Source organism: Aegilops tauschii, chromosome 1 (genome assembly GCF_002575655.3).
Source record: "Aegilops tauschii subsp. strangulata cultivar AL8/78 chromosome 1, Aet v6.0, whole genome shotgun sequence".
NCBI lineage: Eukaryota > Viridiplantae > Streptophyta > Magnoliopsida > Poales > Poaceae > Aegilops > Aegilops tauschii.
The window spans coordinates 416398662-416468885 of record NC_053035.3 but is presented as its reverse complement, the minus strand read 5'-3'; the positions used below and the strand labels follow the sequence as shown (position 1 = coordinate 416468885).

General features: G+C 48.0%; 5 protein-coding genes across 11 annotated transcripts; 4 read left to right on the top strand and 1 right to left on the bottom strand.

The window, feature by feature from the left end:
* The first annotated feature begins 26129 nt into the window (after positions 1–26129).
* LOC109767263 (transcription factor GAMYB) lies at positions 26130–31392 on the top strand. Of its 5 annotated transcripts, none has more exons than XM_040388510.3 (6): positions 26130–26352; positions 27201–27586; positions 29441–29834; positions 29944–30426; positions 30522–30679; positions 30765–31392. In XM_040388510.3, the coding sequence occupies exons 2-5, from the start codon at positions 27218–27220 to the stop codon at positions 30653–30655; spliced, it is 1380 nt and encodes a 459-aa protein (XP_040244444.1). In that variant the 5' UTR covers positions 26130–26352; positions 27201–27217; the 3' UTR covers positions 30656–30679; positions 30765–31392. The 5 variants fall into 5 exon arrangements, with proteins under 5 accessions (XP_040244444.1, XP_020181617.1, XP_073355980.1 ...); XM_020326028.4 differs by having other exon boundaries at positions 30761–31392; XM_073499879.1 differs by having other exon boundaries at positions 30522–30685; positions 30761–31392.
* Positions 31393–32214: 822 nt separating this feature from the next.
* On the top strand, positions 32215–34863 carry LOC109767265 (vacuolar protein sorting 38). 2 transcript variants are annotated; one of them, XR_002233831.4, is made up of 6 exons: positions 32215–32618; positions 32708–32914; positions 33007–33169; positions 33397–33602; positions 34054–34283; positions 34408–34863. XR_002233831.4 is itself a non-coding variant. In XM_020326031.4 (6 exons), the coding sequence occupies exons 1-6, from the start codon at positions 32469–32471 to the stop codon at positions 34519–34521; spliced, it is 1074 nt and encodes a 357-aa protein (XP_020181620.1). In that variant the 5' UTR covers positions 32215–32468; the 3' UTR covers positions 34522–34863. The 2 variants fall into 2 exon arrangements, 1 of the variants encoding a protein (XP_020181620.1); XM_020326031.4 differs by having other exon boundaries at positions 34050–34283.
* Positions 34864–35122: 259 nt separating this feature from the next.
* On the top strand, positions 35123–39035 carry LOC109767264 (uncharacterized). The gene is made up of 3 exons (XM_020326030.3): positions 35123–35634; positions 35740–35907; positions 36259–39035. Exon 3 carries the CDS (start codon positions 36290–36292, stop codon positions 38867–38869), a length of 2580 nt encoding a protein of 859 aa, XP_020181619.1. The 5' UTR covers positions 35123–35634; positions 35740–35907; positions 36259–36289; the 3' UTR covers positions 38870–39035.
* A 10394-nt stretch (positions 39036–49429) lies between these two features.
* LOC109767266 (F-box protein At5g46170) lies at positions 49430–51454 on the top strand. 2 transcript variants are annotated; one of them, XM_020326032.4, is made up of 2 exons: positions 49430–49892; positions 50060–51454. In XM_020326032.4, exon 2 carries the CDS (start codon positions 50227–50229, stop codon positions 51295–51297), a length of 1071 nt encoding a protein of 356 aa, XP_020181621.1. In that variant the 5' UTR covers positions 49430–49892; positions 50060–50226; the 3' UTR covers positions 51298–51454. The 2 variants fall into 2 exon arrangements, with proteins under 2 accessions (XP_020181621.1, XP_020181622.1); XM_020326033.4 differs by having other exon boundaries at positions 49503–49892; positions 50035–51454.
* Positions 51455–56664: 5210 nt separating this feature from the next.
* LOC109767267 (uncharacterized) lies at positions 56665–63596 on the bottom strand. Its single transcript, XM_020326034.4, has 13 exons — positions 62999–63596; positions 61339–61412; positions 61112–61195; positions 60946–61026; positions 60006–60086; positions 59816–59908; positions 58756–58929; positions 58595–58662; positions 58405–58456; positions 58258–58311; positions 58088–58177; positions 57239–57305; positions 56665–57035 (listed from the first exon to the last, which is right to left on the bottom strand). Exons 1-13 carry the CDS (start codon positions 63138–63140, stop codon positions 56944–56946), a joined length of 1152 nt encoding a protein of 383 aa, XP_020181623.1. The 5' UTR covers positions 63141–63596; the 3' UTR covers positions 56665–56943.
* Between the last annotated feature and the right edge of the window lie 6628 nt (positions 63597–70224).

Below are 70224 nucleotides of genomic sequence, written 5' to 3'. Positions count from 1 at the left end.
TCACGGCAGATGTCCTCGTGCAAGGACTTAGTCGTGGAGCCATCGCAGCTAGGAAGCTTAAAGGGGTTAAACGGGACAAGGAACATGAGGGTTATACTGGTTCGGCCCCTTACGGTGAAGGTAAAAGCCTACGTCCAGTTGAGGTGGTATTACTTAGGGTTTCGATGACCAGGGAGCTTAATCGCTATGCCCGGCTCTCGATCTGTTGTCTCTCGTCCTGAACCGCCGCTGGGTCGTCCCTTTATATAGAGAGGTTGACGCCCCGCGGCTCTCAGAGTCCCGGCCGGCTTATAACAGTATCCGGCTCGGACTCTTAACTACTCTTGCCTTACATTACAAGTCTTGTCATAACGGCGGTTTATCACTACGGGCCTTAAGCCGCCTCCGGGTCTTAAGCCCACTATTGATCCGCCATCCTCTAGCCTGGTACTGGGCTTCACGTGATGATCATTATAACGTAACCCGGCACCTCCTGGGCGGGTGACTCTAATGGTTATATCCTCAACATTAGGCCCCAGATTGATTTGAATCGGTTCATGTCAATCTTCAATCCCTTTGAAAGAAAATCTTCCGGCTTCTGCTTGTGCAAAGGTTATAACCCGCCGTGACGTCATCTTCTGGATTCTTGGTAACCCGCCGTGATGTCATCTTCCATTAAATTCATTTTTTATTCCGTCATATCGCAACGGATCTTATCTTTAATGACCATCCCGAAAATCGAGGCATTTCTGTGGCGAGATAATCGCGTCTTGGCCTCCTCGTTTCTCGCGCCCATTTATCAGCCGTCCCTTATAAATAGGCCCGGCCCATAAGCCTTCGTCACTCTTCGCCTCCATCGTCTTCCTCCTCTGATGCTCCAGAGCCCGAGCTCCGCCGCCGCCGCCGCGCCCCTGGTCTTCGTCAACCTCGGCCGCTGCATCACCCTGAACCGGTCCAGAGAAACGGCGGCAACCTCCGCATCTCATCAGCGTCGGTAAGTCCTCGCCACTCCATACAGTAGATTCGCATTAGGGTTCTGTCGTTCTTCCCCTGTTCTTCGTAGTTCATCTCGAGTTCTTCAAAGTTCTTCCACCGCGACCCCTTTTGATCCGGAAAACAGGGTAGAACTCCTGCGGTAGTGGTTTCGCACTCATTTTTATGCTAGTAGATCCCTTTTGTCCGCAGAAAGACCTCGTTCTGAGCTCATGAACTTCTCTGTATCAGCTTTCTAGGTCTAGAAATTTTTTCTTTTTGGACGATCGTTTGATCCAAAATAATCCCTGCGACCTGTGAAACCTGTTTGTACAACACTTAGACAAAAACCTGCATCTGTTAACCATGGCGGCTCATATCTCCGGCTTAAAAGAGGCCATGCACTGTGAAATTTCTGGCTTATTCATGATAAAGTTTTAAACAACTTGAATTACTTATGATATGCACAGCGGCTTAGATAACCCGACACACTTAGCCATATATCATTAGGCCCCTTCATAAGCCGCCATCTTGAATACTGAACTGAAATCTTCCTCCGGCTTATATTTGAACCGGACATTTTCTTTTGTCATAGGCTTTCGTCTTTCACCATGCCGCCCAAGGCTCCCAAGGCTCCCATTACGTGCAACTGGGTGAGATCCAATGTTACTGATAATACTTTAGATGACTTTGTGAAGACGGTTTACCTGCCTAAGAAGGAGGTCGTGTCCTATCGTGCCCCTGACCCGTCCGAAGAAAGACCTCAACCAAGAGACGGAGAAGTTGTTATATTTGCTGATCACATGAGCCGGGGCTTTGCTCCTCCTGGCTCAAGATTCTTCAGAGATGTTCTGAACTTTTTTGATCTGCGACCTCAAGACATTGGACCCAATTCCGTGTCGAACATTTGTAACTTTCAAGTGTTCTGTGAGGTATATCTCGGAGAAGAGCCCAGCCTATTGCTCTTTAGGGAGCTGTTTTATCTGAACCGCCAGAACGAGTGTGCCAACGGGCCTAGCTTGGAACTTGGCGGAATTTCAATCCAACGACAGAGAGATTGCCTCTTTCCTTATGCTGAGCCGGCAAGCCACCCAAAGGACTGGAACCAGACATGGTTCTACTGCCAGGATACTTCTCCGGCTGATGAAAACCCTCTGCCCGGCTTTCACGCCCTGCGCCTGGAGTCAAATCACCCCCTGCCAGACAAATTATCTCAAGCTGAGCGACAACCGCTTATCCCCACCATCAACAAGATTAAAGCTCTTCTGGGAAACGGCCTTAATGGTGTTGATCCGGTCCGAGTCCGGATTGCTTGGCGGGTGATTCCCTTGAGCCGCCGCCCCGGCTTAATGTGTGATTACACGGGCCGGAAGGATGATCCTCTGCGGCACAGCCCCAACGACCTACCTGAGGACGTCGTTGACGACATGACTAAGTCCCTTCTGAACGAGAGCTTAGCAGACTGTGGGAGGACAGGCTTAAGTCCCTTCTGCAAAGCTAACCCGGCTCTGGCGGTAAGCTACTGATCTGAGCACCCCACTTTCCATTTTAACAATTTTCATCTTAACCTCAAGAAACCTTTGTTGTATTTTTCAGGCTAATGATAAGTTCTGGAAGGTCAAGTATGATCATGAGGCTGCTAAAAAAGCCAGGAAGGTTAAGAAAGCCGCCAGGAGAGCCGCTCCCCGCAAGAAGGGGAGTAAGCCTAGCGCCTCAGACATGCTTCAGCTGGATGACACCTCCGAGTCAGAGGTAACCCTTCATTCTTATGCTCTTCTCTTGTTTTTTGTTTGTTCTTAACCACCTTATTGACATTGATTATCAGCAGGAGGACATCGGAGCGAGTAACCCGGTGATTGAAGAGGTAACTATACTTTCCTCCGACTCGGACCCCTTGCCAAGGCTGAAAGTCCGAAGAGTAACCCGGAAAGTAAGATTTTCCCATCCTTTAGCTTATCAAGATCCTCAATTTCTTTTGAAGCAACAGATTCATGAGAGCCGGAGGCAAACCCGGGCCAGCAAGGATGCAGACCTCTCCTCCGGCTTACCCGAAGCATCAAGGAAGCGCCGGACCGAGGTTATCTCCAACTTATATCCTTTTCATCCTTTGGCGGGCATCACTCGCCAACCACTCAATTCTTCTGATTCAAACTATCAGGAAACTTCACCTTCCTCCGGTGACTCCATGCAATCTAACTTGCCGGCTTTCAAGACTACACCCGGGTAATGATGATCATCTTATTTTGTGCTTATCTTACTCATGTTTTTGCACTAACCTTTTGACTTTCAGTGCACAAGCAAAGCTCAGCAAGAGGGCAAAGAAAAGTCACCCGGTCGAAGAACCGGTCTTGACTGAACCCAACGCCTCTGCTTCTGAGCCGCCGTCTGCACCAGCTCCAGAAACCACCGCTCCAACTGAACAACAAGCCATGGAGAGTTCTGACAACCCGGAGATCCCCAGCTCAGCTCAACCGGCCGATGACCCGGATGTGGTGATTACCCGGACCGAATATGTTGAGCCAGGAAGACCCACTGTGCTGGCCAGATGCTCTGCTAAAGAAGAACTGCTGGAGCGCCGCAGGGCCAGACTGGATATCACTGACTATGCTAACTTGAGCATTGGAGACATTGTTTCTGGTTATATTGGTCAAGTGCACAACAGCCGGGACCTGGAGATTGACATGGTGAAGCAGATACAGCAAAAATCTGAGGTACAACTCTCTTGCTTACTCCATAGTCATCCTTACCATGCTAGCCCCCAAGTCTATTACTTATGATAGAATATGTTGTAGACTTAACTTCCGGCTTACCTTCATGAACTGGCACTTATAAATAGAATATGTTGTAGACTTAACTTCCGGCTTACCTTCATGAACTGGCACTTATAAATAGAATTGTTCAGCATACATTAGCCCCCAAGTGCCAAGTGTCTTTGCTTGCAAAGTGCTTGGGACTTTAATGTTGCACGATAACCACTCAAACTGTAACCCGGAATTTGTACAGGCTGCCTGCAAGAAATTTGAATCGGAAATCTCTGAGCTGAAGAACCGCCTGAAGACTCAGGAAACTGAGACCCGGAAGGCCAATGCCAAGTTTGAGTTCAGTGTTGCTGCACAAGAAAAACTGAAGAAAAAATTTGAAACAGAAAGAAAAACTTGGGCCGACGAGAAGACCGCCTTGCTCAGCCGGGCCGAACAAGCGGAGGCTGCCCTTACTGAAAGAACCGCCGAACTCTCCGGCTTAAAACACCATGTGTCACAGATGGTCTCCGCAATCTTCGGTAAGTTATTATGTAAGCTTTTAACAAGTTTACATTCTTCATGTCTCATAAGTCCCATCGTTGCCATCAGCTCACCTGACGTTATTATGCAGGTCCCAGAAGCTCCAATCTGAATCAGAACGTGCTGACCAAGCTGAAGGCGGTTTACACCTTGGTGGAGCAACTCTACACCGGGTCACAACGTGCTTTAGCCGTTGTGGCTCTGTCCAATGAGGTTCCCACCCACCTGGCAGACGTACTCAGGCGGCTTGCCATACTTCCTCAACACTTCCAAGAGCTGAGACGGGCTTCTGCAAGAGCCGGAGCTATAGCTGCTCTGAGCCGGTCCAAGGCGTTTCTACCGGAGCTAGACCCGGCCGACATCGCTCTTCGATACCCCAGCCTGAAGGAAGACGGCACCCCCTTTGACCAGAAAGACTTTGCCGCCTGTGTGAAGAGTGTGCGCCCGGTGGCCACCTTGATTGGGAATGACACCGACCTTACCAAATATCAGCCGGGCTATGACGCGGAGAATCAGAGGATCCCCACTCCACGCTATGAAGCAATCAGCCTGATCCCTCCGACTCGTAAGCATACCTTCGCTCCAGAAGTTGACCCGGCCGGGTTAATTGATGACGAGGCTCAATTTGAAGCTTTGAGCGGCATTGACTGGAAATCATCAACCTTCCAGGTCATGGAAACAGCCGGAGGAGCGGAGAGGGATGAGCCGGGAGCTTCAACCCAACAAGCACCTTGATTTCTTAGGCGGCTCATGGTTACACCTTAAAAACAATGCCTCACCTTTTGGACTCGGGGAGTCTTGTAATAGAGTAGGACAAACACTTAATTTTGTCGTGCCATCGTGCACGTGTAGAATGCTTAACTCCATTGAAGCTGCTCCTTTATATTCCTCCGGGTTATGTTCGATCATCTACTTTCCTTAAGTTAAAAAGTTGTCTTTAATTGTCCTGCATAGAAAACAAATCACAAGTCTCTGGGCGCTTACCGCACGGAGAGTCATATACTTTACATATAACCCGGAATATGAACCAAAGTCACCAAAGACCGGCCCTCAATTATATCCTCGAGGTAACCATAATAGCATACTTACAAGCCTTCAAGTATACTTCCGGTTTATGTAACCCAAATAATGAGGTTGAGAACTCAACTCCGGTTCACCATCATCGATAATGCTTATTGTGTGCTATCAACATTGTTAATCAAAGTTAAGCCGGCGGAGTAAGAACCGCCCTTGCACACTGTTGATATGATCAAAACAACTTGTTGCAAACCAAAAGATCAAAACTTAGGGGCTTCTGATTCGAATACGACCAGAGAACCGTCCCAAAGGGGTTAAGCTAAGATTCGAATGCGATCATATAGCCCCCAGTGGCTTTGGCGTTGCCGATCAAGAGGGTACCGACAGCTATGTTCTCTTTGGTTCGAATACGACCTATGTTTGAACAGGAAGCCCCCAAATGACCTTGAGAGTTGTTTAACGACGCTGATTCGAATACGATCCACGTCGGTTCCCAAAGGGGGTTGAGCTATGATTCAAATATGATCAAGAAAAACTCCCCAATGAGCTCGGCAATTTGCCAATCAAGTGGGTATCGATAGCTATGTTCTCTTTGGTTCGGATACGACCTATGTTTGAACAGGAAGCCCCCAAGTGATCATATTGTTAACGGCGAGATTCGAATACGATCGTAAGCCGGATCAACCTCCAAGTGACCATGTAATGTTGTAATAGAAATAACAATAACACATTTGCCTTTGGAGGAGAAAAGGACAGAGATCCTGCTTTATTATTTATCATAATATATACATGGTTGTAGAAATATGTACATTATGAGAGCCGGTGGCTCAAGTGTAATAAGGCCGAAGCTGAGCTATGTTCCACGGCCGACGGGTCTCTTCCTCCGACTTACGTGAATCTTTGTGCTCCCGAACATCGATAAGGTAGTATGACCCGTTGTGCAAGTTCTTGCTGACCACAAAGGGCCCTTCCCAAGGCGGGGATAACTTGTGTGCATCTGTTTGATCTTGGATGAGCCGGAGCACCAGATCACCTTCCGGGAAGACTCTGGACTTAACCTGGCGGCTGTGATAGCGGCGCAGGTCTTGTTGGTAAATCGCCGAGCGAGCCGCTGCCATATCACGTTGTTCATCCAACAAGTCAAGAGCATCTTGGCGCGCCCGCTCATTATCTGCCTCAACATAAGCCGCCACTCGAGGCGAGTCATGACGGATGTCGCTAGGGAGGACCGCCTCCGCTCCATAAACCATGAAGAAAGGCGTGTAACCCGTAGACCTGTTAGGAGTAGTATTGATGCTCCATAACACGGAGGGTAACTCCTCCACCCAACAACCCGGCGTCCGTTGCAAAGGGACCAAAAGCCGGGGCTTGATGCCTTTCAAGATTTCCTGATTGGCTCTCTCAGCTTGACCATTGGATTGAGGGTGAGCCACTGATGAAACATCAAGCCGAATATGCTCTCGTTGACAAAACTCCTCCATGGCGCCCTTAGACAGATTGGTACCATTGTCAGTTATAATGCTATGTGGAAAACCAAAGCGAAATATCACCCTCTTCATGAACTGAACCGATGTGGCTGCATCACACTTACTAACTGGCTCTGCTTCAACCCACTTTGTGAACTTGTCGACTGCCACCAAGAGGTGGGTCTTCTTATCCTTGGATCTTTTAAAAGACCCAACCATATCAAGCCCCCAGATCGCAAACGGCCAAGTGATTGGAATCATCCTCAATTCCTGAGCCGGCACATGAGCCCGTCGCGAGAACCTCTGGCAACCGTCACATTTACTGACCAAATCCTCTGCATCAGCATGAGCCGTCAGCCAATAAAAACCATGACGAAAAGCCTTGGCCACGAGGGACTTTGAGCCGGCATGATGGCCACAATCCCCCTCGTGAATTTCACGTAAGATTTCTTGACCTTCCTCAGGGGAAACACAACGCTGGAAAGTTCCAGTGACACTGCGACGATGCAGCTCACCATTGATAATTATCATTGACTTAGACCGTCGGGTTATTTGTCTGGCCAAAGTTTCATCCTCAGGCAATTCTCCCCGGGTCATGTAAGCCAAGTATGGTACTGTCCAGTCTGGGGTGATGTGGAGAGCCGCCACCAACTGTGCCTCCGGGTCAGGGACAGCCAAGTCTTCCTCTGTAGGCAACTTAAAAGAAAGGTTATCCAAAATGTCCAAGAAAGTATTAGGCGGCACCGGCTTTCGCTGAGAGCCCAGCCGGCTTAATGCATCAGCCGCCTCGTTCTTCCTGCGATCGATGTGCTCTACTTGGTAACCCTAAAAGTGTCCAGCAGTGGCATCAACTTCGCGGCGATAAGCCGCCATGAGAGGGTCCTTGGAATCCCACTTGCCTGACACTTGTTGAGCCACTAAATCTGAGTCGCCAAAGCACCTTACCCGGCTCAAGCTCATCTCCTTAGCCATCCGAAGACCATGGAACAAGGCCTCGTACTCAGCCGCATTGTTAGTACAGGGAAACATCAACCGTAGCACATAGCAAAACTTGTCGCCTCGAGGGGAGGTTAATACAACTCCAGCCCCCGAGCCCTCCAATTGCCTAGACCCGTCGAAGTGAATAGTCCAGTATGTATTATCCGGTTTCTCTTCCGGCACCTGCAGCTCTGTCCAATCGTTGATGAAATCCACCAATGCTTGAGATTTGATAGCAGTGCGTGGCACGTATTTCAGACCATGAGGCCCAAGCTCTATAGCCCACTTAGCCACTCTTCCTGTGGCTTCTCTGTTTTGGATGATATCTCCTAGGGGAGCAGAACTAACCACAGTGATAGGGTGACCCTGGAAATAATGCTTAAGCTTCTGGCTTGCCATGAATACCCCGTAAACAAGCTTCTGCCAATGTGGATACCGTTGTTTGGACTCAATGAGCACTTCACTGACGTAGTAAACCGGCCGCTGAACCGGATACTCCTTACCCTCTTCCTTGCGCTCCACCACCACAGCCACACTGACGGCTCGTGTGTTAGCGGCTACATACAGCAATAAGGGCTCCTTGTCAACAGGAGCAGCAAGAACTGGGGGCTCAGCCAGCTGTCTCTTCAAATCCTCAAAAGCAGCATTAGCAGCATCATTCCAGACAAAGTCATCTGTTTTCTTCATCAACTGGTACAGTGGCATGGCCTTTTCACCCAAACGGCTGATAAATCGGCTCAAAGCAGCAATGCGGCCCGCCAGACGTTGGACGTCGTTTATGCACGCCGGCTTAGCCAGAGAGGTGATTGCCTTGATCTTTTCCGGGTTAGCTTCAATGCCTCTGTGAGAAACCAGAAAACCCAAGAGCTTGCCTGCGGGAACACCAAAAACACACTTGGCCGGGTTAAGCATCATCTTGTAAACCCGGAGATTATCAAAGGTTTCTCTAAGATCATCTACCAGGGTCTCCTTCTCCCTGGATTTAACCACGATATCATCCACATAGGCATGAACATTGCGCCCAATCTGGTTATGAAGACAATTCTGCACACAACGCTGGTAAGTCGTCTGTGCACTCTTGAGCCCAAAAGGCATAGACACATAATAGAAGGCTCCAAAGGGAGTCATGAACGTCGTCTTCTCCTGGTCCTTAACTGCCATTTTAATTTGATGGTACCCAGAATAAGCATCCAAAAAACTTAAGCGCTCACAACCCGCCGTAGCATCAATAATTTGATCAATACGGGGGAGAGCAAAAGGATCAGCCGGACAAGCTTTGTTTAAATCCGTGTAGTCCGCACACATCCGCCAGGTGCCGTTTTTCTTGAGCACGAGCACCGGGTTAGCTAACCATTCTGGATGAAAAACTTCAACAATAAACCCGGTCGCCAAGAGCCGGGCTACCTCCTCACCAATGGCTTTCCGCCTCTCCTCATTAAACCGTCGAAGGAATTGCCTGACCGGCTTAAATTTCGGATCAATATTGAGAGTGTGCTCAGCGAGTTCTCTAGGTACACCTGGCATGTCAGAAGGTTTCCATGCAAAAATGTCCTTGTTCTCACGGATGAACTCGATGAGCGCGCCTTCCTATTTCGGATCCAGATTGGCACTGATGCTAAACTACTGAGATGAGTCACCTGGAACAAAGTCAACAAGTTTAGTCTCATTAGCTGACTTAAATTTCATTGCCGGCTCATGCTCCGTGGTTGGCTTTTTCAAAGACGTCATATCTGTCGGGTCAACATTGTCCTTGTAAAACTTCAACTCCTCTGTTGCACAAACAGATTCAGCGTAAGCCGCGTCACCTTCCTCACACTCCAAGGCTATCTTTCGGCTGCCATGAACCGTAATGGTCCCATTGTGACCCGGCATCTTGAGCTGCAAATACACGTAACACGGTCGTGCCATGAACTTGGCGTAAGCCGGCCGCCCAAATAAAGCATGGTACGGGCTCCTTATCTTAACCACCTCAAAGGTTAGTTTTTCCGCTCTGTAATTGTACTCATCTCCAAAGGCCACTTCCAGCTCGATCTTACCGACTGGATATGCTGACTTACCGGGCACCACGCCATGGAAAACAGTATTGGACTGGCTGAGGTTTTTATCAGTCAAACCCATACGACGGAAGGTCTCATAATAGAGGATGTTGATGCTGCTGCCTCCGTCCATGAGCACTTTAGTGAACTTATATCCCCCAACCTGAGGAGCCACCACCAAGGCCAGGTGACCCGGATTATCAACCCGGGGAGGATGATCTTCCCTACTCCACACAATAGGCTGCTCAGACCATCTTAAATAGCGTGGAACCGCCGGCTCAACAGCATGCACAGCCCTTTTATGGAGCTTCTACTCTCGCTTGCACAGACTGGTAGTAAACACATGATACTGCCCGCCATTGAGCTGCTTTGGATTGGTCTGATATCCCCCTGCTGCTGCTGCTGATGACCCTGGCCGGACTGCTGATTAAAGCCCCCTTGAACATTCTGAGAATTGGAATTTGAACCGCCGCCCGGGCCATGAAAGCCGCTGGCGCCTGAGCCGCCGCCCGGGCCACTGTTGCCATTGAAAGCATTGGAATTTTTAAAGGCCTTCATGATTGCGCAGTCCTTCCATAGATGAGTGGCCGGCTTTTCCCTAGAGCCATGCCTTGGACAAGGCTCATTCAACAACTGCTCAAGCGTCGGGCCTGACCCGCCGGCACGGGGAGGTGGTCTCCCCTTACGCCGGTGGTTGTTACCTTGTGAACTGGTGTTGGCCACAAACTCCATACTGCCATCAGCCTTACGCTTATTACCTCCCTGGTTCGCCGGGTTATGCTGGGGGCCCTTGCCATTGCCATTCCGTTTTCCCTTCCCTGTCCTTTCATCATCCGACGCGGGATCCTTGGTACTATCAGAGTCGGCGTACTTGACCAGAGCCGCCATCAGCGTACCCATATCATTGCAATCGCGCTTGAGCCGCCCGAGCTTCATCTTCAGGGGCGTAAAACGACAATTCTGCTCTAACATTAAGACTGCAGAGCCGGCATCCATCTTATCAGATGAATGTATTATCTCTTTGACCCGGCGAACCCAATGGGTTGTAGACTCACCCTCCTGCTGCTTACAGTTAGTCAAATCCACAATTGACATAGACTACCTACAGGTATCTTTGAAGTTTTGGATGAACCGGGCTTTTAGTTCAGCCCAAGACCCGATAGAGTTCGGTGGCAGTCCTTTCAACCAAGTGCGGGCAGTCCCATCTAACATCATGGTGAAGTACTTGGCCATTGCCGCTTCGCTGACCTCCAGCAACTCCATAGCCATCTCGTAACTCTCGATCCATGCTCCGGGTTGTAAATCAGCCGTGTAATTAGGTACCTTCCTAGGCCCCTTGAAATCCTTGGGCAGACGTTCATTACGGAGAGCCGGCACCAGACAAGGAACACCTCCGGTCCTCGTAGGTATACCCGCGTCGATGGAAGCCGTCAGATAAGCCGGGAGTGGCTGGTAAGCCGTCAACTGAGCCGCCCGCTCCGCCTCTTGCCGTGCTCTGTCTTGGTCCACCGCGTTAAAAGCTTCATTTTGAACCGGACCGTGGCCAGGAGGCAAGTCACGGCGTCGGACATTGCTTGAGCCGGTCGCTGAGACCATGTGCCTGCTATAACTCGGGCTCCGGCCTGGACGAGGGGTTGAATGAATCCTGTCCCGGCTATAAGAATATGCCTCCTGTTGCGCCAGAGCCGTCTGAAGGAGCTCTCTGACCCGGCGGGTTTCGACCGCCGTTGGAGAGTCGCCATCGATTGGGAGAGCCGCCAGTCGCGCCGCCGCGGCGACCATGTTTTCCAACGGGTTGGCATAATGACCTGGTGGTATTGGCACGTACTGAGGCGGGGTAGTGTTCACCCAGGGAGGCCCAATCACTTGGGGCTGGATTGGCGTTCCAGCTCCGGGCGCCGTGATCTCTGGCGGGTTACTGGGCCCTGCACCAGGCGTGTTGAAGAGGTTTCGAGGATCGTAAACCAGAGGGAGTCGAGATTGGGCCTTTTGATGCCTCCTTCTCATGATCTCATTGGACGCGTTCTGATCCATCGTGAGCCGGAAAGACTGCGCTTGAATCAGCTGAGTCTGGGCGTCGAGAACCACCCTCTCTACAGCCATCCTGATCCCTTCCGCCGCCAGATCCTCCTTGGTCTTTGCTAGATCAAGCTTTAACTGTGCCACCTCCGCGTCATGCTGAGCTTGATCCGCCGGGGCGACCGTAGCGGTTAACAGGACCGTCATCTTGTCTGTGAGATCCATCAGCACCTGAGCCGGCGAGGGCACGGGGCTTCCTGCCCCGGCGGTGGGGTTTTGAATAGGTTGTGCGCCAGCCATGAAGATTACAACCCGACTCGGCGGCTCAAAGGGGTTCGGAATACTGTCGCCATCGGAACAACCCCTGAGCCTGCCATCTTGAAGTTGGTATTGAAGGAAATATGCCCTAGAGGCAATAATAAAGTTATTATTTATTTCCTTATATCATGATGAATGTTTATTATTCATGCTAGAATTGTATTAACCGGAAACATAATACATGTGTGAATACATAGACAAACAGAGTGTCACTAGTATGCCTCTACTTGACTAGCTCGTTAATCAAATATGGTTATGTTTCCTAGCCATAGACATGAGTTGTCATTTGATTAACGGGATCACCTCATTAGGAGAATGACGTGATTGACTTGACCCATTCCGTTAGCTTAGCACCCGATCGTTTAGTATGTTGCTATTGCTTTCTTCATGACTTATACATGTTCCTATGACTATGAGATTATGCAACTCCCGTTTACCGGAGGAACACTTTGTGTGCTACCAAACGTCACAACGTAAATGGGTGATTATAAAGGTGCTCTACAGGTGTCTCCAAAGGTACTTGTTGGGTTGGCGTATTTCGAGATTGGGATTTGTCACTCCGATTGTCGGAGAGGTACCTCTGGGCCCACTCAGTAATGCACATCAATATAAGCATTGTGACTAATAAGTTAGTTGCGGGATGATGTGTTACGGAACGAGTAAAGAGACTTGCCGGTAACGAGATTGAACTAGGTATCGAGATACCGACGATCGAATCTCGGGCAAGTAACATACCGATGACAAAGGGAACAACGTATGTTGTTATGCGGTCTGACCGATAAAGATCTTCGTAGAATATGTGGGAGCCAATATGGGCATCCAGGTCCCGCTATTGGTTATTGACCGGAGACGTGTCTCGGTCATGTCTACATAGTTCTCGAACCCGTAGGGTCCGCACGCTTAACGTTACGATGACAGTTTTATTATGAGTTTATGTATGTTGATGTACCGAAGGAGTTCGGAGTCCCGGATGAGATCGGGGATATGACGAGGAGTCTTGAAATGGCCGAGACGTAAAGATCGATATATTGGACGACTATATTCGGACTTCGGAAAGGTTCCGAGTGATTCGGGTATTTTTCGGAGTACCGGAGAGTTGCGGGAATACGTATTGGGCCTTATTGGCCATACGGGAAAGAAGAAAAAGGGCCTCAAGGGTGGCGGCACCCCTCCCCTTGGTCTGGTCCGAATTGGACTAGGGAAGGGGGCGCCCCCTTCCTTCCTTCTCTTTTTCCCTTCCTCTTTTCCTATTCCATATGGGAGGTGGAATCCTACTAGGACTAGGGAGTCCTAGTAGGACTCCACACTTGGTGCGCCCCCTCCTAGGGCCGGCCTCCTCCTCCCTTGCTCCTTTATATACGGGGGCAGGGGGGCACCCCAGAGACATAACAATTGATCCTTGAGATCTCTTAGCCGTGTGCGGTGCCCCCCTCCACCATATTACACCTCGATAATACCGTTGCGGAGCTTAGGCGAAGCCCTGCGTCGGTGGAACATCATCATCGTCATCACGCCGTCGTGCTGACGAAACTCTCCCTCAACACTCGGCTGGATCGGAGTTCGAGGGACGTCATCAAACTGAACGTGTGTAGAACTCGGTGGTGTCGTGCGTTCGGTACTTGATCGGTCGGATCGTGAAGACATACGACTACATCAACCGCGTTGTGATAACGCTTCCGCTTTCGGTCTACGAGGGTACGTGGACAACACTCTCCCCTCTCGTTGCTATGCATCACCATGATCTTGCGTGTGCGTAGGAAATTTTTTGAAATTACTACGTTCCCCAATAGTGGCATCCGAGCCTGGTTTTATGCGTTGATGCTATGCACGAGTAGAACACAAGTGAGTTGTGGGCGATATAAGTCATACTGCTTACCAGCATGTCATACTTTGGTTCAGCGGTATTGTGAGATGAAGCGGCCCGGACCGACATTACGCGTACGCTTACGCGAGACTGGTTTCACCGTTCGGAGCACTCGTTGCTTAAAGGTGACTGGCGGGTGTCTGTCTCTCTCACTTTAGTTGAACCGAGTGTGGCTACGCCCGGTCCTTGCGAAGGTTAAAACAGCACCAACTTGACAAACTATCGTTGTGGTTTTGATGCGTAGGTAAGAACGGTTCTTGCTAAGCCCGTAGCAGCCACGTAAAACTTGCAACAACAAAGTAGAGGACGTCTAACTTGTTTTTGCAGGGCATGTTGTGATGTGATATGGTCAAGACATGATGAGATATAATTTGTTGTATGAGATGATCATGTTTTGTAACCGAGTTATCGGCAACTGGCAGGAGCCATATGGTTGTCGTTTTATTGTATGCAATGCAATCGTCATGTAATGCTTTACTTTATCACTAAGCGGTAGCGATAGTCGTAGAAGCATAAGATTGACGAGACGACAACGCTGCTACGATGGAGATCAAGGTGTCGCGCCGGTGACGATGGTGATCATGACGGTGCTTCAGAGATGGAGATCACAAGCACGGTGCTTCGGAGATGGAGATCACAAGCACAAGATGATGATGGCCATATCATATCACTTATATTGATTGCATGTGATGTTAATCCTTTATGCATCTTATCTTGCTTTGTTTGACGGTAGCATTATAAGATGATCCTTCACTAAATTATCAAAGTATAAGTGTTCTCCCTGAGTATGCACCGTTGCGAAAGTTCTTCGTGCTGAGACACCACGTGATGATCGGGTGTGATAGGCTCTACGTTCAAATACAACAGGTGCAAAACAGTTGCACACGCGGAATACTCAGGTTAAACTTGACGAGCCTAGCATATAACAGATATGGCCTCGGAACACGGAGACCGAAAGGTCGAGCGTGAATCATATAGTAGATATGATCAACATAGTGATGTTCACCGTTGAAACTACTCCATCTCACGTCATGATCGGACATGGTTTAGTTGATATGGATCACGTGATCACTTAGAGGATTAGAGGGATGTCTATCTAAGTGGGAGTTCTTAAGTAATATGATTAATTGAACTTAAATTTATCATGAACTTAGTCCTGATAGTATTTTGCAAATTATGTTGTAGATCAATAGCTCGTGTTGTTGCTTCCCTGTGTTTATTTTTGATATGTTCCTAGAGAAAATTATGTTGAAAGATGTTAGTAGCAAAGATGCGGATTGGATCCGTGATCTGAGGATTATCCTCATTGCTGCACAGAAAAATTATGTCCTTGATGCACCGCTAGGTGACAGACCTATTGCAGGAGCAGATGCAGACGTTATGAACGTTTGGCTAGCTCAATATGATGACTACTTGATAGTTTAGTGCACCATGCTTAACGGCTTAGAATCGGGACTTCAAAGACGTTTTGAACGTCATGGACCATATGAGATGTTCCAGGAGTTGAAGTTAATATTTCAAGCAAATACCCGAGTTAAGAGATATGAAGTCTCCAACAAGTTCTATAGCTAAAAGATGGAGGAGAATCGCTCAACTAGTGAGCATGTGCTCAGATTGTCTGGGTACTACAATCGCTTGAATCAAGTGGGAGTTAATCTTCCAGATAAAATAGTGATTGACAGAATTCTCTAGTCACCATCACCAAGTTAGTAGAACTTTGTGATGAACTATAATATGCAAGGGATGACGAAAGTAATTCCCGAGCTCTTCGTGATGCTGAAATCGACGAAGGTAGAAATCAAGAAAAACATCAAGTGTTGATGGTTAACAAGACCACTAGTTTCAAGAAAAGGGCAAAGGGATAGAAGGGGAACTTCAAGAAGAACGGCAAGCAAGTTGCTGCTCAAGTGAAGAAGCCTAAGTCTGGTCCTAAGCCTGAGACTAAGTGCTTCTACTGCAAAGGGGCTAGTCACTGGAAGCGGAACTACCCCAACTATTTGGTGGATAAGAAGGATGGCAAAGTGAACAAAGGTATATTTGATATACAGATTATTGATGTGTACTTTACTAGTGTTTATAGCAACCCCTCAGTAATTGATACTGGTTCAGTTGCTAATAGTAGTAACTCGAAACGGGAGTTGCAGAATAAACAGAGACTAGTAAAAGTGAACAAAGGTATATTTGATATACAGATTATTGATGTGTACTTTACTAGCGTTTATAGCAACCCCTCGGTAATTGATACTGGTTCAGTTGCTAAAGAGTAGTAACTCGAAACGGGAGTTGCAGAATAAACAGAGACTAGTAAAAGGAGAGGTGGCGATGTGTGTTGGAAGTAGCTCCGAGATTGATATGATCATCATCGCACACTCCCTATACTTTCGGGATTAGTGTTGAAACTAAATAAGTGTTATTTGGTGTTTGCGTTGAGCAGGAATATGATTTAATCATGTTTATTGCAATATGGTTATTCATTTAAGTTAGAGAACAATTGTTGTTCTGTTTACATGAATAAAAACCTTCTATGGTCATACACACCAACGAAAATGGTTTGTTGGATCTCGATCATAGTGATACACATATTCATAATAATGAAGCCAAAAGATGCAAAGTTAATAATGATAGTGCAACTTATTTGTGGCACTGCCGTTTAGGTCAAATTGGTGTAAAGCGCATGAAGAAACTCCATACTGATGGGATTTTGGAATCACTTGATTATGAATCACTTGATGCTTGCGAACCGTGCCTCATGGGCAAGATGACTAAAACGCCGTTCTCCGGAACTATGGAGAGAGCAACAGATTTGTTGAAAATCATACATACAGATGTATGTGGTCTGATGAATATTGAGGCTCGTAGCAGGTATCATTATTTTCTGACCTTCACAGATGGTTTGAGCAGATATGGGTATATCTACTTGATGAAACATAAGTCTGAAGCATTTGAAAAGTTCAAAGAATTTCAGAGTGAAGTGGAAAATCATCGTGACAAGAAAATAAAGTTTCTATGATCTGATCGTAGAGAAGAGTATTTGAGTTACGAGTTTGGCCTTCAGTTAAAACAATGTGAAATAGTTTCACTACTCACGCCACCTGGAACACCACGGTGTAATGGTGTGTCCGAACGTCGTAATCGTACTTTATTAGATATGGTGCAATATATGATGTATCTTACCGATCTACCACTATCGTTTTGGGGTTATGCATTAGAGACAGCTGCATTCACGTTAAATAGGGCACCATCAAAATCCATTGAGACGACGCCTTATGAACTGAGGTTTAGCAAGAAACCAAAGTTGTCGTTTCTTAAAATTTTGGGGTTGCGATGCTTATGTGAAAAAGTTTCATCCTGATAAGATCAAAACCCAAATCGGAGAAATGTGTCTTCATAGGATACCCAAAGGAGACAGTTGGGTACATCTTCTATCACAGATCCGAAGGCAAGACATTCGTTGCTAAAGATGGATCCTTTCTAGAGAAGGAGTTTCTCTCGAAAGAACTGAGTGGGAGGAAAGTAGAACTTGATGAGGTAACTGTACCTGCTCCCTTATTGGAAAGTAGTTCATCACAAAAATCTGTTCCTGTGACTTCTACACCAATTAGTGAGGAAGTTAATGATGATGATCATGTAACTTCAGATCAAGTTACTACCAAACCTCGTAGGTAAACCAGAGTAAGATCCGCACCAGAGTGGTATGGTAATCCTGTTCTGGTGGTCATGTTATTTGACCATGACGAACCTACGAACTATGAGGAAGCGATGATGAGCCCAGATTCCGCAAAATGGCTTGAGGCCATGAAATCTGAGATGAGATCCATGTATGAGAACAAAGTGTGGACTTTGGTTGACTTGCCCGATGATCGGCAAGCAATTGAGAATAAATGGATCGTCAAGAGGAAGACGGACGCTGATAGTAGTATCACTATCTACAAAGCTAGAATTGTCGCAAAAAGGTTTTCGACAAGTTCAAGATGTTGACTACGATGAGAGTTTCTCACTCGTATCTATGCTTAAGTCTGTCTGAATCATGTTAGCAATTGCCGCATTTTATGAAATCTGGCAAATGGATAAACAAAACTGCATTCCTTAATGGATTTATTAAAGAAGAGTTGCATATGATGCAACCAGAAGGTTTTGTCAATCCTAAAGGTGCTAACAAAATATGCAAGCTCCAGCGATCCATCTATGGACTGGTGCAAGCATCTCGGAGTTGGAATATACGCTTTGATAAGTTGATCAAAGGATATAGTTTTATACAGACTTGCGGTGAAGCCTGTATTTACAAGAAAGTGAGTGGGAGCACTACAGCATTTCTGATAAGTATATGTGAATGACATATTGTTGATCGGAAATAATGTAGAATTATTCTGCAAAGCATAAAGGAGTGTTTGAAAGGAGTTTTTCAAAGAAAGACTTCGGTGAAGCTGCTTACATATTGAGCATCAAGATCTATAGAGATAGATCAAGACGCTTGATAAAGTTTTCAATGAGTACATACCTTAACAAGATTTTGAAGTAGTTCAAAATAGAACAGTCAAAGAAAGAGTTCTTGCCTGTGTTACAAGGTGTGAAATTGAGTAAGACTCAAAACCCGACCACGGCAGAAGATAGAAAAAGAATGAAAGTCATTCCCTATGCCTCGGCCATAGGTTCTATAAAGTATGCCATGCTGTGTACCAGATCTATTGTATACCCTACACTGATTTTGGCAAGGGAGTACAATAGTGATCTAGGAGTAGATCACTAGACAGCGGTCAAAATTATCCTTACTAGAATAAGGATATGTTTCTCGATTATGGAAGTGCCAAAAGGCTCGTCGTAAAAAGTTACGTCAATGCAAGTTTTGACACTAATCTAGATAACTCTAAGTCTCGGTCTAGATACATATTGAAAGTGGGAGCAATTAGCTAGAGTAGCTCCATGCAGAGCATTGTAGACATAGAAATTTGCAAAATACTTACGGATCTGAATATGACAGACCCGTTGACTAAAATTATCTCACAAGCAAAACATGATCACACCTTAGTACTCTTTGGGTGTTAATCACATAGCGATGTGAACTAGATTACTGACTCTAGTAAACCCTTTGGGTGATGGTCACATGACGATGTGAACTATGGGTGTTAATCACATGGTGATGTGAACTATTCATGTTAAATCACATGGCGATGTGAACTAGATTATTGACTCTAGTGCAAGTGGGAGACTGAAGGAAATATGCCCTAGAGGCAATAATAAAGTTATTATTTATTTCCTTATATCATGATGAATGTTTATTATTCATGCTAGAATTGTATTAACCGGAAACATAATACATGTGTGAATACATAGACAAACAGAGTGTCACTAGTATGCCTCTACTTGACTAGCTCGTTAATCAAAGATGGTTATGTTTCCTAGCCATAGACATGAGTTGTCATTTGATTAACGGTATCACCTCATTAGGAGAATGACGTGATTGACTTGACCCATTCCGTTAGCTTAGCACCCGATCGTTTAGTATGTTGCTATTGCTTTCTTCATGACTTATACATGTTCCTATGACTATGAGATTATGCAACTCCCGTTTACCGGAGGAACACTTTGTGTGCTACCAAACGTCACAACGTAAATGGGTGATTATAAAGGTGCTCTACAGGTGTCTCCAAAGGTACTTGTTGGGTTGGCGTATTTCGAGATTGGGATTTGTCACTCCGATTGTCGGAGAGGTACCTCTGGGCCCACTCGGTAATGCACATCAATATAAGCATTGTGACTAATAAGTTAGTTGCGGGATAATGTGTTACGGAACGAGTAAAAAGACTTGCCGGTAACGAGATTGAACTAGGTATCGAGATACCGACGATCGAATCTCGGGCAAGTAACATACCGATGACAAAGGGAACAACGTATGTTGTTATGCGGTCTGACCGATAAAGATCTTCGTAGAATATGTGGGAGCCAATATGGGCATCCAGGTCCCGCTATTGGTTATTGACCGGAGACGTGTCTCGGTCATGTCTACATAGTTCTCGAACCCGTAGGGTCCGCACGCTTAACGTTACGATGACAGTTTTATTATGAGTTTATGTATGTTGATGTACCGAAGGAGTTCGGAGTCCCGGATGAGATCGGGGATATGACGAGGAGTCTCGAAATGGCCGAGACGTAAAGATCGATATATTGGACGACTATATTCGGACTTCGGAAAGGTTCCGAGTGATTCGGGTATTTTTCGGAGTACCGGAGAGTTGCGGGAATACGTATTGGGCCTTATTGAGCCATACGGAAAAGAAGAAAAAGGGCCTCAAGGGTGGCGGCACCCCTCCCCTTGGTCTGGTCCGAATTGGACTAGGGAAGGGGGGCGCCTCCTTCCTTCCTTCTCTTTTTCCCTTCCTCTTTTCCTATTCCATATGGGAGGTGGAATCCTACTAGGACTAGGGAGTCCTAGTAGGACTCCACACTTGGTGCGCCCCCTCCTAGGGCCGGCCTCCTCCTCCCTTGCTCCTTTATATACGGGGGCAGGGGGCACCCCAGAGACACAACAATTGATCCTTGAGATCTCTTAGCCGTGTGCGGTGCCCCCCTCCACCATATTACACCTCGATAATACCGTTGCGGAGCTTAGGCGAAGCCCTGCGTCGGTGGAACATCATCATCGTCATCACGCCGTCGTGCTGACGAAACTCTCCCTCAACACTCGGCTGGATCGGAGTTCGAGGGACGTCATCGAGCTGAACGTGTGTAGAACTCGGAGGTGTCGTGCGTTCGGTACTTGATCGGTCGGATCGTGAAGACGTACGACTACATCAACCGCGTTGTGATAACGCTTTCGCTTTCGGTCTACGAGGGTACGTGGACAACACTCTCCCCTCTCGTTGCTATGCATCACCATGATCTTGCGTGTGCGTAGGAATTTTTTTGAAATTACTACGTTCCCCAACAGGTATAACGAATCGGTCTCCTCTGTGGATGACTCGTCGTCGGAGCGAGCGGCCGTCTCATCACCAGATCCAGATCCTTCAGAGAGCTCTCCATGGACGCATCCCACGAAAGCACGCTTCAATGCAGGCAAAGTCCGGGCGGGTCGTGCACGTTGAGCCGTCTCGATGAGATCGGCGCAGAGGTCCGGCTCAGGGCCCGGCTCACCAATCTTGCCAATAAAGACATGGATTCCGCCGAAGGGGACCCGGTACCCGTACTCAATTGAGCCGGCGTCGGGGCCCCAATTTGCATCGTGGATGTAGAGCTTGCCGCGACGACTCTTGGTCATCCGGCCCACAGCGTATCCCTTGAGCCCTTCGAAGCTGCCCTTCAAGAACTCAAATCCACCGTGCGCTAGCCCCATGGTGGGCGCCAGCTGTCGTGGAATTGTCACGGCAGATGTCCTCGTGCAAGGACTTAGTCGTGGAGCCATCGCAGCTAGGAAGCTTAAAGGGGTTAAACGGGACAAGGAACACGAGGGTTATACTGGTTCGGCCCCTTACGGTGAAGGTAAAAGCCTACGTCCAGTTGAGGTGGTATTACTTAGGGTTTCGATGACCAGGGAGCTTAATCGCTATGCCCGGCTCTCGATCTGTTGTCTCTCGTCCTGAACCGCCGCCGGGTCGTCCCTTTATATAGAGAGGTTGACGCCCCGCGGCTCTCAGAGTCCCGGCCGGCTTATAACAGTATCCGGCTCGGACTCTTAACTACTCTTGCCTTACATTACAAGTCTTGTCATAACGGCGGTTTATCACTACGGGCCTTAAGCCGCCTCCGGGTCTTAAGCCCACTATTGATCCGCCATCCTCTAGCCTGGTACTGGGCTTCACGTGATGATCATTATAACATAACCTGGCCCCTCCTGGGCGGGTGACTCTAATGGTTATATCCTCAACAATATCCCAACATATCCATGTTCCAACATGGAACCAACTTCAACTTCACCTGCAACTAGCAACGCTATAAGAAGGGCTGAGCAAAGGCGGTAACTTAGCCAAACAACGGTTTGCTACGAAAGGATGGTTAGAGGCTTGACATGGCAATATGGGAGGCATGATATAGCAAGTGGTAGGTAGCGCAGCATGGCAATAGAACGAACAACTAGCAAAGCAAAGATAGAAGTGATTTCGAGGGTATGGTCATCTTGCCTGCAAGGTTCTCAGAGTTGTCGAGAGCTTGATCCTCGTAAGCGTACTCAACAGGTTCCTCGTTCACGAACTCGTCTTCCGGCTCTACCCACAACAAGAACACAAGCAACGGAACCACAATCAATCACGAGAAATGCAACAAGCAACATGATGCAAAACATGAATGATATGCGATGCATATGCGTGCTCCGGAAGGAAAATGATGAACAAGATAGTAACTTGGCAAACCAAGCATGCCACTGGAAAGATGAGATGATTTCGGTCGAAATCGATATAAAGATCACTGGAAACGGATGCACGGTTTGCAAATGGCAAGCAAGACAAAAATGACATGAATCTACGATTAACAGCATGATAGCACTTAGAATGCAACAAGTAACAATGCTACAGCACTCCAACATAGCAACAAAACATATGGAAGTAATCTACAGGAGATGCTTGACAAAAGATGAACAGTGAGCTACGGCTAGATCACAACATAACAGGCTCAAACAAGCATGGAAAAAGTGCAAAAGATATCAGGTTCACAGACTTAGTGAAATTACTGGACATGCCTGAAACAGCATCAGGTAGCAATGTTCAGAGCACGCAATGAACATGCTACAGGAACTTAACATGGCAAAACAAGGCATGGCAGTATTCTACTAGATGCATATGACAAAAGTCACTTACTGACCATAAGCCAAAAAGGACCAGAAGATATGATGGCAACCATGTGAACATCGCAAGTTTCGTTAACAGGTTTCAGACTTGGTAGAAAAACAGAGCATGGCAGAAACAATAATATGAAGGCATATTGGTGAGCTTGATGCACTCACCACAAGGCAATGCATGAAAAAAAAGCATACCTACAGCAAGAAGGTATGTTTATGAAGCTATCCATGGCAAGAGCAAGTTCATAGCATGTATGAAACAACTACAACAAGCTTGGCAAAATTGAATAACACGTAAACAATCTGCCAGAAATATTTTATAGCAAAAGTAGAGCAAGATTGAGTCATGCTATGGCACTCCATAATTGCAAAAAAGGGCAGGAATGGATCAATTACAACAATATCTACAAAACATCCTTACTGAACATCCTCAAAATAAGCATGTATCTTTCTGTAGAGACATGGATACATAGCAACAAAATAACAGCCGACAAAGACTTTAAAAAACTACCAAGTCTCTGAAATCAGAAACATCACGAAGCCTAGTTTGCATGCTTGTGCTAGTCACCACAGAGATCACAAAAATACATGGCATACACCTCTGGAAAGATGGCATGGCATACAACAAAACACATGTAGAGCTCATGCCCATAAGATGCACAGATTAAATGCAACAAAAATAACAAATCTCCAAGTTCTGCTAAGTAACAGCAGATAACAACAACTAGCACTCTTGCACCAGAGATTTGGGCATCAAGATTGACTCTAATGAACATGGTGCAATTGAACAAAATTAAGAGCATCACAAGGCGAACATTTCGATATATTACACGCACGAAGCGAAGCTATATGCAGAGAGTTATGATACGATGAACATGGCAATATACTGTAAAAATAACATGACTTGGAAATATTTCGGGGGATCTCGGGGTCAACCTGAGGGTTGACTGGATCGGGATCTCGCCGGATCCGAGCTCGAGCTCGCCGGAGCTCGGCCGGAGGGAGAGGGAGGAGGAGGAGGCGGGCGGCGATCGGAGGGAGGAGAGGCGGAGGAGGCGACGGCGTGGAGCGGAGAAGGCGCCGGCGGGCGGCGGAGGGCGGCTCCGGCGCGGCGCGGGCACGCCGGCGGCAACGGCGCCGGAGGGGACGGGCGCGGGCTCCCGCGCTGGAGGAGGACGGCGGCGGCGCGCGGGCGGGCGCCGTGGGCTCGGGGGCCGGATGCGGGCTCGCGGGCCGCGGCGGTACGGGCGGTGGCGGGCGCCACCTGTCGGGCCCTGGTTGGTCGCGGGCGGCGGCGGAGAAACGTCCGGCGCGCGGAGGGAGAGGCTAGGGTTTGGACTGCGAACGTAAATTCGGGAGGGATGCAAATATATAGGTAGAGGGAGCTAGGAGAGTCCAAATGAGGTGCGGTTTTCGCCCACACGATCGTGATCGAACGACCTAGAGCATGGAAGAGAGTTTGGTGGGTTTTGGGCTGTTTAGAGAGGGGGTTTTGCTGCAACACACAGAAGGCATCTGCGGTTACCCGGTTAAGCGTTGGAGTACCAAACGACCTCCAAATGGAACGAAACTTGACCGGTGGCCTACCGATGGTATACCAAGGCCACTTGACAAGCCTCGGTCCATTCCGAGAACGTTTAACACCCACTCACGAAAGAAAACAAGAGGGGTGCGCCGGAGGAGATGGGAGTGCCGGATTGCAAAACGGACAACGGGGAAAATGCTCGAATGCATGAGACGAACACGTATGCAAATGCAATGCACATGATGACATGGTATGAGATGCATGACATGAACAAAATGCAAAACACGACCACGGAGGGAATATCATAACACATAGCCGAAAATGGCAAGAGTTAGAGTTACAAATATGGAAAGTTACATCCGGGGTGTTACAAACAGAGTGAGAGAAGTGACGAACATGCCTCGGCGACGCCTCCAAGGAGGAGAATGACAGCCACAGGTGCCACCGCCGTCGGCCTGGCCAAAGCCAAGCAAGATTTTCATCCACACGTCGCCCATCTCCACACCTCCAGGAGCTTGGTGAAACCGTCCAAGTGTCCACACACCGCCGCCGCAGCAACACATTGTCGACGTAGCCGTGAAGCCGAGGGCCGGCGACCGAACGCACGGCAAGGGGGAAAACTCGGCCACACCACCAACTCCAACTCTGAGCCTAGACGGAGAACCGCAGCCATCCCATCCTTCGGCAAGGTCCAGAACCACCCGCGACGGCCGTCGCCCACTCCAAGGGACGACCTCGCGACGATCAGACCTGCCGCAACACTCCCAAGCCAGCACCACCAGAAGGCATCGATGCTCGCCACACAACACAGGGGGAACCGACCGCTCGCTGCTCGCCAGAACTCCGATCTAGTCGAGCCATCTCAGCGGCGTCACCCGCCTGATCGTGGGTTCACACCGCCGCCTCCACCAGCACGCCGTCGTACCGCTGCCGGTCCTCACCAGACCAGCCGCTCCACCACACCCCCTGCCAAGCTCTAGTCGTCTCCCTCACTCCTGGCCAGCCAGATCTGACCCGGCCCGAACACTGCCATACGATGTGCGCCACGCTGGAAGCAGCCATCCAACACCGCCGCGACGTGCCGCGGCCGGCCAGCGCGCTGCGCCGCCCTGCACCACCACCTGCCTGAGCGCCTCACCCAGCCACGACGCGCCGGCCTCCGAGCACCACCGTCAGATCGAAGGAGGATCCCCACGCGGCTCCCGCTCCAGGAAAAGGCAAGACAGATCCCGCCGCCACCGGCACCGCGCGGGCTTTGCCCGGCAGCGACGATGGCGGGAGGGGAGGGAGAGGGGGATCAAGGGCCGGCGGCTAGGGTTGCGCGCCCGGGTCGCCCGCGCGGGGGGGGGGGGGGGGGGGAGGGGCTACACGGGGCGGGGGGAAGTCAACGTGTGTGGGAGTGTATGCTGCTCGTTAACATTTTTCTTAGGAAAGTATTAACTTTTTCCCGCGCTAACTTCGAGCCCACCCTCCATTTTCATGCTGGATTCGTCATTGGTGTCAGGTTTTTCAAATCTATGCAAGGGTTCAACGGCAACGACTACGGCTCCAGCGCACTAGTCCTTAGGGGCACATGCACGAAGACTTCCCGACCGTCATCGACGTGGTCGGGCCGGCTCCGGTAGGGCCAAAGGGGAGCGGTGGCAGCGGGGCATCGGCGGCTCGTTGTAGCGACAGTAGTGGTTGTTTGGGTCTTGAGATCTCGATGTAATTTGTATTATGTTTGAGATGCTTTTGTACTCAACTTTGATACTAATAGATCTGGAGCATTTTCGTAAAAAAAAATCATCAGAAAGGTAATATTCCCGTATCCGAACCCAGTTGGACCAAATGGGCCCAATGGTAAGTCCGCACGTGTCGCTCCGCAAGAGCTGGGGATCTCTCCTCGCTAAATCCCCTCCCCGTTCCCAGTCCAACCCCCCACACTCCAGTGTGTCAGCAGCGGAGGCTGGCAGACGGACGAACTCGATCTCCACTCCGCCGCCACACCCAATCCCAATTCCAGGCGCCCCCGCCCAATCCCGATCCAGGAGAGAAGGGCGGGGGGAGATCGCGGCGGCGCGGCTCGATCTGCCTGGCTCCCGCTCCGGCTCCGGTTACCCCTCCCCCAGCCAGCTCGGGTTTTCCGGTCAGGTAATGGCAGAGGCCCGCGGAATCGCTCCTTTCCTCGGGCTCCGGGGCGGGTGATCCGACGCGCGGAGGGATTGGTCGTCGGGAGGGCTCGATTTGGGGGCGGGTTCGGGATGGGAATTTTGGTGATCGGTGCTCGTGGTGTAGGGTTCTGTTCCGTGGATTGATCTGCGAATTGCGAGAGCTGTTCCGCGTAATTACCACCAAATAATCGGCTAGCTTTGTAGTTTTACTGCGTCTCGCGTGCATCACGGATCGACAGAATTTTTTGTTTTGCTTTCGGGAAGACGTAGACATCGAGAGGTTGCGTGGTTGAGTTCGATCGTAGTTGAGTAGGTTATATAGGTTTGTCCGCGCTCGATTTGGGGGGAGAAAGTAGCTCTGATCTACTGCTATTGATTGCTTGGCTCGTTACCAAATCGTAGTTTTTTTTCCTTCCGATGCTTCAGCTATGGATGCGTCGTGTGCAGATTCAAACGTGTTATAAGCACAAGACTATTGACTTCCTGTGAAATCACCTCGATGCTCTCGTATTGCCGGTATGCTTGCTGTAGTAAGGCAGTTGCTTTGGTCGCTAGGAGTGTGTTCCTGGGAGTTGTAGTTTGACAGGTAGATGCCCGTTTTTTATCACGTGCCTGAGTGTGGTAACTGTTATGAACCTGTGTTGTGTTATTGCTTTCTGCAATGAAAATCAGGAGCGAAGAGCTCCTCAATTAGGGGGGAAAAAGCACACGCCTATTGATGTATTTTTCACAAACGTTCTGTCTCATTCATGTCTTGGTTAGCTTCTACTGTTATACATTTCTGTGGCCATCCGTTTAAAGTTTGCAGTCTTTTTTTGCATAACTCAGCAACGTGTTTCTGAGAGATGACTCGGGCTAAGAGCGAGAGCGGCCGGGAGATGCCTGGTCCGGACCAGGCTGACTTGGCATCCCGCGATGATGATAGCGCGAGGGAGTCACCACGTAGGAGAGCTGGACCACAACTGAAGAAAGGCCCTTGGACACCGGCCGAGGATGCCATCTTGGAGGCGTATGTTAAGAAGCATGGTGTGCAGAACTGGAATGTGGTGCAGAAGGACACCGGGCTGTTAAGGTGCGGCAAGAGCTGCCGTCTCCGCTGGGCAAACCACCTGAGGCCCGACCTAAAGAAGGGCACTTTCACCAAAGAGGAGGAGAACCTAATCATTAAGCTCCACTCCAAAATGGGGAATAAGTGGGCTCGAATGGCTGCTCGTGTAAGTTCAGTTTCAAGCTCGTATTTTTCAGGTTCAGCATTCATCAAATTTTGTTCTCATGCTTCTCTCGTGAGAGTTGGTTTTTTAATTTAATAGATTCCATATGCTATTTAATCGTGCATCTGATTCGGATGTCAGAGTATACTTAGTAGAGTTATTAAGATCATGATATTTTGCGTGATATGCCTCTTTGATCTTCTCATGCATGGATTTAATGTTGTGAATATATGTTTTATGCTGTTGGAAATTTATTTCTTGAGTTTGTGATTGTTCTTATTAAGAACAGAACATAATATTAGTTTCATAGTTGTTATTAAGAACAGAACATAGGTATTAGTTTCAGACATCGGAACTTATTTTTCATTTTGATTCTGAAGGTATTGTCCATTATATGAAGCTTGATTATTTTCTTGCTGCAACCTAATAAAGTACCAAACTTGTGATTCAAATTAAGTTATTTTGTTAATTTCAGAAATAATGTTTATTTCCCAATTCCCACTAACCCCTTGCTTAGATCCCCCCCCCCCCCCCCCCCCCAACCCCGTCCATTAATCCAGTATTACCATCTGGTTGGATATCTGGTGATCAAGCATATCAGGCTTATTGGCCGGAATTTCACCTAGTATTATCGTCTCTTTTTTTCTGTTTATTTTATATGACCAGTTGACCACTTGTCAGTTCTGTGACTTGAATTGTGTTCCTTGCGAGTTTTGTGGTACTGCCTGCCTTATGCCAAAGCTATTAGTTTGTTTTTTCAATTATCGATGTTGTTACGAAAACATAGTTTGATACCAATTCATCTAGATGTTCCTTCGTTATTGCACATCTAAGTGACTCAAACAAACATTAAAAGGAAAAGAAAAAGAAAAAGAAAATACAGACACAAATCTCCGCGTAAAAGCAATGGCATAGCACTTAGATGTGCAATACTTAGGGCACATCTAGATGTGCTTTAGCGAAGCTGCACAAATAATGTTTATTTCCTGCTAATCACTTGCTTAGAACCTTTTGTGCACAAATCCATCAATTGTTCCAATATTTTCATCTACTTGGATTTGTGCTGATTAAGTATATCAGGCTTATTGACCTACATTTCGCCTAGTATTATTTGCCTTTTTTTCATTCATTTTGCACGATTACTTGTCAGTACTATGACTTCAATTATGTTCTATTTATATTCTTTGCTAGTTTTGTGGTACTGTTTCACAACAAAGCTGTTAGATTTTTTCATTTAGTGACTGTTACCCAACATAACTGGATAACAATACTGTACTATATTGCACAACTGATACATCCTATCAAATTTCCTTGGATCCTTTTTCAGTTTCCTGTTAAAAATGCTACATCTGATTTTTATTCTGCATTTTGTTTATCAGCATTTTTAACTCTGACCATTCATATTCTTATGTAGATCTCTGAACTTTCTTTCATCTAACTTATTGGTTTAATTATATGATTGTCAGTTCTATCTTTTCGGCATAATCTTCAATAGACTAATGTTGAGCACATTGTGGTTTCAACTGCAACTATGACTGTAAGACGACAAGCAACCTTTCTGTTTGACTGGCAAAAATATGCACAAAAGTAATTTTGTTAAAAAGCATGTCCACCTGGTAGCATTCTTGTACTTTGACATCATTCTATCATACAGCTATATAATGTATTTCCATGGACTTCCAGAGCTAGAGATTGATCGAAGTTTTACCGAAAAAATTTGAATAGGTATTTGTCTTGATTGCATGTACATACCTGTTTTGGTAATTTATCCTTAAAAAGTAACTTCTCTCTTATACATGCATTTCTTCTCTTTAATTGTCACTTTCATTGTCACTAACCTTCAGAACATGTTCTCAGTTGCCAGGGCGCACTGATAATGAAATAAAAAACTACTGGAACACTCGAATAAAGAAATGCCAGCGCACCTCTACGCCTATATATCCTGCTGAAATATGCCTGCAGGCTTCAAATGAAGAGCAGCATGAGTCCACTGACTTCAGTTTTAGCGAGAAGCTGGCCAATGATCTCCTCCATGGAAATGGTTTATATGATCCCAGTTCCACGTGGGGCGATTTCATTGATGACCAAGAAGCTCTGTCTTATGCGCCCCAGCTTCCAGATGTTTCTTTGAGCAATTTACCTGGTCTGTACTTCGAGTCAAAAAACTATGGCTTCATGGATCAAGTAAACCAAGCAGAAATTCTGAAAGAATCTGAGATTTCATTTCCTTGGTTGAACGCGGCCATTAATGGTACGTTTTCCTCAGTTGATGAATCCTTCAAAGTCTGAGAAGCTTGTATCATGATTTTTGTGTGACCGTGTGACCAACTTCAGCTATAAGAGTGCATCACCTTGTGCAGGTACCTTCGATGGCAGCCATGCCTTTTCAAATGGCAACTTCTCTACTTCTAGGCCCATGACTGGTTCCTGGAAGATGGAGCTCCCTTCATTCCAATTTGCTGGATCTGATCCAAACAACTGGTCCACATACTCAAGGACCTGTGCCGCGCAGGGTGCCAACTTTGGTGATCCCTGCATGCGCTCGTCAGCGGCAATGGCATCAGCTAAGTTTGAGCACATGTGCATGATACCAGGGAACAGCGGTCAGTTGGAAGAGCCGCTTCCAGAAGCTCATGCAGTAAGCTCTGCAGAGAACCAGCAGCTGTCCGTGGGGAGTTCGAGTGCCTCTACTGGCTCACCCTGCGATGCTATGGTGGAAACATCAGAGCTTCATTTCTTGGAACGAGATCCAAACCTGTACGCTCTTGTCAACAGCTGTTCGCCCGCCTCGCCTCTTTGCCAAGCATCGCCTGATGAGTTACCGTGCTCCGATTTTTCATCTGGTTAGTGATTACTCCATTTTTCTCCATCTACTGATGATGCCTCGGCTAGTTCACCGAGATTTCACTGGTTTAATCAATGCTGATGTCATTTGCAGCAGCGAGCCCTGTGTTTGTATCAGATGAACCAACAATCCCCGAATACGACAAAGGATTTCTCTTGCCTCATCCTGAAGATTCCAGGGCAGACGCGTTCTCCCATTGGAACGCGATGCCACCCATCTTCCAGTGATGCGATTCGAACGGGTCTACAGTGGTGCAGTACCGGCCGAGCCACCTGTGAGCTATGCAATTGTTGGACTTGCATTTGACTGACACGCTGTTCTTCCTGGTCCAGGCAGGTATCCGTGAGCGAGCGACATCCCTTCGAACCAGACGAAGTCTCCAACTGGCCTCCAATAAAGCTGTAGAAGAGTTAGTTCTTTGCTCCATTATCCTGAGTAAAATTCCCTCGTGCTCGACCAACCTGCATGATGCACTCACTTCGGCCGTCCTTGAAAATGCCCACCCAACTATGTAAAGGGGTTCATTGTCGTCCAAACATGCGCCAAACTGCCACATTGCTGCCCACCTGGCATCTTCTGGGAGAGAGGGAGGAAGGAGAGCACCTGGTAGGATGCCACATGGGCGGAAACTGGTAGCTTTGACTCTTTCTCCATCTCCTCCAGCAGGATGTCAGTGAGCAGCGTCGCTCTGGACCGTATTGATCCTCTTGTTTGAATGAGTTGGATGGACTTCTTCAACAAAGTGAGCGCTTGGCGCATGTCGACTGACTGCGAGTGGTTTCACTCCCATTTTTCTTAATCACCAAAACTTTGGCACCTCCGTCGCCTGCCTGTACCTGTAACACTGGTGTGTACGCTTGAACATTCCTTGGTTATTCTATTCCACGTAGCACGGCTGTACACGTTGCCAGCATGTTGTGATGTTCTTTCTGAGGTTTTATATGATTATATCTGCGAAATCGAAGACCAGTGGGTTTGATATCGCGAATGCCGGCGTTGCTTGGGAGATCCGGGAGTTCACATGGAAGGAAGAGAAGGTCAGTAGTCTAGCGGAATTGCACAGCAAGAGATCCGCATCTTTTATTATGCTGCTAATAAAATATATTTTCATCATATGCCTATTTCGTTTCACAAACATCGATATATTTTTGCACAAACTCGGTCAAACGTTATGATAGTTTGACCCTCCAACAAAGTTGGAAGTACACTCTTTAAAGAACGGAGGAAGTGCAGTGGTAGATTCGTGTCACGTTCCCGGCACGAAATGAGACGTGCTATTGCTGGCTTGCCGCGGAATCGTGGACGCAACTACCTCCTCTGGATTTAAATTTCCATCCAGAAGGAGAAACAAAAACTCTCTGTCTCTCCTCTGGATTGGTTCCGCGTTGGTGCATTCTGGGAGCAGAAGGCGCGCTTGTTGTGCACCACTTCTTGACGGGGAGAGTTTGTTTGAGGGGGTCGGGGGTGATGTTGCCGGTGAGGAGCTCCTTCATCCGAGGCGTCGCCCCGGACGGTGACAGGACAGCTACGGGAGTCACTCCATCAATGACAAAGCCACAGCATCATCAACTTGCCTCGGTCGGTCGGCACCGTCGCCGACTCGCCGTGACAGCACGCACACAGGGTCGACGGGTCACTACTCACTACGACGAGCGAGAGAGAAATCGGCACGTGGTGCCCGATCGTCGCGCACTCCGCAGTTAATTCCGGGCGGTCGACCTGTCCGCCTCGCTGGCCGGGCCCCGCGCGCTGACGGGCCACCTTCCCCCCACCCACGGCCCGCCCGCGGTCGCGTGATCGCGTCGCCGAGACAAACTCCGAGCCCAAAAAAACAAAAACGCACGCGCTGGCGCTGCCCCCTCTCCTCGGACGCCACCGACCGACCGAGCCCTTCTCTCTTGCGTGGGCTCGCTCGCTCGCTTGCTTCCTGCCGCCGCCAGTTACCAGTACGGCACACGCCTCGGCCTCCGCCTCGTCACGGCGGGCCAGGGCCATGGCCGCCGCCGCCGCCTCAGCGGGCCGCCGCCGGTGTCCGCCGCGATGAGCCCGCCGGATCCGGGCGCCGAGAAGTCGGTCGCGTGGCCGGACCTCCGGGGAAGCCTGGAGGAGGTCGCCGCCCTCGCCGCGGAGCTCGCGGCCGCGGCAGAGGCGCGCGCGGGCCTCTCGCGCCGTCTGGAGGCCGCGCTCGAGGTGAGAATGCTTTCTCGCTTGCTCTATTTGCTTTTGCCCCGCTCGTCGCGCCCCCTTTTCTTGAGCATGGCCTGATTCTGCTGCTGCAGGTGAGGAGGGAGTCGGTGCGGCAGGGCGCGGCGCTGGACGAGATGAGGCGGCGGCTCGACCGGCGGCGGGCGCAAGCGGACGAGCTCGCCGTCGCCAGGCAGAGGGCCGCCGAGGGCGTCGAGCGCTGCAAGGAGCAGATGCAGGCGCAGATCGAGCGGGTGCTGCCGCTCTCCAGGGCCCTCGCCGCCGCGCACCGGCAAGTGCAGGTACCTGCCCGCCCGTTTCTTCCCCTCCACGCGACACTGGAATGCGTGCTGTGGCTGCCTGCGTTTGGTCCGATAGCATCTGCCGATTGCAGGATGCCAAGGAGGGATTATCCGCGGAGAGGGCGCGGCTTGGGGATCTGCAGAGGCTGCTCAGGACGAGGCAGCAGTCCATGGTAGCCCAGGTCGCCGCCCTGTACCCTGTCAGGGTCTTCCGTGACCTGCCGGTTGCACAAAACCACCATTCCCGTACCAATGGTGAGAATTCAGTACTCATGTGCCTCCCCTGGGCAACAATGCTTGATAGGATGTGCATGATTTTAGCGTCTATGCCCCATAGGCCCATATAAGCAATAGCAATCATGTTGTCACATGATTTATTTATTTTTGCTCTGCTTTTTACACAAGAGCTAATTAAAAACACAGTCGATCCTTGTATCTCACTTCCTGCAACCGTTTACGATGAAATGACACCACATTTTCAGGAGAGTGTCGAACACCTTCCGAAGAGAATGGGGCACTTCCGCACGAGAATGGAAATGGAACACATTTGCTCAGCGTTATCAAATCTCCACATGTTGGCCCCTTGACGTTTTTTGGTTGGCAAATTGGAAAGCCCAAGACAAAGCAGCCGAGTTACAGTCACAAGGAGCTTCAGAGGTCAGCAGCTGTGCTTGGATATGCCGCGCATGTAAGTTTGTCTGCCCGGTGCTCGCTCTTGTACAACAAAATATTAAGACAATACATTTGATGTAGCACACATATCCCAGCCTAGCTAGGCCAGTTGTCATGCTTCAAGAAGAAGATACAAAACAATATTTCTTGGGCAGCCGATTTCTTGATATAGTTTTGAATACATCCAATGGTAGAGATAAAAAAAAAGAAGAGCATTGAGTTTTTCATGCATTAGTTTGGAATACAATATGCACTGTGGCCCTTCCAGATTTAGTGGTTCTCACGGTATCAAGCCTACATTATGATAGGAGGGTAAGTTATCTGCCTGCATTTGCACACTAGATTTTAATATTTATAGGTGCAGCCACTAGAGTTAAAATCACTACTTGCTTACCTTGTTAATTTTGTGTGGCGTTCAAAAGAGTTAGAATCACAAGTTACTTACTTTGTTAATTTCCTGTAGGCAGTCTTGCTTATTGCCTCATATCTTGACATTCCCCTCCGATATCCTTTGCGCTTTGGAGGATCACGATCTTATGTCGGTGATCGTTTGCCTTCAGCTGAAGCATCATCCATGGCTTCAACAGAACATCGAAGCGTCGACAGCGCTGACTCAAAACTAACAGATTATCCCCTTTTCTTGGAATATCAAGATGACTCAACAAAGGCATCCTACGCCATTTACCTGTTGCAAAAGGTGCGTGTTCTCCATACAGTCTTGTATTCCATCTCCCAGTTTGTCGCTACAATCTTTGTTTAATCCAGTTTCCCAAGCAAACTAAGACTGCTTGCTGTCCACGTTTTCAATGATGGGTGGTTAGGATACGGAGCAGCTCTTGAACTACATTGGAGCAGAGAGTTCTGGGAGGAATGCATTCGGTAATCTGCAGGAGCTTATTAGGATTATACAGTCAGATGAGTATCTGTACATATGATAGATTCGGTGATCATCGTGAGTTTGAGTTGCATATGCTGTAGATATATGGTAGGATACAGGTTTAAGTAGGTATTCTTTCTGTTCTTTTGTGTGATTCCGCCTGCTCTCGCTTTGCCGAGTTTTTGTATGCGCAGCAAAGAGCAGCATTGGGTTGTGCTAGATCAATGGTATTTACAGATGGGGTTTTACATGAGCATAAAAGCCTCTCCCATGTATATTTCTGAGGTTTCTGGGTGCTACCCTCCGAGGCTGTGTATAAAAAAGGATATGAGTTAATATAAAAGGTCATTGGACTCTGAAATTCAAGAGCCAAGACCTACTCTGGACCTATTATTTGGAAGGCAGGCAGTGTACAGAACACCCAGCATTACTCCAAACTCATAATCTATTTGGCTATTTGAGCATGGATATCACAAGTCGAATATTATAAGTGAAACATCATTGCAGCCATCTAACTAACTTCATGACTGGTTTAAGCATTCATATTACATCATTATTATTTATATAAAGCAGCATTATGTTGTCATGTGAACAACTTACTAACACCGGAGAAAAAAAGAATATCTTCTCAAAAAAGAGGCACTGCTCTGACGCAGCTAAATTCGGTGCACCAATTAAAGAACCAACCTGATGTTTCGAGAGGAGAAAATTCAGGAACCGAGCTGTTACCATCATGAACACCACCACAGGGACCAAAGAAAAGAGTCGGGAAAGAAGCTTTCCGGCACCGTCCATGGGTCCGTCAGGAAAAGTCTTGGCATGAAAGCGGCGGCGGCAGATGCAGATCGAGATCCCGCACACACAAATGCAATGGTGACGGCCACCACCGCGCGGCTCCCCCTCCACGACCGAACAACGCGGGAAAGGGAAAGGGGAAACGCTCCGCCCACCCACCGCCCCGCTGGCTCGGCGGGGCGGCCCCACCGCCGGCGTGGGCGCACGTGCCACCGTCTCGCGTCTCACCCGTGCCCGGCGACGGCCGGGGACAACTACCGCGGAAGACGGAAGTACTACCAACAGAAGAGATGGTCTGATGAGGCCCGGGGCCCCCGCCACCTTCCCCCACTACCAGCGATCGGCGCCGCGCTGCTACTTCGCGGCTCGCCAGTCGGTCAGTCCGCCACCTGCTTCACTTTCTTGAGCTCGGATCACCATTCTCCTTTCCTTCGCTCCCCTTTTTCTTTCTCTGGGATCACCATTGCCAACTGCTACACAGCCGGCGAGTCGGCCGGCCGGCGTTACATCTGCGCGCCGCAGCCGGCGATCGACCTAGCGTGCTAGCCTTTTCTTGTTCTTGATCTGCCTTCGATCTCTGCCTGCCGCCGGTCCTCTGTTCTTGCCCCCGCCCCTCGGATCTCGGCCTCCCATCGCCGTCAGCTTCAAGGTACGAACTTCTGATGCTACCGATCGATTAATCTATACCCGTTGTGATTGTGACATTTTAATTATGCCGCTGAGATGGAGGGTCTTAGAGATTAATTAGCCGCCTGCTTACACGGTTGGATTTGGCCTGGTCTTTGTGCGTAACAAAATTCATCGTTTCCAGAGTGATCGTGTGAATTGCATCCTTGATTATCCTTCCACATTTGTGGCCAAGTCTAATATGGTATTTTAGAATTGAAAGCCATAACAAACTTTAATATGGTTTAGGATCGTAACACAAGCTTTTGTAGAATTAAACCTCTGGCAGAATTCATTCAATGAGCTAATGTTGCCACTGTGTTTTCTCTGCTAGGTCTGTGCTGGCAGGTGAGAGAGGAGTGGCCATGGGTATTGAGGCAAAGCATGATACACTAGGCATCAAGAATGTTTTGAGGTCCTCGATCAGAATAGGCTATAGATGTGCCTCTGAACACCGGGCTCTCTTCAGTCTAGCATTATTGCTTTACCTGCTGTACAGATCTTCACCGGGTCTCTTCGCTTTCATTCTCTCCACTTCCCCTGTAATTATATGCGCCACCCTTCTTCTTGGTATACTGCTAAGTTACGGGGGCACACATCTTCCTGAGACTGTTGAAGACCGGAAGACTGACACAGTTTGTTCAGCTCCCAAGTTTGGATGCTTTTCCAGAAATATTCATTTTGAAGCACACCAGGGATTTTCTGTGCCTGCAGTTAATGAGAACAAAGCTGGCTTCAAATGTTGGGAATTCAGAAACCCAAGTTTTGGCAAGGAGAGGGATGAGATTGTTCCTCTTTTGAAGGGATCAGTTGATCAAGGAGATGAGAGAGTTTATGCACATGATAGACTCGCTGAGGTGTTCACTTCTGTTCCTTCTGTGGTGACACTGCAGCAAGAGGTTGGTTTGGAGGAATTCATGAAGACTAAACATGAGCGGGAGTCCAAAGATCCATTTTGCAGCAATGATAAGAGTACTGAGTATGTTAGCTTGTTTGAGGATGCTGATCAAAAAAGAGTTGATGAGAAGGAGGCGACATCTGAATTATGCTCTTTCAGTGAGAATGATAGGGAAAATGGTGAAACGGTGGCAAAGGAAAATAAAGGTAGAGTGGTAACAGATTCACAAAGTGATAATGTGAGAGAGGCTTCAGAAGATGAACCAGCTAAAAAACAGGCTGGTACTTGCAAATGGGGCCGTGCTTTTTCCGTCCGTCAGAGAAAGAAGCTTGATGGCATAAAGATTGAGGCTATCAATGTTGATGTAAGCAGCCAAATAGATTCTTCTCTAGTTTCACCATGTGCAAGAGTTGGCGACCATGATGTTTCGTCAGGTTTTGATTCTGGTAAGCCGGAGAGTTCCTCTTCTGATATCACTATGGTTGATGTTGCTCCAATGCTCGATGATATTGATCCTCCTCTAGGCAATGATGATTCTTTTAAGCTAGAGAGTTCCTCTTGTGATATCACTGTGGCTGATGTTGCTCCAATGCTTGATGAGATTGATCCTCCTTTAGGCAACGAATTCCAGAGCCCTGGTCCCATTGGCAATGATGATTCTGGCCTTTCATGTCAAAATAATCAGGATCCTCAACTGGATAGTGGTAATAACAACAAGCCTGATACTAGCAAAGATGAAAATGATGCCAAGGATGGAGAAAAGAAGAAGGATGATGGTGGGAACCAACCTGAATTTCTTGGGACAGCAGACGAAGATAAGAATGCCATGGATCTTGGGTACTCTGAGGTGGAAAGGAGTCGCAGGTTGGAGTTCATGATGGCTAAGAGAAGATCGAGGAAGAACATAATATTCGATCTTGATGGAAATGATGCTTGTCAGAGTGCAGATAGATTTTCACGTTTCCGCATGCAAGTTCAGCCTATTTCGGTATCAAGGAGAAGCCCTTTTGACCTTGCTTCTGATCCTGATGAGGCAGCCATTCCTGGCTCGGCTCCTTCAATCATGCATCGGCGAAATAACCTGTTTGAACCCCCTTCTGAACAATCAGATGATAGCAGTGTATCTGCACATGATAACTTGGACTCTCAAGAAATCATGACAGGTTCCCGCCGAGACATGGTCTTCAAGAGGCATGATACCTTCAACTTTGGCGGCCAAGAGAGACACCGTTCTCGATTTAAACCATGTTTCGTGCTGGATGCAATGGATATTCAGGAAGAAAGTACGGGCAGTTTCCAGAGGCAGTTCAGTGACAAGAGTGTGTCAAAACTAAGTGCTGTATCTGAGTGTGATACCCTTTCTTCGGTTGCTGATCAAGAGGAATGCAGCGACCTCGTCAAAAAGGATTTCCAGAGGTGGTTCAGTGACAAGAGCGTGTCGAGACTGAGCGTTGTTTCTGAATCTGACACCCTTTCTTTGGTCGCCGATCAAGAGGAATGCAACGACCTCGTCAAAAAGGATTTCCAGAGGTGGTTCAGTGACAAGAGCATGTCGAGGCTGAGCGTTGTTTCTGGATCTGACACCCTTTCTTTGGTCGCCGGTCAAGAGGAACGCAGCGACTTCAATAAGGATTTCCTCTGGTATTTCCAGAGGCAGTTCAGTGACAAGAGCATGTCGAAAGTGACCGTCGTTTCTGAATCCGATGCCCTTTCTTTGGTCGCCGATCAGGAGGAACGCGCCGACTTCAATAAGGATTTCCTTTGGTACTTCCAGAGGCAGTTCAGTGACAAGAGTGTGTCGAGGCAGAGCGTTGTTACTGAATCTGATATCATTTCGTCGGTCGCCGATCAAGAGGACCGCAGCGACCACGTCAAAAGGGATTTCCTTTTGGGAGACACATCGCCAGAGCTGCCAAGGCAGGAAGGTGATGTCGGAAATGCTGGAAGCGAATGCCCAGACTCGGTCGATTTTGCGGGTGATGAAACTCTGAATGCTGCTGTCGCCAGTGGGATGGGGTCTGAGCCAGTGTGCAATGCTGCAACATAGGCTCTGAATCTTCTGATCAAGTGATATCGAAGCACAGAGTTTTGTTTGTACATTTTGTGAATGTAATTGGATAGAAACATGGCACTGTTACTGCCGCCATTCTCTGAACATAGGCCCTGTGAAGCTCGAAAAAAATGAAAAGAGAAAGAATAAATTTTTGTGTGTATGTTACAGGTTATTCCATCCTATCTAGAATGTTGAATATCCTTATCAAATTTTCAACCCTGATTCCTGTTTGCTTTTACCAGAAGTTTCCCAGCTGCGATGCAATGTGTGGAGCCACACTATCTAGAACAGTGGCCAGCTAGCCCCGCCCCAAGAGTTGGAACTTGTGAAATTCTTGGCCGGTGGTCTATCTGAAGAAGATTCGTTTCCCCAGCTGGAAGCAAGCATGCAAAGTTTCCCCTGTACATTTGTGACTGTAATTGGATAGAAAATCACACGTACTGTTCCAGATGCCATTTTCTGAACATCGATGGGCCTTGTGAAGTTGTTCCAAATGAAATGAAATGAAATGGAAAGAGCATCATCTTTGTGTCTGTCACAGGCACTCCATCCTGGAGATTGTTGAATATCCTTATCAAATTTTCAACCCTGATTTCCGTTTGCTTTCACCAGAATTTCTCCAGCTCAGATGCGATGTCGACCCACGCCACCTAGAGCGTGAGGAACAGTGGCCGAGAGTTGGAACTTGTGAACTTCTTGGCCCGTGCTCTGTCTGAAGATTCGGTTCCCCGGTTGGAAGCAAGCATACGAGCTCTTCTTCAGACCCGGCCGCCGTGTCAGAAGCTACACGCACAGACAGCTTCAGTGACAAGAGAAAAATCCATCTTTGGGTCACTCAATTCAAGGAGCAGCAGAAGAAAGCCCCCAAAACAAAGCAAAACAAAAACAATCTTGATTTGCGTCAGTTGCGTGCACGATCGACTGACTGCCGCATGTCGCGATCAGATTCTTCTGAACTTTCTAGGGGCAGAGGCTGGCTTGTACTGGTAGCCTGTGCAAAGCGCTGTCCACGCACGGGGTTTATCTCTCACTCGCTCATCCGAGCCATCGAACCGAATCAAATAAGCGACCGCTGGTACGGGACCGGAGCTAAGGAAAATCAATCAATTTCATAATTTCATTTGTACGCTAATTAAGGGTGTCAAAACTAATGTACGTACGTGGTCCGGACATTTCTAAGAGCAGCTCAAGAAAAGAAAAGCATTGGCCCGTCCTTGCCTCAATCACACCTAGAGCCAGGAGGCAAGATGTCCTCAATACATGGGCCCTTTTGTGAAGCCAAATAGATGTGTGTTACGCTTAGTACGGCCATATCTTACCAAACAATCTGTTCCATAATAATACGAGGTCTGTCGAGGTGACGTGTAAATTTAGAGCCCTCATATTGGCAGTGTCCGTGTCATCGGACTCACTCGTCAATAGACATCTTTTTTCTTCTTCTGAACCTCCCTGCCATCCCCAGGTGAGATGAGAGGCCATTTGAAGTTTCCTAGGCACCACGCACAACCGCTAAAATGGGGCGCGCTTTAAAAGTTGGCTCAGAGGCGCGAAATATGAAGATTGGGAAGCTTCATAAGTTATGACGATTCTAACGTGTATGGCGACTCTGGTAGAGTGCGTTTTTTTAATCGAAATCATCGTATTGCAGTTATTACGGCGATTGACCTAGTCTAGAGTTTGCTCTTATGCTAAGACCTTGGCAAAAGATAGACACCAGAGATGCATGCTACGGCGCAAAGGGCAAACATGAACGAGCCCTTTTTCGATGAGGCTCTGGTTAACCTTCCCTCTTAATTCTTATACGTTCTTCTTTTTTCTCGAATACGCAAAGCTTGCGTATTATTGCATTGATTGAAGAAGTGAGAATGATTACAGAAAGTGGTATAACACATGACACAGACGCAAGGGGCGTGACCATGGTGCCCAAAACGGAGAGATGAAAGATGCACGACCCAAACAAAGCAGAACAGGGCTAAACTCTCCGACCAGAGAAGCAAACCAATCTACAACTAGACGACCAAAACTCTGAAGCCCGCACCGAGGACGCCGCGAGCAACCAAGACGACGCCTTCAAGAAGGAGAACGACACCGAGACGCCGTCGTCGTCCGATCCGGAAACCCAGACCTAGGGTTTCCCCTGATGCTCAAAGAAGGGCGCGGAACGGCCATGACAACGCCTCCAGGAAGGTGACGACACCCGCGGGCGTCGCCGCTGCCAGCAAAAGATGCGGGGCTTTCGCCCTGGCCAATTCCAAGCAATCCCAAGCCGTCGGAACACGAGTCGAAGAGGAGGTCGTCGGGTGTAGGCCGGTGCTGCGACTGCAGGAAGGGGAGCCACGCGCGGTGCCAAAGGAGGCACCATGCATCGCCGGGCGCGCGAACTCCGGAGGAGGATGAAGATGCGTGGCTGCGCGGAATGAAGTGGGGATGTGACGGTGACCATAGCCCCGGAAAGCCAGGATCTGGAAGGAACGCAGATCCGAGCCACCGGGACCGGAGCAACAGGGACGCCGGCGGGCCCAAGGAACTGGAAGGGGACGTAGCACCCAGAGCATGCCGATGACGAAGATGCACCGGGATGGATGGCCAACCAAGACACCGCAGGGTGGTGATGGTGCTGATATGCCGAGGAGCCAAAGAGCCAAGAGAGCCGGAAAGAGCGCAACTTTCGAGGCTAGTCGGGTCCGAAGCCGCGCCGGCCGGACGCTGGAAGGGGGCGCAGGTCCATTGCCGCTGGGCCGAAGCCGTCCCTGCGGGGGAGGGGTGGCGAGGTGGTGGTGTCGAAGCGGATTCGCGCGCAGCCAAACCCGGCCAGCGTGCCAAAGAAGGCAGACACCGACGGGCACGGCGGCGGCGACGCGGGGGCGAGCGGTGGGCGGGTGACGGGCGCTAGCGGCTAGGTTCCCCGGCGTCGCCCGAGCCCCGGGCGACGCGGGGGTCGGGGCTGATGGGCCAGGACCTATACGTTCTTCTTCGCCCCAGCATTGCAAGGAGGGTAATAAAATGTGTGTGTGAAGGTAGACACCACTCATCCGATCCATCAAATCAGACAATCAACTGCCGTACGGGACGGGGCTAGGGAAAATAATCAATGGGGTCAGCATGTTTTACAGTGTGGGGAAATCTGACTGCCCTGATACGCTAGTTAGTTAATGGCGTCAAAATGATCAACGGAATATAATGCGTGGACATTTGTCAGAGCACCTGAAGAAAGAACCATCGGCGTCTGCTCGGTCAATCACTGTGCTGCCTGCCTGCCTGCTGTATCAGTCGGTCACTCGCTCGCTCGCTCTCGTAGCAGCTGGGCATAAACCGTAGTACGAGTACGGCTGCTCCATCAAGGGTGGGAGGCATTGTCCTTTGACTAATTTCAATGCTGAGGCTAATTAAACACGGTCCAAGAAAGAAACATGCCCGTAGGCAGGGACGGGGTAGAGCTGACAGCGGCACACCATGCATATGCATGTGGCAGCGGCCGTGCGTACGTGTTCAGTTTCGGAGGTGTATCCATCCATCATGTGATGAATCTCACGTTTCATGTGTCAAAGCCCGTCTTATACGTCAGGCGGCAGCCCGGTCGCTGTCCGGTCATAAAATTTTGACCCACACAGACGCCTCAAACAGCCTTTAAATGTCCGGACTAACCGGCATCCCTCATATCCAGCCCAAATATGAGGCGTCCGGGCACGCCCATCACATCGGATTCGGCCCACGCGACACCACATATTTGGGCTCATCCGTTGACCCCCGAGCTCATCCCACATGGCCCCGAGGAGCAGATGGCCATCCGGCTTGCGCTCCGCCGTGCCCGGGAGGAGGTACGTGCACGACAGCGCTCGGACTTCTTTCGTCGAAAATCCATTGCGTCCTACCCTACCTTGCCGGCAACCGGACCAACATTCCGGGGGAGCGCAGCCGACCGCCGGACATGGCCACGGCGACCGAACGAGCTCCGCTTAAAGATTGCTACGTTACATGTAATAATATGGATTTGAGGTATCCGTATGTGCAATCCATTTTTTAAGGCGCGACCGGTCACTGTCCGCGGACGCGTTCATGGGTGTTTGTGGGGTTGGATTTCTCAAGTCCGGCTATAGATGCTTTAAGCACCCAGGGGCCGGTGGTGATTTCACGGAGGTTCCACCTAGATTTTTCCAAATAACGTCACCTTTTCATACGGACTGCAAAAACATGTGTTACATTTGTTTGGATCTCACTCACGCCGGCACAGAATCCATTACAAATTTCTCCACAGTTCGGTTCCTGTGTGGCAGTCATCGGTGCTAGTAGAGCAAATGCGCGCACCTACCCTACCACCTACATAATGCCGGCCCACCATGTCAGCCACGGAACCCACAAATATCTACGGCGAGGGGGGGCCCGGATCACCAATAAAGCCTGCACACCCCGTGTACCGCCGCTGCCATGGGCAGCAGTTCCCGGCTTGGCACCATGCGCGTAAATCCATCCGTCTCTGAATAGCAGCATCTGATCTCCTCAGGGCATCTTCAGTGGTTGTAAAGTAGTTGTTGATAGACTTTTCCACATAGGATTTTTGATGATGTGTCATACAATAAATGAGAAAAAAGAGAAATGTTGTATGTACATGAATCAACAACCCTTGCACAAGTTCCAATGTAGAATGAGAGAGCACCTTATTAATTGGTTCACATCCTATTGTGCAAACTAGATACAACCCATTAGAGTTGTTGTATGTTAAAGTGTTGGTTGATGACATGGCACATTTTACCAACAAACTACGTAACATATAAACTGTTGCAGATGCCCTCACCGCCTCTGCTCGCTTAACTTTGTAGTAGACCCAGAGAGAGAGAGAAGCGCGGGACTTGAATGCCACAGTGAAACTACGTATTATTTGCTGCCCATCTTCTCTGCATCTGAGGGAAGGGAGACAGGGCCGCAGGTGTTGCGGGGCGTGCATGCGCCAAACGTGGAAACATGCACGTTGATCCACCCTGAGAGGTGCCTTTGTGCTTGTGCAGTGGTGTTTTACATCTCCGCCATGATGATCACTGCCCCGCCGTCGAAAACTATTGTTACTACTCTGGTGAAAACCTTTGATTTTCCTCCGTTGCAGTGGTTCGGCTCGCGAAAGTGAAGGATGATAACATGCTGATTCGAGAGCAGGCACGTGGTTTTGGATGGTAACGTGGCTGTAAGCCTGTAATATTTTCCTCTCACTTTCCCTTTATTTATCTGTGCTCTTGCCACCTCACCCATGACGGCCGTTAATCCTCACCAACCACATGCACTCGTGCCGACCGCTCCTCCTTCCTCCTCTTCCATGGATCGGCAACATGTGAAAACCTTTGCACCGCTGTCCGCTGATGCATATTTTTTCTTTTCAAAAAAGGGGTTTGCCCCGCCTCTGCATCAGAGCGATGCATACGGACATATTATTGATAATCAAAAGGTCCAACATAAGTTTTTAGGTCTCAAAAAAAAAGAAAAGAAGGCTCACAAAGAGCATGAATGCAAAAACAGGATAGCCACAACCGGCAGGCAAAACATAAGATAGGAAACTAATCCACTGATGCATATAAGTCGATGAAGTAACTAGTCATTAAGCAACCACATGGTACTATTTGAAATGATGGAACTGAGCTACGATGTTTTAGCTGATTAGATAACAGATAATTAATAGGGAGTAGATAGAAAACAAAACCCCCCAAAGAACACTACTCTGCTCGTTAATAAGCAATAGTGTTGAGACAACGGCCCGTTGTCGGCACACATGCAAGAAGATAGGCATGCATGCGTTAACATGAGCCACAGCCGCCAACATATGGGATCAGGAGGCCGGTTATTGGCAGGTTGTGCTGTGCTAGCTAGCCGGCAAGACAACAGTGTCAGCGTGCTGTGCCCTCCCCCGTCCTCGACTTTGCATCTCGCAACCCGTCTGATGTGCGTAGTTGGTAGGCGTTTGGCTTTATCTTCTCCGCGCTATTAGCAGGGACCTGGCCTGGTTCATGAATCTGCATGCCACCTTGCAGTTCAAATGGCCTAGACCTTACTAGCACTGTGTGTGTGCAACGCTATAGATAGATCCCACGCGATACCTGATCTGTCGTCGTTTCACACGTATGACCTGGTTGGTGACTTGCTTTGTTTCTGTCTAATTAGAGCATCTTCAGCCGTTCGGCCTCCTGGTTGGTGCGCCGGCGATAAACTCGGCGCTGGGGGTGGTTCGGCACCCAGCCATCGCCTCGCCCCCAGGCGCCGAATTCAGCCCAGCTTTCGGCTCAAAAACGGCCGATATCTACGTGAATCAGCCCATATTCGGTGCGGTTCGGCGTGTTTCGACGTTAATTTTCGCATACAAATAGAAATCAATTAGTTTCGCGTGTTTCGGCATGTTTAACAAATAGTTCACTACAAATTATATAGTTTAACAAATAAAAACTAAGTTTCATCGCACGTCATTCCCGGCCTCGCCTTTGAGCCTCCATAGGTGCTCCACCAGATCCTGCTGCAGCTGATGATGCACCTGTGGGTCTCGGATCTCCTGACGCATACTGAGGTAGGCAGTCCAGGTTGCCGGTAGCTGGTGATCAACTTCGGCTAAAGGACCCTGCCTGTAGTATGGTTCAGTCTCAAACACTGACTCTTCCTGTCATGTTGTGCAAGATGACACAACAAGTCATGATCTCCCACATTTGATCTTTCGACCAGGTCTGAGCGGGGTACCGGACAACAACAAATCGAGATTGAAGCACACCAAATGCCCGCTCGACATTACCTTCCTACAAGCCTCCTGAATCTTCGCAAACCAGGCGTTCTTGCCTCCTGCCACAGGGTTTGAGATGGTCTTCACAAATGTCGACCATCTCGGATAGATGCCATCAGCTAGATAGTACCCCTTGTTGTACTGCCGTCCATTGACCTCGAAATTCACCGGAGGAGAATGACCTTCAACAAGCTTGGCAAAGACTGGGGAGCACTGCAGGACGTTGATGTCATTGTGAGTTCTTGGCATCCCAAAGAAAGAGTGCCAAATCCAGAGGTCATGTGTGGCCACTGCCTCAAGCACCACACTGCAACCGTCTTTGGCGCATTTGTACACCCCCAGCCAAGCAAATGGGCAATTCTTTCATTTCCAATGCATGCAGTCGATGCTTTCAAGCATCCCAAGAAATTCTCTTGCTGCATTCTGTGCTAGGATCCCAGCAGTGTCTTCCGCATTGGGTGTTCTCAAGTATTGCGGTCCAAACACTGCCACCACTGCCCGACAGAACTTGTAGAAACACTCTATGCTGGTGGACTCGGCCATGCGCCCATAGTCGTCGAGTGAATCACCGGGAGCTCCTTATGCAAGCATCGTCATAGCTGTCGTGCACTTCTGGATGGAGGTGAATCCAAGTGTGCCGGTGCAATCCTTCTTGCACTTGAAGTAGCTGTCGAACTCCCGGATGGAATTCACAATCCGGAGGAAAAGCGTTCGGCTCATCCGATAACGGCGTCGAAATGTTTTCTCACCGTGCAATGGAGCGTCGGCGAAGTAGTCCGAGTAGAGCATGCAGTAGCCTTCCAGACGATGCCGGTTCTTTGCTTTCACCCGCCCAAGCGCCGAGCCACCTCGCCGGGGCTTCTCACTGCTCGCGAGCAGGCCGGCGAGGGCGGCGAGCACCATGAGATGCTCCTGCTCCCGGACGTCGGCTTCGGCTTCCTCATCCAGCAACGCCGCGAGCGCCTCCTCATCTTCGGAGTCCATCGCCGGGCGGGGCAATTCACCGAACACCTTGTGGGCGAGGTGGGCGCAAGCCCGCCGGTGTACAGGCCCTGCGTGGCCGGAGCGCCGGAAAAGGTGCCTGGGCGGTGGCGGAGAGGCTGCCTCGGCGAAACCCCTTCTTTTTCCCGGCAGGGGATGGTCTACCTAGTTGCGGCGTGCGGTGGTCGGCGCCGGGATCGGCAGGGTGGCGGCCGAGCGCGGGGGGTAGGAGGCGAATCTGGGCGGGTGACTTGACTTTTCGCCTGTCAATGTGGCCCCAGGAACGCTTTTTCCTTGCGCCGGGGCCCCCGAGCGCCCCCGAGTGTGCCGGGTTCGGCCTGCGAGCGCCGCGCGCAAAAACGGGCCGAGCCGCGCCTAGTGTATTCCAGAAAATGCGGGGGCTCGTCCTCCAACTGCTCTACCACGAGAATCCCAAGCTGCATGTACCATCACATCTCTGCCAATTTGTCCGTGTCGCCCGCGTGATGGGCTAGCTAAGCTTTTGTCCGTTGCCAGCAACGTACGTGCCGACGCAAGGTGACCTCCCGATCGATACACGACACATCGTCGATGCACACCCCACGACTAATTATGAGATAAAAAGGGAAATGTGCACCTCACGACTAGATCTGCCGCACACCTCACTGGATTCGCTAGCACACAGGCACGAGACCGCACAAAAACGACGCCTTGGTTGGTGGTTTCCGCCGCTCCCTCCTCGTGTCGGCTTCAGGTCGTATATAGTAGAATCCACCTCGCTGTCACGGCAAAAAAACAACGGTCGCGACGGCTCCTGCCCCGTCTCCCGGGCTGATGTTTTCCTTGTTTTTGACCGGCCTGGCTTGTTGCTGGCGCGTGTCTTTTTCCGTGCTAATATTCGTTGGACCGTTCGGGTTCACACTCGTCTTCTCATCTCCAATTAGGTTGCTGCGTCTTGTGTATCACGACTCTTTCTCCCTTCTTCGTTTTTTTTGAAGACTTTCTCCCTTCATCCTACCCTGCCGCCGGATCAAATGGCATAGATCAACTCTTTGTACCCTCCGTTTTATTTTAGTCCGCATATAAGGTTTTGGTCAAAGTCAAACGTTGTAAAATTTGACCAACTTTGTAGAAAAAATATAAACATCTACGATACTAAAGCTATATGGTATGAAAATTAATTTCATGATGCATCTAACAATATTAATTTTATATTGTGAATCTTGATATTTTTTTGTGCGAGTAATCAGCACATGAAGTTGTTCGTGGAAGTTCACTTCCTTCGTATGTCAAAGTTGAAAATCTCACGATTTGGAGTAAATAGCATAAAACTACTACTTTACAGGATATGGTTCCAAAAAACTATCGGTTTTTAATTTTTCTCAGATAACTACCAAACGAGGGGTCGGCTGTTTCAAAAAACCCAAATCGTCGAGTGCTTATCTATTGACCGTGATTATGACAGGTCGGACCCACACCTAAACGAAACGTTAGTTTGACTGTTTGTTTGACCTTTAGCTGACACGTGGGGCCCATATGTCAGTGTCTCTTCTCATCTAGTCATCTTCTCCTCTCTGCCTCCCTTCTTCTCCTCCACTCTTCCTGCCCGCGAAGGAACTACCATGGCCGCCGGCCACACTGCCCACGCCGCCGTCCTATGCCAGGTCCGGCCGCCGCCCTATGCCACGTCGCTCCCCCCCTCCGCGGTTGTTGCTAGTAGGAGCCCGCCGGAGCCCCTGGCCGGCTCCTCCCGCGTCCTCTGCCTCGCCGCCGGAGCCGGCAACGCCGTCGATGCTCTCCACGCAGCGGGGGTAAGCGAAGTGACCGGGATCGACCTCGTGGACTTCTCGCCGCTCGTCCGTCGCGCAGACCCCCATCGCCTCCCATTCTCTGACGGTGCCTTCGATCTCATCTTTTCCGACGACCCGTCGGGGATCTCCGGCGCGCTCTTCCCGGCTCGCGTCGCCGCGGAGGCCGAGCGCGCTCTCCGCCGCGGAGGCGCCATCGCCCTCGCCGTGGAGCTCGCCGGCCCGCCATAGGGCCACCAGGGCTCGCTGCCCTCCATGGGGAGCCGGCGTCCTCGCCAAGCGCAGAGGCGGCCACTGGCCCGATGGGGTTGTCCAGCACTGGTCGACGGCGGGTGTAGAGAAGCAGCAAGGCTGAGGAGCGGCTGGGGTTGATCTCCGGTGATCGCCGGTGGCGGGCGGCGGGCGGCTCGCCGGCTAGAGGAGGCGACATCGCGAGCTCCGGGCAGACCTGCGTCAATGGCTGCCGTGATGTGTGGCAGGGACCCGATTGCTTTTTTTCAAACTTACAGGGACCTGATTGCTTTTTTAAATTTGTGTGCAGCCCCACCCCTAACGGTCAAACAAACGGTCAAACAATCAGAGCTCTTACACGTGGGGCCCGACTGTCATAACCACAATTAATCATAAAGCACTCGACGATTTGGGTTTTTTGAAACAGCCGACCCCTCGTTTGGTAGTTATCTGAGAAAAATTAAAAACCGGTAGTTTTTTGAACCATAGCCTGTAAAGTAGTAGTTTTATGCTATTTACTCCACGATTTGATACATGATGATGCGTAAGTGATGCACCCACGCTTCAAATTAGCTTGAGATGTGAGAATGCGGTAATAATTTATCGGCTCTGCCATCCGAAGTGACGAATGTTTATTTGCTCAAATTGGGTGCCTCCGTTTTATAATTCTCTGAAAAAAATTGTGGGTGCTTTGTCGCACCACACACCACCCTCCCCCGCTGACGTGGACCGGGAGTAACGGCTCTCCCCGCCGTTACCCATCAACCAACGGCGCGCCACCGCCGCTTGGCTTAACTGCGGGGAGCCGTTACCTGTTGACGGCGCCACCGCCCCCGTCCTCCGGCCCGATATTAAAAGCCGCCCACCGTCGAGTGGTGCCGAGAGCAGAGCAGAAGCACCCGTTGTTCCTCTGCGACCGCACGAGCCAGAAAAAAACAACTGCCGCCGGGAGGAGAGGAGTGGAGAAAAATATCCCCAATCCATCGCCTCCGATAAACCCTAGCCAGCAGCCTCGCCGGATAGGCGCCGGGAGCCCGCCGAATCGGAGACCTTGCGGTGCGTCGGATCGCCGGAGGAGCCGCGCCGCGGTCGGTCGGGCGGGGAATTGATTGCGGCGAGTTTTGGGGCTGTTCCCTGGCCTCCCTGGCGCTCGCCGGCGTCGGATCCGGCGGAGAGGGCGGGTTCTGGGCGGGTCTCGGTCCGATTTGCTCGCCTGGGCTGATTGGTCGTCCGCGCGCGGCTGCGGCGCTGGTGGTGACCGGCGGCTGAGGTATGTAAAAGATTGGTGATTCCACTCGCCCGGTTCTTCATTTGAGGTTCCCTTTGATTGTAGATGGTGATTTTTGCTGCATGTTGCTTCAATCCCTTGACATTTCATCCATGTCTCTGCTGTTTCCCGTCCGTGCTCTCAGCTGTTCCTCTTCCCCTTCCCTTCAGGCGGTCGCGTCGCGTTCGATTTCGCGGGCCGTTGCTGCCATTGCGCGAGCCATCCGAAGAGCCAAGGTCGAGCAGCCTGTTCCTGCCATTCCCGGCAATCTCGGTGCCGTTTGTTCCGCTGGGTGGGTGGGCGGGCGGCGCAGAAGGCGTGACCTTCCGGCGGCGCGATGCTTCCCAAGGCCCGAATCCACGCGGACCCGGCGCTCGACTTCGAGCTCGACCTCTTCGACTGCCTGCCGGACTCGCTCGTCCTTCTCATCCTCAACAAGGTGGAGGACGTGCGTTCCCTCGGCCGCTGCTCCGCCGCGTCCAAGCGGCTCAACGGGCTCGTGCCCCACGTCCACGACGTCTGCGTCAAGATCGACCGCGTCGTGGCGGTCGACGGCGACGGCGAGGACGCCCTCAACCTGACCTCGCCCAAGCCCCGGAACATCCTCTCCCACTTCCTCAAGCTGATGCTCTTCACGATCATCAAGCCCTTCCACAACGCGCGCGGCCCCAACGGCGCCGGCCGGCCGCTCTTCCCGCAGCTCGCGCACCACTCGCCGGCGCAGGTGCTCCGGAGCTTCACGCACGTGCGGAACCTCCACATCGAGCTCCCTTCCGGGGATGTCGGCACCGAGGACGGGGTGCTCCTGAAATGGCGGGCAGAGTACGGGAGCACGCTTCAGAACTGTGTGATCCTCGGGGGCACCAGGGTTGACCGCAAGCCTGTTGGCGCAGAGCATGAGCCGTCTTCGGAGGACAATGGGAGCATGCCGGAGTCTTTCTATACCAATGGCGGGCTCAAGCTCCGCGTCGTGTGGACGATCAGCTCCCTCATCGCGGCATCGACGAGGCATTATCTTCTCCGGTCGATCATCAAGGAGCACCCCACACTTGTGAGCTTGGTGCTGACTGATGCCGATGGCCAGGGCACGCTGACCATGGGAGCAGAGCAGCTGAAGGAGTTCAGAGAGAACCAACTGTCGGCCTCGGCATGCTCCAACAGAACCCAGGTCCCGGCCTGCAACATGAAGCTGAAATACGCGCCATATCTCGAGCTGCCCGGAGGAATTGCGCTGCAGGGTGCTACACTGGTTGCTATCAAGCCCTCCACCGAGGGAAGCAATGGCGGCCATGTCAGCCGCAAGGAAACGGACGCATTCATCTCTGGAGCATTTGATGGGCCATTCAAATTCGCCGCGAAGGCGCTGATGAAGAGGCGCACATACCTTCTGGAGATGAATGGCTTCTAGGAGTTCTTCCTGGGTATCTGCTTGCTGGTGCAAGCAAAGGGTCGTTTGGCTGCTTTAAACTTTTGGTCTGTGTAATAGTCTGTGCTTGTTGTCTGGTGTGTTAGCTCTTTGTACAGTGGTGACATTTGGTTAGCTATATGAAAAACATATCAAGTTAGTACATTTTCTCATTGCTCCCCTCTCTAATGACACTCTGATGTGATCTAACCCTCATACAAGCTGCTCTTTTTTTTGTTAATGCAAAGCTGATATTTCACTCCCACAAAAGGATTCTGCCAGTTGAGATATCTGAAGAGGCAATGTGCATTTTGACATTTTCTGCCTCTACTTTTTCTTAGCCTAACTACATCAAGCAAGACCTGTCCGACTGAGAAACCACATGCAGTGTTGGTATCCTCTTTCCAGTGGCATGGCCCTTGTGTTTATCCACTGTGACTAGGTGGGAGCTTCAGATTCAGATTCAGTCATTTGTTTGAGCTGCATGTGTAAAAAAAAAATCCTCACAACTTCTCTTATGCTTCCAGGAAATCTGGTCCAAACTTCACAGCAGTTTCATAGAAGGAAGCATACACGAGGCAGCATTAAAAGAGACCAGCCAGATTCTTCTTCCAGGTAGTACATGTTATCCATCTAGGATTAAGAAATGAAAAGGACTAATCTGATGCTGACTGGCAAATTCGTGCAGGGGAACAGCTGCCACCTGATTTGGTTTGCGTATTTATTTTGAAACTCTAGTTACGGTTGCCAGGATGCTTTCCTGAAGTTGACTTTGCTAATGAGTTGGTATACTACTACTTGTCTACTCTTATCTCCTTTGGGTTGCATGGATATGGCTCTATTCATCTCCATCTACCTTATGGAGTATCGTTGGTAAAAACAATTGCAATTTCAGATTAGTTATCATTGGTGAATTATGCTTGGCCATGCCATTAATGACAAGATGCATACTTAACCCATCCCGTTTGATTCGGATCATGATCCAGTTAGTAAGAACACATCAATCATTATTATCTAAAAAAGGTAAGAGCACATAAATAATTTGGCAGTGGAATATCTTACAAGAAATGCTTCAGAAGATGTCAACGTGCTGTATCCATTCTTATGAGGTTACAACTTTGTGAATAGTTGAGGCCTTCGGATCTTTAGTGGGGCCATTTGTAAGGCTGGCCCAAGAATGATTCCCTACATGTATAGCGTTTGGATTCAGCTGGCATGTGTACTTCCCCTAAAAATAATAAGTTGGCATGTGTACTCGTGAATAAACTGATCGTGACTTTGGAGAATCTTTGGATGATGTACTACATATCTCAAATGTGTGTGTTTTTTGGGGGAAATAAGTTAGATTATATGTTTTCAGCCACTTAACTGTTGCACAGTTACGTTCAGTTTGGCATTATTTTTGTTTGTTTGGTGGGCTATTTGTTTAAAAAATTAAATGCATGAGAAATCTTATGATTCACAAAATGTGATTTGGTTTTTGTAGCTCCATGGCAAAGTTTGCATCTTTCTTTGAGAAGGGTTTGTTTTTTCGGCAGTTCCTTGCGAAAAGATCGATAGGAAACAACTAGGAACACCTATTTCTCTCTCTCTTTGATAAGACCCTGAATTTCAGTGTTATTTGAACAGTTATGTTTATTGCCACACTAATCGAATTATCTATACCTAGTTTGAGAAGTTACATCTATTGCCATAGTAAGCGGGAGAATACGAGAAGACCTGTCCGGCTGAGAAACCACATGTAGTGTTAGTTTCCTCTTTCTAATGACATCGCTTGCCCTTTGTTGTCTGTATGGGAGCATGCACGAGGCAGCATTAAAAGAGACCAGACAGATTCTTCTTCCAGGTAGATGTTATCCATCCGTTGTTGTCTGTATGGGAGCTTCAGATTCAGATTCAATCACTGGTTTGAGCTTGTGTCTGTACCACACTGCAGGAGTAAAAATAGTTTTCTCACAACTTCTGGCATGCTTTCAGGAAATCTGGTCCAAACTTCACAGCAGTTTCATAGAAGGAAGCATGCACGAGGCAGCATTAAAAGAGACCAGACAGATTCTTCTTCCAGGTAGATGTTATCCATTTGTGACTTTAAAAAAAAGTACTAATCTGATGCTGATTTTGATCTGCGTATTTGTTTTGATACTGTAGTTACGGTTGGCAGGATGCTTTCCTGAAGTTTACTTTCCTAATTTGTTAGTTTATTACTACTTGCCCACTCTTATCTCCTTGGGTTTTATGGATATAGTTCTATCAAGTTCATCTAGCTTATGGAGTACGTGGTAAAAACAATTGCATTGTCAGATTAGTTATCATCGGTCAATTATCCTTGGCCATGCCATTAATGACAAGATGCAGACTCAACCCATCCTGTTTGACTCGGATCATGATCCAGTTATTATATATAAAAAGTAAAGAACACATAAATAATTTTGCAGTGGAATATCTTACAAGAATGCTTCAGAAGACGTGAACGTGCTGTATCCATTCTTATGTGGTTACAGCAATAATTTGCTCATTGTTTTTGTGAATAATTGAGGCCTTGGGATCTTTAGTGGGATCATTTGTAAGGCTGGCACAAGAATGACTACATATATAGCATTTGGATTCAGCTGGCATGTGTACTTACCCTAAAAATATTAAGCTGGCATGTGTACTTACCCTAAAAATAATAAGCTGGCATGTGTACCTGTGAATAAGCTAAACCGATCATGACTTTGGAGAATCTTTGGATAATGTACATCAGTACATGTCTGCCACCTCAATTGTGTATTTTTTGGAAATAGGTTAGATTATACACTTTCAGCCACCTAATTGTTTTTCAGTTAAGTTCAAGTTGCACCTATTTTGTTTGTTTGGTGGCCTATTCCTCTTAAGAAGTTAAATGCACATCTAACGTATGATTGATCTCATGATTCACAAATGTGATATGGTTTCTGTGGCTCCATGGTAAAGCTTGCATCTTTCTTTGAGAAGGATTTGTTTTTCTTTTGGCAGCTCCCCGCGAAAAGATCGATAGGAAACTAGGAGCACCTATTTTTCTTCTCTCTCTTTGAGAAGATCATGAATTTCTGTGTTATTTGAACAGTTACGTCTACTGCCAAACTAATCAAATTGTCTATACCTAGTTTGAGCCATTGCCATAATAAGCGAGGTGGTGTGAGAAGAAGTGTTTTAAACTATATTTAGAACATTGGATTGACAGCAGTATGAGGTAGTTACTGTTGATATGCATATGATTCTCCTGGTAGTTTGATCAGATCAGATCAGATCGTGTGTATTATGTGTAATCTGAAAGCGAGTGGATAAGATGGAGCTATGCGCACCTGGTTGTCAGACTGGCACATCCTGCGTTGATCTGATCCCGGTGCAAGTGGCGAATCTTTTATCCACAGGGGAGGCTTATCAGATCTGTTCCAATTCTGAATATAAAAAAAATCGATATGTTAAGAGGCGTTATATGAGAGCAGAGCAAAGCCAGCTTAGGAAAGGAACTAGAGAAAATTCATTGCTGGCTTGACAAAGAAACCTCTAGCCTCTAGGAGAGAACAATGCGTGTTTTGTTTTGTGATGTCCATTTCTTCAGCAAAGTCAATTTAGATGCATCCTTAGAATGAAGGTTTGAGAGCAGACTAAAAGAAGTAACTCTAGGCTGACAAGAGCCAATTTTTCCTGATGGACGGTTTTTTGCTTTTTCTTTTTTCTGGAAATACTATCATAGGCCTGCACAGGACAATCTAAAGCAGTTTCTGGGTCAGAGCTTCGTGAATCAACATAATCTTTTCTGCATTTGGAGTGTCCAAAAGCTACAGTTTTGTTACGCATTCTTTTGGATGGGGATCTTCTCTCCTAACCTGTCAGCAACATACAGAGTGGTATTTCCGGCCTTACCGTTCCTGGAACCTCACCTTGAATTAGACATGGTAAAAAAGAGAGTAGGGCATTTTGGAGACCGAGCTCCATCGAGCCCTTTATTTTGAATAACTCAAAATTCATAAATTTCAGTTTCAAAAAATTCTGAAAAAAATACACATGTATGCAAGGATGTAAAGTGTATGTGTGAAAAATTTCAGGATGAAATACCTTGAATTGCAAGCTGTACAAAAAAACCAAAATCATGGACTTTATAGATGAACAGTACATATGCTAAAAGGCTCCATATTTGTCTTTTTTGTCTTTTTTATGTAGCTCACATTTTAATGTATTTCAGCCTGAAAATTTGCACATATGTACATTATGTATCTAGGTATATGTGTATTTATTTTCAGAATTTTTGGAAACTGAAAACTTTGAATTTTAAAGTTTTCAAATAAAGGCTTCCATTGAGCTCGGTCTCTTATATTATGGGACGGTAATGTCAAAAATGCTCTTATATTATAAGACGGAAGGAGCTAACGGAAATCCATTTAATAATAATCATACATTTCTAAGTGATAATCATACATCCAAAATTGTCAAATTGATATTACTCCGACGACAATTAATATGGACCGGAGTGAGCACTAGCATTATACTATGTGTGGCAGTTTGCAAAAATACCGAACGGATCAAAAAAATAGCACAATAAAAGGCTCTAGCTAATATCAGCCGTAGCAAGTAGCAGTTGCGGGTTGGCTATCGGGACGGGAGGCTCCTCCCGTTGTCGCGATCCTGATCAAACGGCATCAACTGCGTTCAGCAAAAAATGGAAAAACGATTTGGTATGCCAGTTACAAATTTTGATTTATATAACCCGTTTTATGTGCGAAAATACAAAGGTGAACATGGATGCGCGCGCACCCACATGAATAGTAAATTCATAAAAAATATTAGAAAAAATAAAAAAAATCTGAAATTTCACGGTATGAAACTTAGTCGACGTGTGAAGCTTCATGATGTATTGACACCCATGGTATTCTTAGTGAAGAAAATACAAATGCAACCATACTATTCATTAAACATTGTTTTTTAATATAGCTTCGATTAGCTTTGATTTTGTCATTTTTATCCAGATTATCACGAATGTGATTTTTTTGTGAAACTTCATATGCGAGTATACCAATTGACTATATATATTACAAAAATAAGTTCAGATTTTTTTGATTTTTTCTAGCTTTTCTTGAATTTACTATTCATAAAGGGTGCGCGCGCACCCATGTTCACCAAATCCACGTCCGTTTTATGTGAGGCAATATTGTCTGTTGGCCAATGTCTTTAATACTACATCATGTCCTAAAAGACTCGCATTTGGAATCAAAGGAAAATGAATTACAAATATAATTTCATAAGAGCTCAGGCCAACTACATATCTCTGCCAAAGCGCTAACATGCAAAATAAAACAAAATCAGCAAAACCCACAGTAACGAAGATGTGACACACAATGAGCGAGGCGATTGACGAGAACATTCTGTGATGCACCAACAACTTCCAAGTACAGTAAGCATTGCGCCAGTTCAGGCCAGTCAACTAGAGTCTCTATCAATGGACATGAAAGCACTTGCCCCCAAGACCCAGCCTATTCTGTCTTCCTTTTTTACAAGTTTTCATCAGCTAATGTGCAATATCATCACTTTCGATTGCCTTGTGACCCTTTGGGGTCTCATCGTCTTTGGCGCGCATATGCCGGATCCACCTCCTTACAAGCCACGGAACTTGGAAAGTATTGGGTGGTTTCATCTGTACTTGCCTATCTCCATTTTCTTCTTAAGCGCCTTCTGTCCATGGTATATGAACGAGTCGATGATGCCAGCGACGGTGAAGATCCCTGAGGACCATGCAGAAAACAGATCAATAAGGCGCACTACGTGGAGACCTCGACTAAAAACTCAACACAGTTTTATACAGAATGCAACAGAATACAAATATAAGGACACTTTCTGTACTAAAAGAGATGACAACCTTTAACATGATATAATATGATAAAATAAGGTAGTTTGTGCATGCATAAACTAGAGGCAGTGTTCATACCTCCAACTATAGCACACAGGTTTGTCAGGTAGTGGAGGAAGGATCTATTTTCCTCTGTGAATATCACCTGCAAACATTAGCCATACAGCTGGAGTCAGAACTCAATCATAGTTGCTCCGAGACATGAAGAGCTCAATAGAGTAGCTTTCAATCTTGTGCACGCTACAAATGCCTAAACTAAACAAAACGCATACAAACTACAAAGAGTTAACTTGACAAATTCACGGTTTTGTACTAAGTATCCATGCAAATTGTGGATTTACTCCACTCATATGTACACACCACAGGCACAAACGTATCTCGGTATGTTATTTTACTCTCAGCACTCACGAGATGGAGGCATTGCTCCTTCCAACTACAGATCAATAATACTATCTTCATATACTTACCGAATCTAAAGGTTATGTCATTGAAGTCCAGTTTCATCCTGCAACTCTCTCTACAGGTATGCAATAACAGCATACTAATGGGTAGTAATAGAGATGCGCATTAGGCTTGACCCCAACAAAATTTTGGGAGGGGCATGAATGCCCTGTTCATTCTAAAATAAATAAAGGAATATGATTTAGGTTTTTAGTCCTCAAGTGTGTGTGTGTGTGTGTGTGTGTGTGTGTGTGTGCGTGTGTGTGCGTGTGCGTGTGCTTGTGGTGCACGCACGCGTGCGTTTTAAAAATAACATAAACAGATGGTGCCATTTACACAAATTGCATGTGCAGTGAGAACACATGCAGCCACATACAGCAAAATTAGCGGACAGGCTGAGAAGCCAAGATAGAAACTCGTAGGTGAGAACCGTCACATATTTCGGCGAAAATTCATATGTGCATCTTTGACGTCATCATTATTTACCTTTATAGGCGAGAAGTCATAGAAGAAAAATACCCCAGGTTGGGGTCTCGGTTGAACATTTCCATCTCTAAAGTGCTCCGTTACTGAGAACTGTGAATGGAAGTAACAGTTATCATCAAGGTTGTTAACAGAAAGGTTGAGCATGTAATCATTCAATGAACTCTACTAACTTGGTTTGAATCGATCTTGCGCCCTCTTATATCATTATAAATTGTAGGGACGACCTGGAAAGGAATACCCATTAAATCTTAGATGCATAAACCAAGGGCACAAGCAAGTGATAGAACTGCAACAAACATGAGTGCGGCAATACCCACTTTTATGAAGTATTGGTATGTCCCATCTGATGCGGGCTGTGTCCACTGAGCACTGTGTGCATGAAACTGGTTAGTACTTGAGGACAGAATAAAGAAAAAATATGAAATATTTAAATTTACTTAGGGGAACATGAATGCTCCATATTACTGTGTTCATTGCATGCTGAATGTGCTGGAGGTGTAGACTTACCCATCAAGCGGGTTGACAGCACCAGGGAATTCTGTCCCGAAGGACAGTTTGTTTATTTTATGAGTAATCTAGTAAAATTACACACAGCGTATTAGAGAACACTGAAGGCAAACATTTCAATAAACCAAGGAAGAAAGAAAAAAATTATGTAACCTACTTACATTGAAACCTCCTTCAGCAGTCAGCTCAGGCACATCTACATTTGATTCATAATATCCTTTGCCTGGTGCAAAGTGGAAATTTCCAGCAACTTTACTAACATCTAGAAAGCCATGGACACTACAGCCTTCACCATGTTGGGTTTTAACTCTTTCAACGAAGTCCTCTCTAGCGCACTGCGATAGCCATCATAGACTGTATTAAATCTTAGCCGTTCTTTTCTTGAAGAAACAAATCTTAGCAGTTGCAAACAGCAGGCATGCAGAAAGAGAAAGCGCATAAAAAAGTTATGTTGGACAGTATAGGATCCAAGGCACACATTATACAACTCTAGGGGCATGTTGCAGCTGCAAGCTTATTGCTTGCAGCATCATGTATTGTCAACATTAGGTCTAACAGAATCAGCCATCGAATAGTAGAGCATGCCTCAATTTTATCTTCAAAAAGAACCTTGGTGTGTAATTTCCCTTCAACAGTACTCCCTCCGTTCACTATTATAAAATTTCTGGATATTTTAATATGGACTACATACAGACTGAAATGAGTTACCAAACATCATGTATTGTCAACATTAGGTCTAACAGAATCAGCCGTCAAATAGTAGAACAAGTCTCAATTTTATATTCAAAAAGAACCTACAGTGTGTAATTTCCCTTCAACAGTACTCCCTCCGTTCACTATTATAAGATTTCTGGATATTTTAATATGGACTACATACAGACTGAAATGAGTTACCAAACACATTAAAACGTGTCTAACTCGCCACTAGTATGTAAATTAACGCCTGAAAAAGAACAGAGAAGGCTGATGGCTAGCTACGAGCCTACGATACAGAAGGGACGGTATCATGTGCAAAGTTGCACATGATGCAGCAGAGTGCACAGCATGCAAATATTTCAGGGATGGGCCATCTCTGTCATTCAAGAGAGCACATCAAGGTATCCACAATCTTCAACATAGTACCATACAATGGATTTCTTTTTAATCCTAAACAAAAACTCAAAACAAAGGTTTTTTCTGGATATATCCAGGCAAAAAAATATGCCAAAATAATTCATATACCTGGTCGATTAGGTCAGGGTTTGTAAGAGCCCACCCTTTCTTCTTGTAGGCCTCCCTAACTTCTTCACATGAATTACAGCATTGTTCATCTGACTGGGCTCCAAAAAATCACAAGCAGTGCAAAGTTAAAAAGGTAAAACAGATAACAGAAAATGATATTAACACAGGGAAAACACAAAAGTGTGCGCACCTCCTCCGCACCATAACAGGTGCCACAGTATTCCTCGCCTTTGCCAAGCCTTCCACCATGTTTTTGCAATGGTTTCTCGATCTATAAAAAGGACCAATCAAGCATATGCATCAAAGGACAAAGTAGAATATAGCCATATGATTAGAGGTTACTTGCTGAGATAAGTAAGAGATATTGGTTAAGACTAGGTTAGCCTTATAATTTCGACGAGCTACAGTTTCATCGAAGATAACAATTTTTTGATCTGAACACAAGACCCTCACGTGGAGAGGAAAAAGAAGGGCATAACCCAAGGCTATGAAACCATGTTAGCAAATATGCAACTTGTTTTCCCCGGAGGCCAGCATAAATACACAAAGTACAGGTGGAAATATACAGAAAACCCTAACAATGACAAATATCACAGCCTATACAAGGAAACTAATATAGATATTAGGATTTTGTATCGAGGTATGTGTATTAGAAAAAATATTTCTATGTCAACATATTATTGAGTACCAATTACTCAGTGTTAACTCCTTAAGAAACCCACGTTCCAGCAGAGAATTACACAGACGCACAGTATGCGCACATGTGCAAGATATAGGAGCCAGAATGGTTCTCAAATTTCAGTCCCCTGTTTGTAAATATGTACACTTTATTCACACTAAATCCTTACCAAATAAAAGCAATAGGTATTTATTTCCAGTATTTCCACTCCCCCAAAAGGTGATTAACATAGAAAGTAAGGAAGAGGGATTTTTTTTTACTCAAGTACTTATACTTCTTTTTTGCGGGTGAAGTACTTATACTTCAACCACAGTTTCTACAGTTATCTATGGAAACATGTTCCTTCAACTCCAAAGGCACTATCAACTATCACCTATACTAAATTGAACACCTATTCAAGACCTAGAATTTTTAATGAGCTCAACATACTAAGTGAAACTGAGACACCAACCTTTGTTCCACCAATGCCCTCTTTTCTTGATTCAATGACATTACCATGTGAGTCCAATCTTTTCTTTTCAATGTCATGCCTCTACAACAAGAAATGGAAAGAATAAGATGACGGATCAGCAGATAAAGCAAGAATTAGCACAAAAGGAGGTGACTGAAGTCCGTACAATGTCCTGGTGCTGCTCGCCACTAATGTCCCTTGTATCAACACTGAGAAGGGTGCAAGGAATACTCGGGAAGGTAATATCAAACTGCAAAATAGATTTAGTATTACAATGGATATGAATACCATGTTGCCAAAATATTATACGGAAGTATGCCTTTTAGAGAAACAATTGAATTACGGCAGCAAAAAAACTGAATCAAGTCAAATCGATACAAGGCAAATACTAACATTTACTCTTAGCCTTTCTCCTCTTGACGTGTCTACCACTAACTTAGTCTCGGTTGCTGAATAATAATACGACCCTGCAAAAATAGCAGACACATAAATAGTGGCTATTAGAATATTTGTCGTACTTCATTTATTTGAGATAGACTAGCATATGTAGCATTAATGGAAACGGCTAGGAATATAAAGGGTCACGATATTGAAAAAAAAGGAAAAAAAAAAGATAAGACCAAATGCACAACAGATTTCATGACTAGACACTGGACAAAAACGCACAACCAAACTTGGCCAACAGAGCAAACCACAACATATTCCAACTGCAAATTTCTGGCAGAACATTGGCATTGACCTCAACGCTTAAACTTTAGTACTTTATATACTGCAAACCCATTCTGGTCAAAATATGTTGACTAAGAAATATAACCTTTTTACCAGCAGACATTCCAAAGAACATATTTGATGGCGCAGGCGTGCTAACCCAAATGACAACCTACTCCTTCCGTTCCGATTTTATATGTTTTCCAAAACTACCCTTCCTAACTTGTGGCGCCATTTTCCCGCGGTTCCTAGGTGTATTTTCCAAAACTACCCTTCCTAACTCATGGCGTCATTTTCCCGCGGTTCCTAGGTATATTTTCCAAAACTACCCTTCCTAACTCGTGGCACCATTTTCCCGAGGTTCCTAGGTGTATTTTCCCGTGGTTCCTAGGTATATTTTCCAAAACTACCCTTCCTAACTCATGGCGCCATTTTCCCGCGGTTCCTAGGTGTATTTTCCCGTGGTTCCTAGGTATATTTTCCAAAACTACCCTTCCTAACTCGTGGCACCATTATCCCACGGTTCCTAGGTATATTTTCCAAAACTACCCTTCCTAACTCGTGGCGCCATTTAATCGAGTGTCCTGCAAAATTACCCCTCACGTGCAGTTATTACCCGTTGGTAGCGCGACCTCAATGACACTAGTGTCACGCGCCGATCCATGCATCGAGCGTCAAGAGAGGGTTAAATTGCCCACCAAACCACACGGCCAGGGTGGTATGCACCAAAATATGTAAACACCATCGACCTCAGGAACAGAGGGAGTATTTCTGAACACATGATCTGAACCAGAGGCAAGAACACAGCAGCAAAGGTATGACCTTTCATGAACACTTACAGATGAAAAAACTGAATCTTGTCCCCCACCAAACTGGCACAACAGAGTGGACTAAAACGGCAAGTTTTTCAGGAATCTTCCAACAGCTCAAGCATTGCAATCTGCGGCAATGCCCAGCGCAGCACAGGTAGACATGTCCGGCAAAAAGTGGAAGCTTTTCCTTCCCCGGACGGCAAAGACATTGCTTGGCCAGATAGACCACCTCTGTCGAACCGAAAAGAATTTTACCGCCGGCAAACCCAAAAGCATCTACAAAATCTTGCACAGCATTCAATTTCAAGCAGACGGTGCCAAATCCGCGTCATTGGAATCGAGTCTCGCCCCAATCCGAGCTGCCACAACCCATCAATTCCCAGAGACATCTAAGCAAGCAAGCAAGAAGTATAATTGGACATCTTTTTTGAGGACCGTAAACCTTGAATTCCGCGTCGCGGCGCCGCCATTGCGGGCCGAGGAGGAGGAGGAGGAGGAGGAGGAGGAGGGGGAGGAGGGGAGGCGGCGCTTACTGGTCTCTGAGACGAAGAGGAGCAGCATGACGAGGGCGGAGAGGAGCGTGACGACGCCGCCGGAGAGCGTGCGCTTGTAGAAGTCCTCGTTGACCTTGGGGTAGGCGTCGAGCCCCTTGAGCTTGTGCAGAAGCCCCTCCATCTCTCTTCTCCTCCGCCGCCGCCGCCGACGCCGACCCCGTGGAGACCGCCGGAGGGCAGCAGCCGGCGCGAACCTAGTCCTCCCGATCCGAGCCCGCGCGTGTGCGATAGGGTTTGACCGGCGCGAGATTCCGCCGGGTTCGGGTCGGGATTACGAGCCTCGTCTGGGGGTGGGGGTGGGGGAAGAAGAGTCGGAGATGATTACGAGGAGGGGGGACGGAGGATGATGGCGTGGACGGACGGACGCGGTATCGGTGCTGCAAGTTCGGCGCACGCGCTCCACGTGGCGCCGCGCCGTTGGTTCGCGTCGTCGGAAATGCGTTGGACTCCGCCGACGTGGCGGGTCCGGTCCGGTTCGGGTGGGAAGCCGCCCGCCCACGCCCACGGGATCTACGACGAGCGGGACCAGCCGCGAATACGTATCGGACTCCGGGTTACCTACGCAAACTAACCTCGTATACGTATCGGAGTAGTATTGTGGTCTTTCAGTAGGATCTGTGAGAGAGAGTTTCCACTTTGCGACCGATCTGGAAGATGTGACGTGCACCGGTGCACACGATTCGTAGGTGGCCTAACCCTAACCAGGTCTCTCAACAGAATCCGTTGTGGCAGGTGCGTGCGTCTCCGCTGGCCTCTGGAAGGCCACCTTCGGACGATGGTCGACCAACATGTCATGGTCAATTTTGTCGACCCAAAGAGATGCAATCCTCAAAAAAAAAAAAAAAAGAGACCCAAAGAGATGTACACCCTCTCGTCAGGGGTGTACCGAAAACATAGGACCACAATAGCCATTTTTGTGATTTTTTTATAACGCCCGTGCCGATTTCTTCAGAAACACAATGGCAATTTCTGAGGGCAAAGGGTTTTACCGCGAAAATTGTCGTGTTCACTTGAAGGAATCGTCATGCTCCTGCAACGTAAATTGCCGTGCCAAACATTTGCTTTGCCATGCACCTCCAGCAAACGATTGTTGGATAGCACCACCGAAAGCAAATCACTCGATTCATATATGGACGAAATTTTAGGCGTGTATTTTTCATTGCATGGATGAGGACATAGGGGTTTTCAGCGTATCGTCACCACCATGCGGAAATTATGGCGCGCCTGCAACCTACTTGTCGGGAATTCCCAGCCGGTTTCAAAACAGAGGTAACCATCGTGAAAATCACATCGGTCGTCCACGATATTCAAGACCTAAGTAGGGTGTTTAGTGCTGTCGTTTATGTTTCAACACACGCAAACTTGCATGCTCATCTTTTTTCCTATGCAATGTCACTGATGGGCTTTTTTTGGCAACATAGAAGCGGATGGAATTGATTTTTGAAGGGTGATGCCAACACCGCTTATTTTCCCCCATTGTGAATGGGTTATGGGTGGCAGCGAAAATTCTCAATCCATTTGTTTATGGAAGGGAGACATCCTCTTGGAAGGGGGGGGGGGTCATTGCACACGCCTACTCCTCTATAAGAGCTCTTCACAATGGAGCCCCAGTCCAGGTTTTCTTTGCCGACAGACTTCTGGCTAGTCGATGCTTGGGTCTCAGCTGAGGATAATGCGAAACTTACCCTCCCATTTCTGCCATAGGAGGTTGGTCGGGTGATCGCGGAGATGAAGACTAGCTCAGCACTCGGTCCGAATGGGCTCCCAGTCTCCTTCTTCCAAAAGTTCTAGGGGCAGCTTCAGCCAGTGATTATGCCAACGTTCCAAGAATTCTACATTGGGACATTGGACATGTCATGTATAAAGAGATTACCCTAACACACAAACTAGCTGGGGCGACGGATATCCGACACTTTAGGCCGATCACGATGATCAATGTTCTAGAACAGATCTTCTCTAAGGTGTGTGCGATGTGGTTCGCCCCGGCGGTGGAGCGCCTCTCTCATCCCTGTCAGTTCGCCTTTTTTAAGGGGCATCAGATTTATGATGGGATTCTGAATCTTCATGAAACTGTACCTGAGGTCAAGGTGTAGCGTGAGAAAGGTGTTTTCATGAGGCTAGATTTCGAAAAGGCCTACGACCGTCTTGACCATTCCTTCCTCCCGCCTAGTGCTTGAGTGAAGGGGGTTCAATGACCGTTGGTGTTGTTGGATCATGCAAAATAGTCAGGAATGGCAGCATCGTGATTAACATAAATGAGGAGGTGGCCCCTATTTTAGGTCTCCTAGAAGGGTGAGGCAAGGGATCCTATTTCCTACCTACTCTTTAACCTTGCGGTGAATGCCCTTGCAGCCATCCTGGATAAGGCTAGGATGCTTGGCCATATCTCATGTGTGGCTGGGCATATTGTTCCAGGAGGTGTTTTTTTTGCAAATGAGGTGGTGCTACTCAGCTCCGGTATGTGAATGACATCATGATCATGGTAGAGGGGGCGGAACTAGTTATCATCAACCATAAGTTCCTTCTCCTCTACTCTGAGGCCATGTCTGGCCTTAAGATCAATTTCGATAAGAGTGAGGTTGTGATTTGGGGGTATCCGGTTGAGGATCAACAGTGGATTGCGAACAACCTTAATCGTAGGTTGTCCTCCTTCCTCATTGAGTAATTGGGGACGTTGTTATCTGACTCGAGGATCCCCGTCCGAGATTTTGACCCGCTTGCAAGACGGGTCACATCTTGGTCAGAGCCGTGGTGCGGGTGATTTACCCCAAAGGGAGTAAATCAGTGCTTATCAACTTCCTATCTGTCGAGGCTCTCATGTATATGATGGGGTTGTAAATTTTGTCGGAAGGTGTGCATAGCTCCTTTGGCAAGGACCTATCACGATTCTTTTCGCAGGAGGCAGGTGGGTGGCAAAAATACCACCATATGGTCAAGTGGGCGGATATATGCTTGCCCAAGGACATGTGGGTCTATGTACTCTTTCGTCTCGTCACATGAATGTGGCCCTTATGCTGAGATGGGTAAGGAGGATTACCCGAGAAGATGGGGTCCGTGGCTACAACTTATTAAAGCAAAGCCGAAAAAGGGTTTCCCCCGCTTTGTATTACAAAGCAACCAACCGATACAATCAACGATAAGTGCTGGGGCGGAAGCAGCACATGCACGCCCAAAAGAAAGGAAAGAGAAAATACAAAAGGAACAAATGCCGACAACGGCGGATCGACCAAAAGCGAGGAAGCCTCGCGACCACTACGCCCACCGAAGATATCCCACCAAGCTCCTAGACTTCGAAGCACCGGTACCAGTCAACACCTCCAAGAAGCACTGTTCAAGATATCTTCCGATATTCGATAAATCGGCCGATTTATCGCTTATCATTGTCTGACCGATAAGATAAACCGGCCGATAAATCAGCCGATATGGCGATAAATCGGCCGATATGCCGATAACTGGCCGATTTACCCCTTATCATGGGTCGACCGAAGGGTTTCCCCCGGTACGTGATAAGGAGAGAGGAAGGGTAGCCCCCGACGCCCTCCAGGAAGGTCCGACGGCACCCTCAGGCGCCACCACATCGGTGTCAGCCAGGCCGATAGGGATTTCTCCCGATCCCAACCTTCACCTCGGGCGCTCCGGAGACCACCACCAAACCGACCACCACCCTGCGCCAAAACGGTCTTGAAGCTTCCCACGCCGTCTCACCACGGCACCGCGAAGTGAGGCCTGCACAACGAAGAAGAGGAGCCGGGACTAGGAGCAGCAGCACCGTCGGCACGCGGGAGTGCTCAACCTCCACCGTCAACGACGGTAGCCGACCGGACGCAATAGCAGGAGCATACCAGGTCCGTGGGCCCACAGGCCCGGCCGGGCCCTCAGAAGACCCTAAAGCTCCCGCCTTCGCGCTGCAGCAGGCACGTCGTTGGCGTCGCCGCCCCCTATCCGAGCTCCTCCTCCTCCTCGCCATGCAGAAGACATCGAAGCCACGCCAGGGGCCGGCCCGCTAGGACCCAGATGGGGCTCGCAGGGCCCTGATTTGGCCACCCGACCACCAAGGAGCAGCGCCGCCACCTCGCCTTCCGCCTAGCCGAGCATCACCGTCGCCGCCCCTGCCCCGGGAAGGGAAGACGCGCGCGCGGGTACAGGTGAAGGAAATATGCCCTAGAGGCAATAATAAAGTTATTATTTATTTCCTTATATCATGATAAATGTTTATTATTCATGCTAGAATTGTATTAACCGGAAACGTAATATTTGTGTGAATACATAGACAAACAGAGTGTCACTAGTATGCCTCTACTTGACTAGCTTGTTAATCAAAGATGGTTATGTTTCCTAGCCATTGACATGGGTTGTCATTTGATTAACGGGATCACATCATTAGGAGAATGATGTGATTGACTTGACCCATTCCGTTAGCTTAGCACTCGATTGTTTAGTATGTTGCTATTGCTTTCTTCATGACTTATACATGTTCCTATGACTATGAGATTATGCAACTCCCGTTTACCGGAGGAACACTTTGTGTGCTACCAAACGTCACAACGTAACTGGGTGATTTTAAAGGTGCTCTACAAGTGTCTCCGAAGGTACTTGTTGGGTTGGAGTATTTCGAGATTAGGATTTGTCACTCCGATTGTCGGAGAGGTATCTCTGGGCCCACTCGGTAATGCACATCACTTAAGCCTTGCAAGCATTGCAACTAATGAGTTAGTTGCGGGATGATGTATTACGGAACGAGTAAAGAGACTTGCCGGTAATGAGATTGAACTAGTTATTGAGATACCGACGATCGAATCTCGGGCAAGTAACATACCGATGACAAAGGGAACAACGTATGTTGTTATGCGGTCTGACCGATAAAGATCTTCGTAGAATATGTGGGAGCCAATATGAGCATCCAGGTTCCGCCATTGGTTATTGACCGAAGACGTGTCTCGGTCATGTCTACATAGTTCTCGAACCCGTAGGGTCCGCACGCTTAACGTTTCGATGACAGTTATATTATGAGTTTATATGTTTTGATGTACCGAAGGTTGTTCGGAGTCCCGGATGTGATCACGGACATGACGAGGAGTCTCGAAATGGTCGAGACATGAAGATTGATATGTTGGAAGCCTATATTTGGATATCGGAAGTGTTCCGGGTGAAATCGGGATTTTACCGGAGTACCGGAGGGGTTACCGGAACCCCCCGGGGGTTTAATGGGCCATAGTGGGCCTTAGTGGAGAAGAGGAGGGGCGGCCAGGGCAGGCCGCGCGCCCCCTCCCCCTCTAGTCCGAATTGGACAAGGAGGGGGGGCGGCGCCCCCTTTCCTTCTTCTCCTCCACCTCTTTCCCCCTCCACTCCTAATCCAACAAGGAAAAGGGAGGGAGTCCTACTCCCGGTGGGAGTAGGACTCCTCCTGGCGCGCCCCCTCCTGGCCGGCCGCACCTCCCCCCTTGCTCCTTTATATACGGGGGCAGGGGGCACCCTAGAGACACAACAATTGATCGTTTGATCTTTTAGCCGTGTGCGGTGCCCCCCTCCACCATAGTCCACCTCGATAATACTGTAGCGGTGCTTAGGCGAAGCCCTGCGTCGGTAGAACATCATCATCGTCACCACACCGTCGTGCTGACGAAACTCTCCCTCAACACTCGGCTGGATCGGAGTTCGAGGGACGTCATCGGGCAGAACATGTGCTGAACTCGGAGGTGTCGTACGTTCGGTACTTGATCAGTCGGATCGTGAAGACGTACGACTACATCAACCGCGTTGTGCTAACGCTTCCGCTTTTGGTCTACGAGGGTACGTGGACAACACTCTCCCCTCTCGTTGCTATGCATCACCATGATCTTGCGTGTGCGTAGGAATTTTTTTGAAATTACTACGTTCCCCAACAGTGGCATCCGAGCCAGGTTTTATGCGTAGATGTCATATGCACGAGTAGAACACAAGTGAGTTGTGGGCGATATAAGTCATACTGCTTACTAGCATGTCATACTTTGGTTCGGCGGTATTGTTGGATGAAGCGGCCCGGACCGACATTACGCGTACGCTTACGCGAGACTGGTTCTACCGACGTGCTTTGCACGCAGGTGGCTGGCGGGTGTCAGTTTCTCCAAATTTAGTTGAACCGAGTGTGGCTACGCCCGATCCTTGCGAAGGTTAAAACAACACCAACTTGACAAACTATTGTTGTGGTTTTGATGCGTAGGTAAGAACGGTTCTTGCTAAGCCCAGTAGCAGCCACGTAAAACTTGCAACAACAAAGTAGAGGACGTCTAACTTGTTTTTGTAGGGCATGTTGTGATGTGATATGGTCAAGACATGATGCTAAATTTTATTGTATGAGATGATCATGTTCTGTAACCAAGTTATCGGCAACTGGCAGGAGCCATATGGTTGTCGCTTTATTGTATGCAATGCAATCGCCCTGTAATGCTTTACTTTATCACTAAGCGGTAGCGATAGTCGTAGAAGCATAAGATTGGCGAGACGACAACGATGCTACGATGGAGATCAAGGTGTCGCGCCGGTGACGATGGTGATCATGATGGTGCTTCGGAGATGGAGATCACAAGCACAAGATGATGATGGCCATATCATATCACTTATATTGATTGCATGTGATGTTTATCTTTTATGCATCTTATCTTGCTTTATTTGACGGTAGCATTATAAGATGATCTCTCACTAAATTTCAAGGTATAAGTGTTCTCCCTGAGTATGCACCGTTGCCAAAGTTCGTCGTGCCCAGACACCACGTGATGATCGGGTGTGATAAGCTCTACGCCCATCTACAACGGGTGCAAGCCAGTTTTGCACACGCACAATACTCAGGTTAAACTTGACGAGCCTAGCATATGCAGATATGGCCTCGGAATACTGAGACCGAAAGGTCGAGCGTGAATCATATAGTAGATATGATCAACATAATGATGTTCACCATTGAAAGCTACTCCATTTCACGTGATGATCGGTTATGGTTTAGTTGATTTGGATCACGTGATCACTTAGAGGATTAGAGGGATGTCTATCTAAGTGGGAGTTCTTAAGTAATATGATTAATTGAACTTAAATTTATCATGAACTTAGTCCTGGTAGTATTAGCATATCTATGTTGTAGATCAATAGCTCGCGTTGTTGCTTCCCTATGTTTATTTTGATATGTTCTTAGAGAAAAACTACGTTGAAAGATGTTAATAGCAATGTTGCAGATT

What these genes read in the sequence shown, in the direction of transcription:
- LOC109767263 (XM_040388510.3), top strand. Translation starts at nt 27,218, where the DNA reads ATGACTCGGGCTAAGAGCGAGAGCGGCCGGGAGATGCCTGGTCCGGAC. An exon ending in GTTGAACGCGGCCATTAATG is followed by an intron (nt 29,835 to 29,943) that starts GTACGTTTTCCT and finishes CACCTTGTGCAG; the next exon opens with GTACCTTCGATGGCAGCCAT. An exon ending in GTGCTCCGATTTTTCATCTG is followed by an intron (nt 30,427 to 30,521) that starts GTTAGTGATTAC and finishes TGTCATTTGCAG; the next exon opens with CAGCGAGCCCTGTGTTTGTA.
- LOC109767265 (XM_020326031.4), top strand. Translation starts at nt 32,469, where the DNA reads ATGAGCCCGCCGGATCCGGGCGCCGAGAAGTCGGTCGCGTGGCCGGAC. An exon ending in GTCTGGAGGCCGCGCTCGAG is followed by an intron (nt 32,619 to 32,707) that starts GTGAGAATGCTT and finishes CTGCTGCTGCAG; the next exon opens with GTGAGGAGGGAGTCGGTGCG. An exon ending in CCGCGCACCGGCAAGTGCAG is followed by an intron (nt 32,915 to 33,006) that starts GTACCTGCCCGC and finishes TGCCGATTGCAG; the next exon opens with GATGCCAAGGAGGGATTATC.
- LOC109767264 (XM_020326030.3), top strand. Translation starts at nt 36,290, where the DNA reads ATGGGTATTGAGGCAAAGCATGATACACTAGGCATCAAGAATGTTTTG.
- LOC109767266 (XM_020326032.4), top strand. Translation starts at nt 50,227, where the DNA reads ATGCTTCCCAAGGCCCGAATCCACGCGGACCCGGCGCTCGACTTCGAG.
- LOC109767267 (XM_020326034.4), bottom strand. Translation starts at nt 63,140, where the DNA reads ATGGAGGGGCTTCTGCACAAGCTCAAGGGGCTCGACGCCTACCCCAAG. An exon ending in GCGAGCAGCACCAGGACATT is followed by an intron (nt 61,027 to 61,111) that starts GTACGGACTTCA and finishes TTCTTGTTGTAG; the next exon opens with AGGCATGACATTGAAAAGAA. An exon ending in GCAAGATCGATTCAAACCAA is followed by an intron (nt 58,178 to 58,257) that starts GTTAGTAGAGTT and finishes TTCCATTCACAG; the next exon opens with TTCTCAGTAACGGAGCACTT.